Source organism: Amphibalanus amphitrite, unplaced genomic scaffold (assembly GCF_019059575.1).
Source record: "Amphibalanus amphitrite isolate SeventyFive unplaced genomic scaffold, NRLGWU_Aamphi_draft 000124F_arrow, whole genome shotgun sequence".
Taxonomy (NCBI): domain Eukaryota; kingdom Metazoa; phylum Arthropoda; class Thecostraca; order Balanomorpha; family Balanidae; genus Amphibalanus; species Amphibalanus amphitrite.
This window is the reverse complement of record NW_024881619.1, coordinates 7164-78652: the sequence shown is the minus strand read 5'-3', so window position 1 is coordinate 78652 and position 71489 is coordinate 7164. Positions and strand designations below refer to the sequence as shown.

Genomic DNA, 71489 nt, shown 5'->3' with positions numbered 1-71489 from the left:
TCTCGCTCTCTCTCGCCCTCTCTCTCTCTTTCTCGCTCTCTCGCTCTCGCTCTCTCCCGCTCTCTCTCCCTCCCTCTCTCTCTCCCTCTATCTCTCTCTTTCTCTCTCTCTCTTTGTCTCCCTCTCCCTCTCTCTTTCTCTCTTTCTCTCTCCCTCTCTCTCCTCTCTCTCTCCCTCTCCCTCTCCCTCTCTCTCTTTCCTCACAATATTCTCGACTGTCACAGCGCTGTAGGGCTTGTTTCCAGACAGGTCCAGGCGCTCTCCACTCCGCACTCCGCAGGTCCCAGCCCACACGGCCCAACCGCTCAAACACCCTCCGGCGGATGACTTCTGACGTCGGCGACCTGACCCCAGCCGACCGATCGCGTCCCCCTCCACGCCTCCGCCCCGCTTCCCCCACTACAGCTGCGTAGTAATTGTAGCGTGTGCAAAGGTCACGTGACATTATTTACTTCTGCGGCTTGTTCGGCTGACAAGAGATGGCACTAGTGGTCTGTGGATCAGAGGCGGGGCTAGGTTCTACGACTTCTTGGGGCACACTTTAGGGCAGAAAAGAGGTTTTTTGACTCTCCATCCCAAAATGCTTCGAATATACAAAAACAAGTTAGATATTCGAAAATCGGAGGACCAAACGGATCGTTTGACGTATCTTGCGCGACTGAGAATTGATCGATCTTCAAACTACTGGACAAAAACGAGGTGATTAGTAGCAAGTGCTGGTGACTGTACAAATCAGGAGCTACTTGATGACATCCGACATCCCATTATCGCATTATCTGCAACGCCATAGGCTTGAAATACAGGTGAATATTTCCTAACCTTATGCCAGTTATATCCCATCTGCCCGTCATTTGCAGCTTATAGAAAAATAAAACAAATATCAGCGAACATATCATCATTGTACAAGCAATGCGCATTGAGTATTTATGGCTCCTCAGTCATCATGTCGCTCTTTGGGCACTGTCAGACAGACAAGAAGTTACGCACAACTCCGCCGGCTTTCGGCGCCGCTCGACCGTCCCCGCTCCCCGCCACAGCGCGAGTGACCGCGCGCCGGCCCGAAACCGCCGCAGGCCAAGACCACAGAGGCGGGGCTTAGCTGTGACGTCATAACGTATCACAGACTGACTGGTGATAGCCTCTACACGCCGGGTGAAAATCTTGCTCGAAATTTAACATTACGAGTCAATGAGAAGTGCCTGAAATATTGAAATGGCGACAAAATATCTAAATTGTAAAAGTTTCGGCAGGTCTTGAAACGGCCATGTTCTGAGCTTGGTTAAAATTCTTCCATGCATTTAAAAATAATCGCGAAAAATTAGGGTCTCAAGAGGTCTGGCGTCTCAAGAGGTCAGCCCCGCGCGGGGCTGGGGGGGGGGGTAAATTTTACCCCCCCTCGCGAATTTTTGCGATATCTCAAAAACGGCGGCGCGCAGCGCCGCCAAACTTTCAGTACCTTTTCTTACATCAATTTGACGATAGGCGTTATCACAGGTGTATTCGCGGCCATTGGGGCGACGTAAGAAAAGAAGAAAACAACTGGCCCCAAGAACTTTAAATTATCAGTTAGCATGCACCTTTTCCTTGATATGTAGAGAATTAACCTTTAATTGTTAGATAAAATTGTATTTAAAATCTTCCATTTATGCTTTTTTCATCGTTTGCACAATATGTTCTTTTACTAAGCTAGAAACACTAATTATAAATAGTTCCCGCATCATCAAGAACAATAGGAAAGGCTTGAAGTGAATACAATAATCTAAACGGTTTTGTAATCCATGTGAAGACACTTCTAAAATTGCCTGTAGAAATATTTAAGGCAAAAGTTCAACTTTTTCACAAGACGGATGGCTATAAACCTATTCAACGTGTGACAACTCAGCCGGTATTTCGTCGCCTACAGGCCAGCTTTCCCTAGTGACCGATAGAGGCGCTGCTATCGATGTCCGGCCGTGCCGCCTAACGACACGTTCCCTGAAAATTTGAGCGAAATCCGTCGGAAAATTTTTGAGAAATTGACGTTTTAGTGACGTCATGTTCGCCATTTTCGCCTCAAAAACGGCAAAAGTTCAAACGCCGCTAACATCTTCATTTTTAAAGGAATCAAGACGTAACAAAAAAGGTTATACGTAATTTTACTTTGTCTATCAAATGGCAATCTCGGTTTTTTGAAAATTTTGGATTTTGGCCTAATTTTTTTCTCAAAAAACTGATTTTTTTGGGAAAATCATTATAAAATCCAAAATTTTGAGTCTATCGAAAAAACCGGAATATATGTCAGAGAAGTGGTCTATGTGCACCTACATACCAAATTTTAGAAGAATCGGTTCAAAAATGTGGGAGTTATTTAAAATTTTATGACGTCACGACACACAAAATTTTTGAAAAATGACTTTTTTGGAAGTTCTAGACCTCGTACGGAAACAAAAATAGCACCATTCGATTCGCCGTGAAAAACTGCATCAGATAGACACCTTTTTAGGCCTTAACAACCAACTTCAAAATTTGACCTCACTTGACCTGACCTTGACCTGACCTCGACCTGAAATTCATCCAGAGGTTGTCCATATCACTTATTGAGTGTGCCTATTGAATTCTATGAGTAAAATGACCCATAAAACATGTGTCGCACATGCCCTTTTCTATATTTTGTTTTTTGGTGACCTGACCTGACCTGACCTGACCTTGACCTTGACCTCTGAATGATATTGTATGCAACGAATATTGTCTTGGTAGCCTAAGAACACGTTTTGGGCGATCAGTCGACAGTCTCAGTCCATGACTCCATTCTTCGGCAACTACGGTGCAAGGCCGATACTGTAGAAACTTGCAATTTGTACCCTTGACCTGACCTTGACCTTGACCTCAAACTTTAAATTAAGTACATGATTTTAGTAGTTCGTGATGAGAGCTTTCGATTGGCGTTTGAATTTTCCAAATCGGACCATTAGTTCGGGAGATAACAGGGGGGGGGGGGGTAAAATTTACCCCCCCCCCAGCCCCGCGCGTTCGGCTGGAGACCCCAGCCCCGCGCGGGTTAACCCTATTAGTGGCAGGCTCCTGGCTACCCCATATTAGTGGCAGGGGGGGCTGTTTACGACCCCCCCCCCCCTTGATATCTCGAGATCTAACCGGCCGATTTTCAAAATTCAAACGGCATTCGATTTGGCTCAACGAGATCTACATTTCTAAAAAAAAATTAAAAAATGTCAATAGGGGGATAGAGGGGGGTAAAAACGGGCAAATTGCAGATACATTTTAGACTGTTTATCACGGCCAGGTTTCTGAACCAATCTTAACGCAACTTTTGCCGATCGATAGAGAATGAACCAGGAATTCACATGGATCCTAAAAATATGCATTTTCAAAAATCATAGGCGGATACAGATCATTGAGATTGGGGGTACACAAAAAGTATAGTAAATAAGGTTTTTGTTGGTACTGTTTCTAAAAAGGGTGGCAATGGTCTTGTTATGTTACAATTTTCTTATGAGAGAACGACTAAAATTGTATTGGTCATGCATAGGCGGTGTCAGGGCACCTATGTTGGGAGGTAAAAAATAACCCCCCTTTTTGGACGCCTGGATCCGCCTATTATAGCAAAAACGTGTCAAAAGAGGATGCACAATAACTTTGTATATGTTATCACATGATACCTTTCATTCACTGCTCGTAAAACTGGTGCAGCATCGTGATCTTCGCCCAAATGACTCGCTTCACGAATAGGACCCCCAATTCCCAGTGCTCTGGAGCCGCCCCTGGTAAAGTTATGAACTTGAAATTTTCAGGGAATGTGCCCAATTTAGTTTTAGGAAAAGTCGGAAAATTTCAGCATCGTAGCTTCAGCGGTTTCGGAGATATTCCCGAAAAACCTGAGGGGTGGATAAAAACAACCCCCCCCCCTGCCACTAATAGGGTTAACAGTAGTCAGTTCCAACTTCCAACAGCGACTAGCGTTCAGTTGTGACGGCCGTGGGTTGAAGCCGATCCTCGCGGGGCGTTCCATCCATTGCATCATTGGTCACTGGCATACCACGCGCTGATCACAGATCATGCACTGGTCGTGGTCACTGTGTGGGTTGACCGACATAGTGATGACCTATACCGTATACCTACGGAGATAGGTTTATTCAAATAGTGGTGCCATATGATGTTGCTAAAAGCTAACAGATTTGCTGCGCTCAGCTGCTCAAAACCGTGCAACTTGAACTATACATCATGTCACGGTGTATAATGGTGTCACAACATGGGTGTCGATTTGTATACCTTTGGGGGTGCTGCAGCACCCCCAATGCTCAAATGAGCACCCCCAATGGTTTTCCGGGCACCCCCAATGATTTTGTCCCTCAATAACTCCCACTAACTCTGCTTGAGGAAAATAATTGTTCTGCAGTCTTTCACTAATAAAAATAAAACAATTACGCAATTTACAAAGCATGAAATAAAGATGTAAAGCCAGAAAAGTTAGTTTTCAGAAGAAGAGCGAAAAAAGACGTTAAGTTGTAAAGACACTGGTGTGGGTCCGTCGTACACGGGTGTCGGACCCTTAGAGCTGCTGGCGCGTACCCTTAACAAGCCAGCAGGGGGCTCCAGAGACCGGCGACGGGCCCTCAGAGGCCGGCTAAGGGCCATCAGAGGCCGGTGGTACCTTCAGAAACCCTGTGGGGTCGTCTTTAGAGACCGGAACGGACTTAGACGCCGATGGAGCCCTCAGTCGCCGGTGTGGGGCCTTCAAATGTCACCGGTGGCAGGGTGGCCGTCAAATGCGCACTTGTGGGGCCTTCAGAAGCTACGATGTTGGGCCCTCAGAGCCACCGATAGGTAGGGCCTTAAGAGGCACTAGTGTGGGACCCTCAGATATGGCAATGTGGGGCCCTCGGACTGGAGGCGCCGGTGTGGGGGCTTCACAGTCGCCGGTGACGGCCCTCACAGGCGCCGTTGTGGGGGCTCTCAGAGACACTGGTTTAGGGCCATCACAGGCGCGCGTGCTGCCCTCAGAACTGCTGTTACGGAACGGACCCTTCATAGGCCGACAAGAAGATATCAAGAGGTCACCGGTGCCTTCAGGAGCCTTGTGTGGTTCTCAGAGACTGGCATGGTGCGCTCAGACGCCGCTGGGATCCTCCGAGTCACCTGTGTAGGGCCGTCAGGGTCGCTGGTAACTGACAAGGGCCCTCAGAACCGCCCATGTAGGGTTTTTAAAGGCATTGGTGTAGGGCCTCAGAGTTAGGGGTGTGGGGCCCTCAGAGACGCCGGTGTGGCGCTCAGGGGTGCCGGTGAGGGCCCTCACAGTCGCCGTTATAGGGGCCCTCAGAGAAATGGGTGTGGGGCCATTACAGGCGGGTGTGCAGCTCCTAGAGCTGGCCCCCTATAGGCCGGTTAAGACCCCCAGAGGCCGGCAAGTGGCCCTCAGAGGCTGGCTTGGGCCCTTATGGAGATCTTAATGTTGGTACTTGTGGGCCCATGAGGTGTTCTTACGAGCCCTGTGGGGCCCTTCTGAGTCCAAATATAGCCAACCTGGACCCTCAGCGGCCAATTGGCGCCGCAGTGCCCCTCAGGCCCGAATAACCCGATGGGCCCCTGAACCTAATGGGGGGGGGGGCATGTGCCTCACGGGCCCACCTGGCTACGCCACTGAGGAAAATCGTAAACCCATAAATATCGAAATGCGATCACCTGTCATTTTTTTCAACGATTATTGCGATCGTCTGATTAACGCCAGAGCCTCGTAGCTATACCGTTGCCTCCCGCGCAATGTCCGCCCCTGTGGACCGCAGGGGCTGCTGCACCGGTGCTAATCGCGATCACCGGTTTGTCACCTTATTACAGAGGTGCCGGGGCTGCTGCCGAGCTGCCGGCAAATGTACGCGTTTTTTTTCGGAAAGATGTTTATGTAATGAGGTAGCCAAGTACTAGGACGAGCAGAATGCTTTTGAAGAACGTTCAACCTTTGGGAAATATTAGTGGAAATCCCGGGATTATCAGTACCTTATGGGGATACCCAACCATGCCTTGTACGGTTGTGCCCATGGCAAAGCTGCAATCTTTCACCCGGTGCAGGGGTTGAGCACCCCCAACCATTTTGAGAAATCGACACCCCTGTGTCACAAACATGTTGTCGGAAGATTGGCGCTATCGGCAAGCAGCAGCCGCTGCCGACAGCACATTACTGTCGCCCCTTAGGACTACGGCGTGACTTTATGGGTCAGAGCTCACGACTGATGACCAGTCGAGCGGGAACATGGCCAGCAAATTGCACCGCGGTGATGCTTCAGAAAAAAAGATGGGCACCGACCCGCAGGCTTTCAAATGTCAATTGCGGTTTCATTGTTTCTTATGGCATCACCACCTAGTTAAGTATACAATTCCTGCATCGATCAAAGCGATTTTTTACCAACAATTGAAATTATATTTTGTGAATCGAATGACAAGTTGGCAGGTCCACCTGGCACCTATAGGCATAAAGCTGGAGTCATGGCAACCATTCTCACACGGCTGACATTGAAGTATGTACATGGAAAATACCACAGCGTAACAGCAAATTTAGGAGCTGTTTCCCCTCCTTTTACCCTGGCTGCGGCCACCAACAAGTTGGCTCCAATAAATGAGATGTGTTTGAAAATGGTTGGAGAAGTAGACAAGAATTAATCGCACAAAAATGAGCTTAAATCGTAACAAGTTACAAAAAGTGAAAACTGTGAAATTTAAATGTTTTGCCTGTAATGCTGCTTTTATTCATCGAAGTCTGGAAGTTTAAAGTTAATCTTCTGGCCTTAAAGTAAAATGGACACCATTAGAATCAGTAACAATTAAAACGGCAGCACAATCAAAACATCTATTTATAGCACCGCAATATCTCATTCCCCACCCACCCCCAACCCCCTGAGCTGCTCACGTGATCATCATGCACGTGCAGCAGTGCAGACTGCGCGTCAGGAACATTCCAACATTACGAGCGTGTTTTTAGTTTATAGCATGGGTTGATACTGCCGTTTGGGAGATGGTCGCCGTGTGCACTTGCAGGGGCCGTGTTGATAAGGGCCGGCGGGTTCAAGAAGCATGGCACGGGCCGAACGCATGATTCGCATCTGGACCGGCATCTGCAAAACCAGTTTAGTCAGACTGAACTCGAATACATATATGGACACTGCCTTTCAGGCTGTGTCTGTGAACTCCAACTCTTGCATGCCTGTAACTTATCGAGTAACCTTTATAAGACAGAGACGCGCCAAAACTACAAGAAGCAATAAAAATAAGACAAGGTCCGAAAAGCTGGCCAAAAAATCGGAATAAGACCTATAGGTAGGTACCATATAGGCGAGTATTGCTAATAAGTAGTGTGCTGTGGTGTTTTCTCCAGTGCAGTTACGCCTGTCTATGTGTCTAAGAATGTCGAAGCTAGCGTCTCTTTTCAGCAATCCTTTTCATTCACAGTCGCTCATGCCTCAATTCCCCGCAAACGCAATCGCGGTTCCTCAGCTCAACAGCTGACCGGGTCCTTGCCTGAGCTTTATCATTTTGGACACCATCTGCCAACGGTAAAACACTTAAAAACTCCAGGCTCCAGATCATATAGTCAAGCTCCTGTCGGAAATATCGATTAGGTAATATCGTATTGTATTTTCTGGCTAATAGCGCTGTTCATCACTGCCTATCAGCCTTCACTGCCTATCACTGAATAAAGTCCTAATCCACCACCATGCAAATATCAAACAGATTCTCAGCTTGAGCTATAAATAAACTGTGTTTTCCTATTTTCTTATCCACTTCTTTAATTAAGCATTTCGCTGAACACAGACTTGGAATCTAGTTTATAAAAACGAAATGTTCATTTGCTTAGCCAAATGAACGGCAAACTAATGCAATATAGACTGTAACTAATAAAGTAATCGGCAACTGCCCGTTGACAGGGTGCATGGCATATCGCGCACGCCCCTCCATCCTGCTGACCAAATCAAAATGTTAAATGTCCGTGAGCCTCTCAGCTGATCCGGTCGACCCGGTCTCCCCTCCCCACCCAAACACGCCCCCCCCCCCTGTCTCAGGCGTCGCTCGCGTGCCCCCGTCCGGCGCGACGCTTGGGTTACCAGCGCGGGGAGTGGCCCGATCACGACCCCCGCGCGTGCCGTGTCGCCACGTGCCATCACACGTGCCACGCGCAGACAGACAACAGGACGATCTTCTTGCTGTGTGTGATACCAAACAAAACTGACGCCACGCGGGACACTCTGCTTTCCGACCTGTCAGGAGAATAGAGCCTCGCCCGATCGCGGCCACGAAATTTAGGCGTGAAGCACGCTCGGAGGTAGTGAAGCGGATTTAAATTTCTTAGCTTATATATTTTTTTCCGGAGCTACCTTGAGGCTGTAAGCGTCTGGATCATGGGATACCTGCGTGGCTGAAGCCTCGGATGCTTATTTAATTCTGTGGATAACCGGGAACAGTCGCTAGAATAATTACTCAATATTATTTACTTTAGCGAAATCTAAGAATTAGTTTTGAAATTTAATTGTGTCAAAATACAATCATCGTCAAAGTGCAAAAAGTCAGCGACACAGATAGCACGGAAGAGCATGAAATCCAAGAACATTAATCTTTCGAATCAGTTTGGGACATGGGATCAGTTTGACGTTTTTTGAAAATTGCAATGTTATTGCCTGCCCAAATCCCAAACCCAAAGTGAAGCGAGATGAGGTGGTCAAATGAATATTATCTTTTACGAAATTTTGCCTTCAATGCTTCTGTTGCAGACATCAAACTGATTTCATTCATAGATGTTCACAAGTATATTGTAGAATAGTTTTTATAAAAGCTCACAGGCAGCAATTAGACGTTTATAACTTGTAACCAATGTTTTCTGCAATAATTTGGAAGTGATTGCGTAATGCGTACTTTTTCTGGAAAACCGTCGCATGTAACATAAAAGAGAACAGAAAACTATCGTAATCAAATATACACTATACAGGCGTTGGTTGAAACTCCATCATTCGGGTCAAATATTTCACTGTTTTCTAGCATTGGCATTATTTCCTCTCATATGCAAGTTCATGACTTTCTTTTTTAAGCATCAAGTTCGGCCATAAGCTATGACATCAGTCTCTATGCATGGCTCAGTGATGCACAAATCATCGCGTCCCCTTCTCATCCTGCCCATCCCTTCCCCCCCCCCCCCCCACTCTCAGATATATGTATTATACAATCCTCTGCCCCAACACGCCCCAGCCGGCGGGTCAGTGGCCCGGATATACGAGTATGTATGAGTATGCATGGGATACTGGCCAGGCCGGCAGGGTGCAGGGTATATTGAAGTGGGCAGGGTGTAGCACACATCTGCTGAGGCCCGTGGTGTGGCCACACGATGCGATGCTTTGGCAGATCAGCTGACAGCCAGCGCAGGCTTATCAACCCGTACGATAACACTTCTAAGGAGGAAAAAGGACTATTTATGGCCTTGGAAATAGGGCGGCACATTACTGCTCAATTGAATCATTGCTCGTTTGCATTTTACAGATATCGGGCAGTGTAAAGCCAGACCGCACTTGACGTGACCTGATTACCTGACCTTGAACGAGTGTCGTAAAACTTACTTCCCCATCACTCCGGAGGTTTCGTGAATGCTTTTATTTTCAATTGCAGTCGTCATATAATGCATGACACATATATCAATATACTAGGATCACCTGCTGGAAGATCGCATTGATTTCTTGCAACTGGACCAGGCAGTGGCCGAAATAAAAACAATGTTTTCCCTTGGTTTGACAGGCGTCGTACGTCATGGCTGACAAAAACTTGAAACATTAGTGGGCACTCACAATCAATGAGCGTTGGCGCTACCGCACTTCTATCTCATATCTTTCGAAATAACTTCCAACGTTAAAAGCTACGCAAATCGCTCGAATTATAGCAATGCTAACATGGGGGACACCTCTAGCAGACGATCTCCTCAAAATGAAGACACATCATTTTGCAGTTTTTCCGGTGTTTTGCGCGGTCATTTTAATTGTAAATGACCTGTCACAGCCCAGAACCGGTCACCGGGGCACACACATTAATCATAGCTAGCACCCCTATCGGAAAACAAGCTGTTGTTCCGTCATTCAGATAACGTCGTGTGGGCTGACCCGGCCACTGCTGTCGTTATACGCTTGCGGTGTTGGTCGGGGCAAAAAAACTGCAATGGGACACTGCAGTACAATGCAATGCAATGCAAAATGGTTCGACGTTGGCTCTGAGTCACGGCGGTGGCTACTGATGGAATAATATTCATCGGAAATGCCTTGGCTCTGTATTTGTTTCATTTAAACATAGTCAGCCGTTCGTCAGTTATAGAGAAAAAAAAAACATTTATACTTTTCAGCCCACTTGTAACCTCACCCTTGCTTAACTACTAAAAAATCGGTTTTCAAATTTGTATTTGGATTTGTTTCCTGTATTCCATGCAAATTGCAATGCTCCATCCGGGCATTACGTATCTCACACCGACACCCCTGACGGATCAAAGTGCGGCTTGATCACAAGCCTGCCCAATCAATCGATCCATTAGGCACAACAGCCCCGCCTATCTGATCAGCTGGCGCCGCCCGGGTGAACCCGCTGCCTACGGGTGATTATCCAGCCAGTCAGCTGTAGACAACTAGTGGCGCCGTGTGTATCAGCAACAGCCGCCGGCGAGCGGGCATGTTTTACTACCTCCGTATCGGGCCGGGCTGGGAGCGCAGCAGACGGGTGGCGGAACACCACGCGACTGGTGCGTGAACCGGGCGGCGGAGCCGCCGCGCTGTGGCGAGCGGCCAAACCAAATACGTTAGTATGGACGGCTGGGGCGGTGGGCCGGTCACCGGTGACACCAAAGGTGTCCGACTAGCGAGAGACAAAGTGAATGGTCCTCGGACCATAAAAGTCGCATCGAACGGCGACCTGAATGCGTCTCCGTTTTCAGTTGTGCTTAACTGCAGTGTGGGAGCCTTGTGAGTTGTGAGGTTAGCGGTTGTATTGATTCCAGTGCAGCTGTCAGTCATTTGCAGCAGCGAGCAGCAAGCCGTATAAAGAAAGAAAATAACCGGTAGATTGACACATTTTAGGTTTAACCCGTTTATCCGGCTTGAAACGCGTTTGGGACCTCGACCTTTGAGCAGTAGAGGATAGTCTATTACACTAAAGCTTTGCTCGCATAGAATGGTGGGGATTGACCGCTGGGCGCTGATCTAATGTGTTGAAAAAAGAAAGCAATGATGGATAAATGGGTTAGAGTCAAAGGATAAACGGCAATAGCATCCGAAATCCGATTAGAAACAATTTGGGTGGGTAGGCTGGACAATGGACACGGTTCTGTCCCTCCTCAGACGCTTCAGGTGGCATCCGTCACCAATATTTTTGGCGCCTCTGCACTCATGCTTCTGATCGATTAGTATGATGCATCAATTTACGAAACATTAGGTAATTATCTGTAGGCGTGGGAGCATATCTATCTACATTATACAAACCGCCTTTATCAATCGTACGTTAAGGATGTCGGTGTTCCGACCACGGGTTAAAACTTAACCCGCGCCCCGTAGGGCTACCGGCGGACCCTACCACCCGTAGGGGGGGGGGGCCGTTTCGGCCCCCCCTAAGATCTCGGAAAGTTACCGGCCGATTTTCAAAATTCAAACGGCGTTCGATAGCCCCACCCGGGAACTACCTTGTGACCAAATTTCATTGACCTAGGTCAAACCGATGACGTCACAGGTCAGGTCAAAGGTCAGATTTTCACCGTTCACAGGCATTTCAAGAAATGTGTTGTGAAATCGAGTTAATTGGTAATTTATTGAAAACCATCGATGGTACATTGTTCGTCAAACACATACTTTGCTATCTGAGGTCACTGATACCAGGTCAGGTCACAGCGAGGTCAGGTCACCGGGGTCACAATATGAAAGTGTCGTGTGATACATGTTTTATGGTCCATTTTACATGACAAATGCGATTATGTGGGTTAGGCAGCCTTTGGGGCCAGCCTAGGTCACGTTTTGGTGAAGGTCAGGTCAAGGTCAGGTCAAACAAGGTCAAATTTCAAAGTTGATATTTTTGCATAAAATGGGTATTGATTCGATGCAGCTCGTCACGGGGAGTCTAATGGTGGTCTTTGTTTTGCTCTACGAGTTCTAGAACTGCCAAAAATTGAGTTTGAAAATTTGACGTCATCAATTTTGAACAGTTTTTTCGCTATAACTTGGCCAAAAAACGAGGTATCGATCTGAAATTCGGTATGTAGATAGAAGACGGTAGGTACTATCACATATATTCCGGTTTTTTTGAAACTCAAAAAACTTTTTGGATTTTTTGGCTAATATATCCAAAAAAATGTTTTTTTGATTTTTGGGGTTCAAAACTCAAAAATTTCAAAAATCCGAGATAGCAGTTTTGTAGCCCTGTCAATTCTTCACCTTTTATGTCTTGATCATTTTTCTGTATCTTCAAAGCTGTAGGCCTGACAGGTCTTCTCGCGAAGGTCTTTTTTCGGTCGAAAATAACAGAACATGACGTCATTCTGACGTCATTTGTGGCCAACCTATCATAGCCTCTGGAAAAATTTTTGGTCACAATGTGTAAAATTGATGCCCGGAGGGGTCCTGAAAGTTTGGTGGCGATATCTGAAGCGGTTTAGGAGATATCGACCGAAAAGGACAGGGGGGCCGTTTCGGCCCCCCCCTACGGGGCGCGGGTTAAAAGAAAATAGGTATCGTGCACGAAAAGCCTCTCCTATTCCGAAATTAAGCCCTTTGGGTCTGTTCCCGTGGTCTCAAATTTGCACAACTAATTTGCAGACGGATGACTCCATGATGAACGAGAGAGCTGTTTCATTCCATTTTCTAGCAGCATGCTTTTAATGCCGTGAAAAAGAAAACATGTAATGTACAGGGTGTCTCATAAGTTCGTTCTCACATTATATTTGCATGTGAAACAGAGTACATTGCGTCTTGATATATTTGTGACCCCTCAATGTGCTCCCCATTTAATAGGCAAACACATGAACACATGCTGCGGCATGCCAACCGGCATGTTTGGCTGCATAGCAGGCTTAAAGTTAATCCAGACTGACTTGACATGCGTCGTGAGCTCCTCGAGGCTGGAACAGCGCTACGCTTCGACGAGCCTAATTTTCAGCATAACCAACAAATTTTTATGAAATTTTGATCCGATGAGGTGCCTGGCATGTGGTCTTGCCACAAACGCCTGTCACAGTCTCCTTGCACCGCTTTTAAGCTTTGCTTGACCTGTGCACTGATGTACTGTCTTGCCTGAAGATGGGCCTACGACCTCTCGGATGCCATTTTTTCCTTTATAAATGTGTTCATACTCGCGGTTCGAGTTAAGCTTGAGGGTTAAAACTCCTCCTAGATGTTCTTGGAAAAGCATTATGCTTCCCAAAGCTGTTTCTGGGACACCATTCGCAACCTGGTCAGCGTCTGGACGCCTATAACCCCACAATACCGTGACCTTGGCCTTTCGCATAGGAACATAACGGGACGAAACGGAGGCCTCCTCCTTCGCCCTTATGGGGTTGTTTTCGGGTTTGGGCGGGTGTTTCATCTCGAACGTGGACTAGTTAGTCCAGATGACCTGGTTGATGTCCTCAGCCCTTTAGTTTTTTAGCCTCAGGCATAACGAAACTCATTTTTGGCCATTTTAAGACGTGTTTTTGACTGTTTTGAGCCCTCCAGTAAGCAAAGCTTAAGTCACCTTGAGTTATGTACCCCGAAAGAACACTCTTAGACAGCTGGTAATCCATCCTGAAAAGTCTGTTTACCAACTTTCTAACCCTTTGACCTTTTTGATGGCCACTTTGGCGCCACACAGTTTTGGCCACATGGCTCACTCCTGAGAGCTGACAAAAAAGAGGATAAACTTGCAATGATTGACTCCCGACAAATCATCGGTGTCACTTGCTGACTGTGCGTCCAGTTAGCGATGGACATTGTCTACAGACTGGTAGGCCTCAATCACCCTCAATCGTCGCGAATGGTCACGTGCTGACTAAATACCGAGACGTACCCGTATTGGAGACCTCTATGTTGCGGCGTTAGCCGTCTGTGTAGGATTTTCGCACGAGATCACATGATCGCTCTCAGCATGCATATTGTATAACCCTCGCCCCGTTGGGAGGCCAATCTGGGCCCCCTGTGTTTTTCCTGAATAGCAAGAAAACGGCGACGCGCAGCGCCGCCAAATTTGTTTTACTTTCCCGGGCATCAATTTGAAACCTGCACACAAAATTTCAAATCTAAGGTCACCTTAGGTCAGAAGCTATTAAGGTCAAACTGAGGTCATGTTCGAGAAAAAATGAGCAAAAAGCATGAAATCTTGAAACGATCGCAAAAGCTACAGTTAACAAGCAATTTTGACGTTCTTCATGTGGTCGTGTAGAGGAAAGACGGCGCCACAAAATCGTTATCTCGGATTTTCAAAACTTGTGATTTTGACCGTAAAAATAAAAAAATGATTTTTTTTTATAGAAAAACGAGAAGAAATCCCAAAATGTTTTCGAATTTCCAAAAAAACAAAACAATTTATATGATAGTCCCTGCGCTCTTCTATTTAGTTACATACCAAATTTTAGATCGATACATCCTTGTTTGGCCAAGTTATAGCGAAAAAACTGTTCAAAATTGATGACGTCAGATATTTAACCCAATTTTTAGCAATTCTAGACCACGTAGCGCAAAACAAAGACCACCATTAGACTCTTCGTGACGAGTTGCATCAAATCGATGCCCGTTTTATGCAAAAATATCAAGTCTGAAATTTGGCCTAATTTGACCAACCAGACCTTGACCTGACCTTCACCAGAACATATCCTAAAGTGGACTAAAAGGCTGCCTGACCCAAATAATCACATTTGTCATGTAGAATGGACCATAAAACATGCATCACATTATATTTTCATGTTGTGACCCTCACTGACCTGACCTCTGTGATCTGACCTGGTATCAGTGACCCCAAATAACAAAATATGTGTTTGACGAACAATTCTCCATTGATGATTTTCAATGACATGCATTTTACTCGATTTTACCTTTCTTGAAATGCCTGTAAAGGGTGACAATTCGATATTTGACCTGACCTGTGACGTCATTGGTTTGACCGAGGTCAACAAAATTGGGTCACCAGGTAGTTTCCCGTTGGGGTTATCCAACAGCGTTTGCTGCTTGTCGATATCAATATATTGCGTGGTTCTCGAGATCTTAGGGGGTGGGGGCAAAATGCCCCCCCCCCCTCCAACGGGGCGCGCTGTTCGGCAGATCCCAACGGGGCGCGGGATAACCATCCCGTCCCATCCCGCTGCATCAACATCTACCTACTGACCACTCAGCTCTCTGATCCCGATCTTAGACCGCTGACATGACGCCTGGCTGTTCTGGGAACCAACCCAGCACGCTGCCGATTCGAAGAAGGCGCAGAGCCCATGGCGGCGATCTGCATGCAATGCACGCTGCACCACCTCTACGTTTTCCGAACCTCCCATTGGGTCCGGCGCAGCGGCCGCCCCCTGACGGGGCCTCTCGGTTGCCGGGCGACTCGGAACGGAAGATCACGTGACCTGTCGCCCACCTGCCCATGGCGAACAGACAAAAACGTGCGCCCCAGCGCCGACCCGAAACAGCGCCGAGTTTTAATATTTATTTTTGGTTAGTGCCAAGAGCGGGCAGTCGTTTCTAGTTTTGGCCTGTTCACATTCCGTTCGCTGTCTGTCGAACCAGACTTGAAGTGGATGTCTCTCTCTCTCTCTCTCTCTCTCTCTCTCTCTCTCTCTCTCTCTCTCTCTCTCTCTCTCTCTCTCTCTCTCTCTCTCTCTCTCTCTCTCTCTCTCTCTCTCTCTCTCTCTCTCTCTCTCTCTCTCTCTCTCTCTCTCTCTCTCTCTCTCTCTCGCTCTCTCTCTCTCTCTCGCTCTCTCTCTCTCTCTCTCTCTTTCTCTCTCTCTCTCTCTCTCTCTCTCTCTCTCTCTCTCTCTCTCTCTCTCTCTCTCTCTCTCTTTCTCTCTCTCTCTCTCTCTCTCTCTTTCTCTCTCTCTCTCTCTCTCTCTCTCTCTCTCTCTCTCTCTCTCTCTCTCTCTCTCTCTCTCTCTCTCTCGTACCCTCTCTTCATACATGGAACAAATTACGAAAGGTTCAGTTCGTCTTGCGAGCATATAGATCGTCCCACGCAAATGAAAAAAAGGGCATGGGAGGCATGCTCGGCACCACACACATGTCCTATGCATATGGGCTTTATGTAACCGAAGTCTGTTTGAGAACGTGACCATGCTCCACCTGCTGCTGGTCACGTGTCATCAAAAGCATATAGGACTGACAGTCACGTGACCATTTGCGCATTTCCTGCACTTCAGACGCGTCTACTTGAGCGTGTGCCTGAGTGGGTGTGATGGAATGTTGTCGCCTGTGTCGCAACCCTCACAAGGCATTGAGTCTTGCACAAAGTACAAACGAAGTTTATTTGTTTTATGTGCATGCTGGCACATCATTGTCTGTCATCACGACTTCTGTAGAAGGCACTGGAGGATATAATATAGGTATACAGAGCATCGCCCCAAATGCTCCTGCAGGCAAATCTCTTGGACGTATACTGGGCCTCCTCTAATTAAAGTTATACAGTCGCAATAAAAGCAGCTAGCTCAGCTAGAGCGTCGCCAAATTTCATGCGCAGACGCAGACGTTTTTGCTATCACAACATGGTCAAACCGTTATGCCCATCTTGTCTGGCGATGTTCAGATGTATAAACAGTGCGGCTAGTCGGATCGGCGGACGGTGCAGTGCACATGGTGCCTAGCTGGCAGCCGAGAGGACCGTGACCCTCGCCCGCTCGGCCCAAGGACCAGTGTCACCAGGTCAGGCCAGGCCGGCGCCCTGCCAATCTGCCGACTGTCGGGTCAGAGGGGAGGGTAGGGGAGGGGTAGGCGGCGCAGCTGCCAGAAAGCATAGTTATCATGCAATGAGGTAGTGCACTAGTGCACGCCGTAATAACTGTCTTAAAAAACCAAATTGTTGCTATTAATATTCACCTGTGTTTGAATCTACAAAAGTTTGTTAGAAGTCTGCTCGGCGTGCCAGCAACCGATTACTAATATGTTCTTATTTCTGAACCAAAATCACTTGACATGACAGCGACATATTTGATGTTTTGTCATTCCCCTATCCCTAATCAACGTGTTCATTGAACTGATATCTACAAGCTACATACACCTTTTTTACATTCCTATTATTGATTGACATGACGGAAGGGAAGCTGCATTGACTCTTACGAGTCGAGGGTGACTGCATGACGACTGCATCAGGTGCTGCCTATGAGTGATGTCTGCCCTGACGCAACGTCAGCCGTCTGCACAGCTGGTTACCCCGCCCCTGCCATCAGTCCCTGTCTCAGTTCGCGTCATCACGAGTGTGCTACAGCTATCGATCGCTGCCCACAGGGCCAGAGGTGATCAGAGCTGCCGAAAGACCAAGTGGGAGCGTCAGAGGTGACCAATGGCGGCGCTTGATGTCCGTCAACAGGTTGCGAATTTCAATAGAAAAAATAGTCAGATTTCTGATATACCTACATTTTTTTTTTAGAAAAGATTGATTCCTTTTCAACCTGCTTACCTTTGTTTTCTAGAATAAATCTTCAGGCATAATGTTTATTTTAAAAAAATGATCAACAAATGTACGCATTGCTTTTGACGTATATCAGATTTAGAGCCTACACGCTCACTATTTAACCGCTTCGAAATCAGCAACTGGTAATGGTGAGGTCTCTACCTATAATGGTTGATCGTTGATGACTTTAAATTCATAAAAGGAGCTTCTCATAAATGCGTTGTTGAATAGAGCTGAAAAATTGATTAAGTAGACTATGCAATAAGGGACATATATGCTCACACAGCTGTGTGGAAACTGGAACCCATCGTTGTCTATAGTCGACAGTCGTAGTTAATTTCATTATTTGCACCTGTAAAATTAACCCTCGCGGGCCCGGGGGGGGGGCGTTTTTCGCCCCCCTGGCGAATATTTGCGATAGCTCCCGAACGCTTAGGGATAGGAAAGCGAAACTTTCAGTACCTTTTTTCCCATCAATTTGACATCTTCTGAAGTAAAAAATTTGGACCTAGCCCCCTTGATGACGTCACAAGGTCCATTTTTCTAGACCCCTGCACGGCAAACTTCGGCGTCACAGACGCAAACTTCAAATAGGTACTAAAAATAGAGTTTTAGAGATAAAGACAAATTACGAGCACGGTTGTGTAGCGTTTGACCTAGAGAAAAATAGAAAAATAGTTTTGGTGACCTGAGGTCAGAGGTCAGGTCAACGACCCCGAAATGTGTTTTTAGTTTTTCGCAAATAGCTTCGACAAAAATGGTCCTAGAGCTACGGCAGTGGTACCATCGCATTCGCCTTGTCAAGCCGCGTCGAATGGTATATATTTTGTTCGGAAAAGGTCAAATTTTATGTTGACTTCATGTGACCTCGAATGACCTCTGGTTGACCTTGACACATGAAAGGTCGTTTATGATGGATTTGTATCCGCTGATCACGAATCTGACATCTATTTTCCTCTCAGCCTTCATTTAGAGCTTCCGGATGGCAAAATTGTCTTATTTATTATAACTAACTTGAATTAGTGAAATAGCCTCTAGCAGGGATACTCTTCTGTGACCTTGACCTTTGAGCAGCCTTGTATCGTAAGATGAACCACACATAGGAAACTGATAAGCCTCAAAACATTTCAAAACATCTTGGAAGTTAGCACGCAAGATGTGCGAAAAAGTGCCAAGTTTGAGGTCAATTTTGAGCGTGACCTTGACCTTGACCTTTGATTTTGAGCACAGTTTTGGAATTCCCAAATTCTCTTCTTTTGTTTGACACCCATTTTTGCCGGTTTGATGCAGCCTGCCGTCCTCTAGAAGGCTTACTTTGAGATCACTACACATGTGCCGGTTTTTGCCTTTGACCTTGACCTCTGACCTTGAAAATTGACCTGAGGTCAAAAATTTTAGGCGCTTTAGAATCGTCTGGTAAGGACCTTTCGTTTGGTATCGCTTTTGTTTCCGTAGCTCCCTTATTTACGGAGTTAGACAGGGGGGGTTAGACAAAACGGAGTTAGACAAAAACGCCCCCCCCCCCCCCCCCGGGCTGCGGTGGTTGGGATTACCCCCCGGGCCCGGCCGGGTGTGCCAGTTTTCCCGGTTCGGCGCTGCTCAGTGCCCAGTGTTTAATCTTCATTGTAATTATCAGGTTGTTAGATAATGGCACTCATCTGTCGCAGTAATACGTTAAAGCTGTGAATCGAGAGCATCGATTATCGATCAATAGAAAATCGGCGGTAATTGAAGAATCTGGGCTAATTGATGCGTATGATTGATGCGAGGCCTGCCTCTCGGCGTGTGTCGTACGACATGACGTCACACAAGTGGGTGGAGCCTGTTTGTCGTGGTGCCTGTCAGCTGGATATCAGCTGAGGGAGCGTCCATCCCCCCCCCCCCTCGAGCCGCGACTCCGCCCCCTCTCACGCTCCATGAGTGACGCAGAGGGACCGAATTCCTGGCACGGGCGTCTCGCTGACCCGAGCGAGCCAGCCCTTCAACACCGGGACAGTCTCCGCGGCGGTCAGCCGATTTTTTACCCGGCCGCCGCACGTGTCGACTACACGTGACCTGCAGAGGCGGTCCCAGGGGTCGGGCACGCACACCCACCGGGACGATCAGTAAAGCACCGTCTGGGGGTCAACAGCACCGAAAAACAGCGAAATAACAAACAGTCGCTCCTCGCTCCACACTCCCCCGAATCGGCTGCCCCCCTGCCGTCTCTCATGGTAACAGACCTCTCCGCTGGGGGGCCGGACTCGCTCGTGCGTTTGGCTGGACAGCCACGGCGGCGCGGCCGCTCGGACGGCTCAGGGCGGCCGCTGATTGGTCGAGGGCGGCTCGTTCACGTGATCGTCGGCTGGTGGCTGCGGGAGGGAGAGTGCCGGCGCGGGCGGCCGGTCGGCGCGGCCCGACCAGCGCACAGCGCGAGTCGAACTCCGTGAGCGTAGACGGGCGGACTGTAGCGATACGTGGGTGCGACTCGAAACGGCGAGACGTCCGTCGAACGCCGACGACGGCGACCTCTTCTCAGAGCGGTGACCCGGTCTGCCCTGCATGCTATCGGTGAGTTGAGCTATCGGTGCTAGCCGAAATTCGGTGAATGTTATCGAGTTGATCAAGATTGCATGCTTAAGAGTTAAGCTATTTTTTTATTTTTTGCTCTTTCCAACTTAATTTGTTGCATGAGGACGGCTTGCTTAAGTTTCAGCCTACTGTCTGTTTTGACTTTTGCGATCCCGCTATGATGGTTAGGGTAACACCACTGCGCTTTTTGCACAGCATGTCTTATTAAACGGTCCCGGCTGCCGAAACATAATAATAGGTTTCCTAAGCTTGTTTCGTGTCTTCGTCCAGCTGAACCTGTGACCCGACTTTCTTTCCCTCCAAGAACCTAGATTCTAGCCTTAAACGGCACTTAAAATGAGACAGACGCTCAGTCTCTGGTTGTAAAGGGCAATTATTCCTTTAAAACCCGCTCTCTCCGGGAAAGATTATTCCGATTGCCCAGATACGAATGAATCGTGTTAGCAGTGAACGTTTTACAGCCTTCTCTGGCTTGTGAAACCCGGCAAGTGACCAAGAAGCCCTACTTGTGCTGAAAGGGAGCTTAAAAGGTTCTCTAGGAAGCATTTAAGAAGTCCTATGACAACGCAGACGGGGTTATTTTCTGACACTGCTTTCAAAGTCAGACGTGACAGCTGCCGTCACATATTGCTTCACCATGCACGCAGGTTACATAAGAAAATCGTTGGTGCTCTTCGTTTAAAAGTTAAATTATGAAACAAAAATAGTTATGTAAAGCTTTTCTCCGTGTTTTATTTTTCGCTTTCAACCCTGACGGCAAAGGATGAGCCATAGGTATTTGCTTGCTGCGCCTGTTCTGTGGATGCTTTTGGTTGACATTTTCTAACGAAATTATTTGTTAACATAATAAGATCGAATTCGCATCATCTGAAATCAAACCATGAAATAAAATCATAGCTTTTTGGTAGTTAAACTATTTGCCATTTATAGCTTTTTAAGCATTATTCTAAACGGAGACGTTAACTTCAATTGATAACTGTCAAAATCCATTTAGTTTGAAAGCTCTTTACCCCCATCCATTCCCATCAATGCCTAACAACAAATATTTTGTTCACCTATCCCTACCCTGCTACCCCATTCCAACCCTTTTGACCGACCCGGTTCCACCCCGCGCCTCTATCAGATCGCCGATCACCAAACCATTAGGATCGGGACGCGCGTGTGTGTCTGTCTAGGACCGAGTGTCCTTGGCTGGTGGCCACGGCGCTAAACATGTCCCTCGGGAAACATCTCGGAGCTTCCTGTCACCAACCAAGCTTCAGACTGGCAGGCAGCCTGCTGTCACAAAAGACATTATGCACATGGCGTGATCAGGGGGAGGGGGTGACCCATGAGAGGTGACTCAGTGCAGGGCATTGCAGGCGTTCGCTGGAACTTGACGAGGTCAGGCTGATGCCTGAGAGGCCCAACGCGTGCATCGTTACATAAGTTTCTGATGGTGATGTCTGATGTGTCACCAATAGTGTTTGGCTTCATATACGTCAGATGGATATTTCTATTGAATAATATCGAAGCTGACCTGTGACCACTGGCCAGTTAACATTGCGATCACCATTCGTCCAACGCATTCCTTTCAAATATCAGCCTCAACATAAAAGCCCAGGAGAAAAGACAACTTATAATGCATCTCGGGTAAGCAGTTGCTTAGAAAGCGTCTGCATGATTAAAGAACTCCCATTGTAAGATCCGCTTTGCCAGTGCCTTGGGCAGGCGTCCCGTACACTCCGTGTCCCGAGCGACGTCACGGCGGCCCTTGCTGTTAAACCCTGAGAAAGTGGCGATAAACTGGGCAGTATTAGCACCCCGGGCAACTGTCTCACGGAATTGGTACATTACGTCTCAGGAGTATAGAGTAAACGTGGGAAATCCGGCTTTCCACATTTGTAGTTTTACTAGCCCGCCGGGCCGCGCTGGTTCGCTCCAATTTCTACTATCCAACCTGCGTGTGACAAAATTTACCTCGCATGACAAAACCCAGTTGGCTGTTGTTACATGATGTAAAGTGCATTTGAACTACGCAGTGGACATTCTGTGGATTGAACGTTGCTATCGATCGGTGACGTGGTTTCAACCACTAATCAATGGCGAACTGGGGCAAGGAAGCCAACAAAAGGCCGGTCACCGGTGCTTCAGTGAGCATATTCCCCTGCCCTGCCACTGGTCCAGCCGATTAGTTCGGTGCCTCAGGCTGCTAAATGCGAATATACTGCTTTGAAGATGTGCCTGCGCCTACCGCAGACCGATTTGCAGGCTATTTAAGAGTTGTTTGGGCACCAAAGTAGAAAATTGCGGTAGGACGTGCAACGTCCCAACTGATGTGCTCGTGTAAACAGTTAAATGGTCTTGTGCTCTCGCACGAGTATACATGGAAATAGTGTAGTTTTTGACGAACCTACTCTAAATTGATAAAAAAGTGATTGGCGATACACTGAGGGTTTTTGTATATGGCTGCCTACCTTTGCAAAACATTCAAGAATACATAGAGGTGAATTAGTTTTAGAGAATCATTTCTAAAGGTTAAACACTTTATATCTGTCCTGCCCAATGTGAATATAATTGCATCAAATTAAGCTCAGGAGAATTGCATGAATGTTTTGTTCGTAAGACATTAAATTTCAAACGAGGCTCATTCCCCATTCATTAAACATTCCTGCCACTGTCGTGACTCAAGATACGCAGCAGCAGGGTATTCTTGGCCTTAGTGACGAATCCCTCACCAACTACGCAAAAGGATTTTGGCAAGGGTGCTCGGTCTGACGTCAAAAGAGGCGGAGTCTATTTGCAGTGGCTTCGGCTGCATTTGGTCAACCCTGAACTTCCTTTGTTTTAAAAGTTTTGAATTAGGAACAGGGTGGGACACCACACGCCCATGCATCTATGCCTGAACCTGGAGTAAAAAAGACGAATGTTTAATGCTCAATACAATGTAGGGTAAATAGAGACTGTGAAGTTCTTATACAATAATATTGCACTAGCTGAACGTTGATATATGGATAATTCATCAAGCCATTGCAAGCGCCGTTGTTGCAAAAATAATTTAACTGACGATACACAATATCCAATATGCATCATTCCAAAGCGCTATTAAGAATCTTCCTCCAGCTTACATTCAAATGTAAAAATATCCGTTAATCACGATATTGTTGATGTTGGCTTTAGTAAACCCGTCTTGGTTTCAATACACACATCGCGCCAGCGTGAAGATATTTACTTACATTATAAAGCACCCACGGATTTACTTTAACTCATTTTGCCAATGCTTGCATCAGCCCACGTGCAGGGACCGCCGAATGTGCGCCGTAGCCACACCCCCATCCCGCCCCCATCGCTACGGGTTTGTTAATGTTGCAGACACGTGGTGCGCAGTTGACAGCGTCTGCCTCGCGCCAGGTCAGGTCGATAGCTTCCAGTCGGCATCCCAGGACTATACCCCGTCTGGCTGGCTGGCATTTGGGGATTGCGTATCTAATGCGACCACGTCATGAAACGAGGGAGTCGATTCCGGCTCTAAACAGCACAACCGAATGCGCATAATGCAGTGGATGGAAGAGAATCGATAATGCACTATTGGTAGCGGCATGTTGTTGAGCCAAGGGGACTTGAATAACCATGAAGTGAGGTGTTCACATAAGGCTGCAAGGCATTTCCGTTCATCCTATGTAACTTTGCAATGCAGAACACGAGTTTCCTTTCGTGCAAATAAGCAGGTGTCGCATAAGCAATATGCAATATGAATGTGTGGGTATTCGTAACTGCGACGGTATAGGGAAGCCCCTATAGGCGTTACATTGCAAGGAAGCTTTCCATTCTCCCTCTTGCAATTCAAACCAATACCCACTACCTAGCGTATCATATTTTCTTTATGCAGCGAAATTTGCAGGATCACTACGCAGCTCGATGGAAGCAACGGCCAACCATATCTTTGTCTAATGAAGCCACATGCGCCCTCTGCTGCTTGCGGCTGTCCTTTCATTGTCGTCCACGTGCGCGCCAGCCAGACCAAAAGTGGCTTCGTTTTGCGAACTGTGACCGGACACCAGACATCGCGGTTATTCCCAGAGCGGTATCGCCGCACAGGCCGCGTCAGCACATCCGCTGTCGAGGGGGCTGAGTCTGCATCGGTGCGGACAGAAATAACGCACCCTCCGCCTACCCACCGCCCACCGCCCACCGCCCTGCACTGCCCGCCCCGCCGTCCGCCCGCCGCCCGCCGTCCCTGGCTGGCACCGCCGGCCCGCGAATAACGCGGCGGCTTTGCTCAACTGGGTCAGTGCGTCCTGTCTGTCTGGGGTTCGCACCGGCCTCTGGGTCCACCTGGGTGACCCGCCGCGCCGCCACCCCAGCCACCGCGCAGGTGACCTGGCAAGGACGTTCGCACGTCCGACAGAGTGAAACTCAGAGACACTGTCACCTGGCTGTTGCAGAATGGGCGACCGAGTCGGAGTCGCAGAGGTCGCGTCAAAGTCGCGTCGCGCAGCCCTGTGCCTTGCGACCCTGTGCCTTCTGACCCCCTCTGCGACCCCGCACCGCTGCCTCCCTCTGCGATTCATCCTATAGCTGGCTAGATCGAGCCAGGAGCCGAAATTGTCCGACCGTCTGATGATCTTCGGCCAGCCCACGACGCGCTTCTGGTGCCAACCGACTAATTGCCGAAGGAATGTCTGACGAAAAATCGCCCCTCTGGCTGGATCGTGGACAGGAGGCCGCTGACCTGTGTCCACTAAAAACATCCGTCTTCGATTAATCGACAGCCACCTGTGACTGCTTTTTGGCAGAGCGGTAGAGGCAGATGTCTGGCCGACACGTGGGTTTCAAAATCGTGCAGACTCTGCAGATGAACACCAGACGGTTTTCGGCTCTTTGGTGTTTGTTATTGGCCGGTAGGTAAACTAACAATTGATGACAATACCAGTAAAGTACTGAAGAATGCTTTTCAAGCGTTCGACGTTTAATCAATCCAAAACGTTGTAACAGCCCCCCCCCCCCCTGCTAAAAATGGTTGGCCTCGCATTGCACAAAACGGTACAAAATGCAATGTTTTGCCTAGCTTCTTCTCAATTTAACGTTGCAACCGCTCTACGTGCATATTGACATGGAAATGATTGTATGATTTGTTGCACCTATTAACCATTTATGATGGTAGCTACTAGCTACTTAATCCGATCCATCTTCTGGTCACCTGTCCACTCCCAGCCATTTTCTACTCATTGTCCACTCATTTTCCCTGTCCCTCTGTGTGCGGATGGTAGACGCCCAGCTCTGCGGACCGCGGAAGGCGGACGCCACGTGCCGTCATTCCGCCGGAAGCACCATCCGTCGGCAGTCCTCCGCACAGTACAGACTGCAGGGTCTCTCTATTTCAACACGCCGGATCTGGGAGCTGCGCAGCTTGTCGCGTCAGCGCGTCACATCCGACGGACAATCTTCGATCAGACCAGCTGTCGTCCTGACGAGCCCCCACCGCGGCCTTGGGATGGCCATTTCCGCCTCGGTTCAATGGAACCCGCTCCACCCCCTCTACCAGCTACTCTGCAGTCAATTCTGTGCTCCTCTCTCTCTCTCTCTCTCTCTCTCTCTCTCTCTCTCTCTCTCTCTCTCTCTCTCTCTCTCTCTCTCTCTCTCTCTCTCTCTCTCTCTCTCTCTCTCTCTCTCTCTCTCTCTCTCTCTCTCTCTTTCTCTCTCTCTCTCTCTCTCTCTCTCTCTCTCTCTCTCTCTCTCTCTCTCTCTCTCTCTCTCTCTCTCTCTCTCTCCCTCTCCCTCTGCTACTTTACCCCTTCTCCGGCATTACACCATTGAATGCACTTTCTACTCTCGTCGCTCCCTCTCCCCGTCTTCGTTCATCCTTTGGAACTCGACGGTTGTGACCTTGAATTCTTTGCGCCGCCGCTCAAGTCTGGAGCGGCGGTAAAGGGGGGAGGGGTCGGTATGACGCAGATACGGCGATCGATGGAAGCGTCGCTAGTGGGCCGGGCCCGCGTTGGGATCGATGCACCAACGAACAGCTGAACAGCGGTTCAAGTCCGGCTCCGACAGGGCGCGAGCACGTGTCACGGCGACCCGAGATCAGGAGTCACGCAGGTTGCCAGGAATTTTAGACGGTGTTTTTTTTTTAGAGCCTCTGAAGCACACCAAGATTGTAATGGTAGCTTTAAGGTTGCATGTCTATTGCATGCGACAGTGCTAGTCCGACGACTTTCCTCGAAGTGTTTGGCGACCTACCACATTAATGTGGTGCCGTGTATTTTTCCTGTATTATTATCATCCCTATTTCCCTTGTCAAATTGTTTGAAAGAAAATACAGGTATGAGATGCACCCCAGTTTCCTACTCTAAATAAGGTCAGTCGTCTCTCCATGATAAATATCCGGTAATACCGCGAGCACCCCTACTATGGAATACGATTGCGAAATGGTATGCGTCCGCCGCGGGCCATGCGGTACAGTCTACATTCAGGCGACCACTACTGCTGCCATCTGTCGGCAGCAATTTCGCTACCTCCGTCCGCCCGCCCTGTCGCCAAATCCTGCCACAACCCGCAGCCTTCATGCCGCGGAGGCCCACACCTGACCGACCGTGGGTTTCACCCGACCTTGATGTGGCTGTTCCGTGTGTCGAGAGGAGGGGGAGGACCGACGTCTCACTCTACCCCTACCCCGCTCCCTCTCTCCCGCGGGGTGTGGCGCCCGTTATACCTGCTTTGCCCGCCACCCCTCAGATCAGCGGACGTGAGCCGACACCGGGGCTACCGGAGCCGGGGGCAGAGTACCCCGTGCACGGCACGGGCGGCTCGCGTGCACGGCACGGGCGGGTCACGTGATCGGCCCCCCACCAGCCAAAGGGTCGGTAAACATTGAAGTGTTATGTCGATGAGGTTGTCGACGGTGAGGGTCTGACTGTCAGCGTGACATGGTTGACGGAGTTATTGTGGCAGTTTCGCCGGGAATGTTTTCGCATTATCGATTGAATTGTAGGGTAGGTTGTAATTGCCCTCGTTTGGGTGACGCTGTTTGTGCAAATATGTTGCTTGAAGTAGGTTATGACGTTGTGCTCATCAAGTGGCACACAAGACGACTACGTCTACTTTTTCCATTGATGGCACGTCCTTTTTCTCCGCCTTCTCTGGCACTGGTGGTCGGCGATCCGGACATGTTTATCCTTCATTCCGCCATGTGTGTCAGGGCCTGCTGGCTGGCCCGCTGGCCGCTGGTTGGCACAGTAACGACGCAACGTAACGACTGAGTAACGGTCCGCGCCGGTGGCGGGTCAGTGCGACCGACCTTCCTCCGTTCCGGTCACTGCCCTCGGGCTCCGGGCCCGGTACTGCCGCTATCACCCAGATCAAACCCCCGGGCGCAGTGGAACATCGACTGATTTCGGTGTGAGTCTGTGATCTTTTCCCGTCCGACATCCGTCCTTGCTCCGGATGAAACTGGAATTTCCGAATAACAGCTAGCAAAATGCTGCGTTTGTTTATGTTAAAGGGACTATCCCACCTTTAACATGGGGTTTGAGTTGAGATAGCCAAGTTTGCGGGGAGGTTCAGAAACCACTATCTATCTAGGTTGCAACCCCCGCGTCCTCTTGATGTTGAAGAAATTCGTTCCCTTCATTTGAAAATGGGCCTTGCGCAAGGCCCTATCTTCAACATGGAGCGACCGTTAGTGTGACGTCACCTCGTTTAGTCATTCTGATTTAAATGGGTTTGTTTGTTGAAAAATTGCTTAAAACCTGGTCTGAACTTTGTTGTGGTGCCTACAGAGTAAAAAGAATCAGCTTTATGACAGTAATGTGGCCTGGGGAAGGAGGTAATTTTGGGCTGTGACGTCACATATTTGAAAGTTTGTGTTTGGAATATGGGAAGCCTAAGATGTTTAATGAAAAATAAATGCCAGAACCGTGCTCCTGGTCATCCAATCTATAAAGTCGGGCACAATTTAACTGGTTTTAACAACATTTTAGAAGGTGGGACAGTTCCTTTAAGCTGTCTGGATTCGTAGTTTTTGCGAACAGTGTAGTTGGTCACTGGGTTAATTTTTTCACGTCCGTCACTATGCGATAGCGCGAGATATCCAAAGCAGGCCTGTTTAATGTTCTAAATAACACAATCATGGCTGGCTTTGTAGTATCGTGTTCCCATGGTAACGCGATAGCTTCTGATGACATTCCTCCCACTGTTAGCGGTCAGTTGTCGGGAGAAATGGATGGTGCAAACTGAGGCGCCGCCTGCCGCGGTCAGTTTCTGCTCTGTTTATCGGTTCCACAGTGCCTGCAGTGTCAACTGGTGTCAAGCAGACTGATCTGAGATATATCTAGAGCCGGTTTGCGCTCCATCACAGGATGCGATGCCGGGGTGTGATTTTGTGTCCGAAGCAAACGAAGGTCGATTACATCATGCAGAGTTTCTTGCAAAATACGCACAAGACGAAATTAGTGGGAATAAAGATGGCTTCCTGCGTTTTGTAGCCAACCAGGAAGAAGATGCTACGGAGAGATGTGAATTGCTTGTCAGGTGGCGATCAAAATCGCAAATCACTCACTCTATTGAGCTGCCGTTTCGTGCACAACTCGCCTAAAAACCGGCATTGTTTGTCCCAGACAGGAGCTGCCAGCCGTCAATGCATGGCGTGCACAATCAAAAGAATAGCGCTCTCACCAAAACAACACCGTATTGCTTAGGAAGAAGGCGGCGGTCCGATTCCAACCGACGACCGTCGTCCTTGGTTGACCCCTGGGCGCCGATGGTGGGACGGTTGTGCAACCATCGCGGCCGTCTCCGCCACCGGACACGATCCCGAATATTTGTTTTTGGAGGGCTCCCAGGCGGCGCGCGGACGGCGGGGGTGGGCGGGCGGCCGCCGATGGGAGGCACGTCATGATATCGCCGGCGTCTGCAGCGTGCCGGCGGCGTTCGTGGCGCTTATGGCGCAGTTGTGACGGCTGCGCGCGGCGCTGGCGGGCGTCCGGGGACCGCCGGGCCGGCCGGCATTTCGGCCGGGGACCTGCGCCGGTGCGGACCTCATCGCTCCGCGCTCTACAGACGTGTGCCGGTCACTTCTCCAATGGTGTGAGGTAGGATAAATATGCTTCGAGCTTACGTGCTTCTATACGCCGAGCCCATGGAACTGGAACTTTCATCTCCCGCTTAGGCAAGACATACGGTGAATCTCTTCAGGACTTGACGCACAACGCTTGATACTGTTGGCTGACTGGTCGTCTGTCTCCATGAAAGGACCTATCCGAGTGTGGCCGCGTCGATAAGAGATGCTGGGGAAGCCTGATTATTCTACTGTTTCACGAGAGGTGAGGTGGGTGTTCATGCTGGACAAATGCGTTTCCTTATTGACAAGCAAATGCTACACAGTCGCAAGAAGCGCTGGCACTTCCCACTCTGTACGATCTTGGTCCTCTTAATTTCAGTAAGCCAGGAAGCTATGGGCATGTCTATTTTAAAGTGTTTGTTTTTATAACATGTTCTTAAGCCTGCTGGGTGTAGTCATTGCGTATTGAATCCTTTTCCCACAAAGGAAGCTGTTTACGAGTATGATCATGACGCATCCATTGCCCATGAAGGTCCGATGTCCCATCCGAGTACCTGTTATGACACCAAGTGTTGTATCATTGAGTCCAGTCCTGAACAGTAGCTCCTGGGTTAGGTGACCGGCATTAGGGCACATTGTGGTACCTTTTTCAAAGTCAAACTTCAATGAATATGACTCATCCAACATCAATGAAATTACTTGTTATGCTCAGCTGTTGAACTTTTTATTGTACCAAAGGTCTTAGATTCACTAATGCGACAACACAAGCTTATAATATATTTCCATCACGTAACCAAATGCGACACATATGTGAGACATGCATGCTTTGCAAGATGTCAACTATCATTTTATTTGCTTTTGCCTTTCAATATTTATGATGGAATGGCGTCACTCGTGCTGAACGAGGAAGTGATCATAGCAGATTCTAAGGAACGCTGCAACTTGATACGGGCACTGATACAGCCTGAGCGAATCGTCGCATTTAGTAACTGGGGGTTCAGTGACCCTCTTCATCCTATGATTTCATTGCGATCATTTACATCGTCTTTGAACCACGTAGGGCATTTTAGGATGTTATCCAGACATCCCAGTAAAACCAGGCAGCCAGACATCATTGCCACTTCCAGTCAAAAGCGGTCCGAATGTGGTCGATTATCTCCCAGCAATCCCTAAAGCTCTTCTCTTGTCGTACTTAGGATTCACAAGGACATCATATCCCTCTGAAGACGGACACGGGACAATCCTCGGTCGTTCTGACTGATTTTCTACTTGTTGCACTGAGTGGCAGATTTAGTTCTAATGCAGAGACTGCTGAGCCGTGGCAGGGCTATGCTCTGATCTCTTGTGGGCCGAATATTTGGCATTTTGCAGGCAGAGCAATAAAGCACGAATTGAAATAAAGCATGTGTTCTGTGGAGACGTGAACCGCAAATCATGTCCTCACTGAATCTACCGTCCAGTCTACGCGACATTTTCAGCTGAGCACTGCATGCAAGCCCGTTATGTGCAGCTTCTTGCATAATTGATTCTGGCAGCCCCGCCTGAGCTGCGTCCGCCAGAAATGGGTCGAGGTCGACTAAAGGAGACTGACGGGCTTCTCGGGCCCTTTTGGCCCGCGACTCCGCCGAAGTGGCCGCCTCCTTCCTATGCACAATGACGAAGCAAGGATACTATCACATCTCAAGGAGCCTCCGCTGCGAGCTCCTCAGGTCCAGTTCGACAAGAGATGCTGTGGATACCTATGCGTGCGATGATTTGTTCGGTGCACCCCGCAAGTGAATTTCTATACGTGTTTTTCCGGCTTCTGCTATTCGCTTACTCGTGAAACTAAACAGGTTTGTCTGCCTTTTTATGTCTACCGTGTCTTCATCCTGTTTAATCGCATATCTTTCCGCTCCACCCCCGGTAGCTACGAGAGATCTACGCTGTAGAGCCGCGCCGTTTCATTATGCAGTCTGCTATTGTTCGCTCTCGGGCCGGGCACCTCCCGATGATATGCATACAATGGCTGCTGGATCGTTGTAAGCTGCTTAGTGGCACACGCCTGTGTCCGACTGATAAGGGATTTGTATATTTTACGCCTCACATTTCTCCATAATCGGGTGAAGTCCCAACGGAAATGATGACATCCACTGAAGCATTATTGCATGGCGCGTCATGGCTCGATGCTCTTTACCACACTCTGAAGTTGGCAGTTCGCGCTCAACTCGGGCAACTGTGACTGACATATTTGATGGCTGGTCTTTCAGGGCTGAGCCGCCAAAGGTCAGCACGGGCTGTTTGGTAGTCAGCACGTAGTGGTCGTACGGAAATCTGACCTGCTGACCGCTCATAGTGAGTCGACGCCTGGCTCCTGGCTATTGTGGTTGCGGACGGATGTGTGCTTTTGTGGTTGCCAAAGATAAAAAGAATGACAGACTGCCTGTCAAAACGTCAGCGGCGCCGGGTGCTCGTCATGCGATACGGCAGCGACACACGGTGCACAACAACACGCATTGAAATGCAATGTAGTGCGCGAACGGGCCGAGATTCGGCCAAGGCTGCCGCAGTTTTTGTCGCCGAATATGGCCTCCGTCGAGATACGCGGAACTGCGATATATGACCCCGATCTCAGCTGCTCGTCAGTTTGTGTATGTGATTGTACGATGGTGATGCAAAAAGACACACTTTTATGCGCACTTTTATGCGAAACACCATTTAGTATAAGCCTCACTGATATGCCAGAAAACGAAATTGCGAAACCATTCTATGACTGACCCAGTCACTTCCCTCTTCCATTTTTCGTTTATTTCTGCCTTTGAACTGAGCAGCAATAAATGTTGCTCCTCTCATTTTGATTTAGATACTTCCTTGCCATATTTTCACGTCAGAGCCGATGGTGACACGGAGCCAGCCGAGAATAGCTGCGACCAAAACAGACCCCTGAGCCAAAGTTGTTATCGTGTCTGGCATCACCCAATACCTCACGTCCACCGAAACTGGAAGCATCCGCCGACATCCTGGAAAGCTGCCAACGTTTACCCCTATCGTGGTCACGTGTTGGCGCGTTGCACGTGCCGGCCGCCTCACGTGTGGCGGATGTAATGGAAAATTTCCACTTGCTACCCCATGTTTCTCATTGCTTCGCTGAAGCAACATCAAAACAGAAGATCAATAATTGTACGATTGATCTGGGTATTTCTTAAGAGAATACTTGTTAGTTCCTCGCTCGCTTAGAGTTCCCCTTCCCGGTCGCCGACCCTGCCATCGCCGCGCGTATGTCTGGGTCGTACTCCGTTCACCAGGGGTCACGAGACACGTGTCAAAGGTCAGACGGCGGGCCACGGGGTCGTCGACAGCGTGTCTGCTCTGTCTGGGTGCTGTCTGGGTTAGGCATGGTGGAGCTGCGTCCAACACTAACGTCTGTTGTGTGTGGGATGGACTAGAATATTTCAGCTGGCTGTTGTGAGGATGGCAGTTATCTACCTTAAAGGGACTATCCCACCTTTAACATGGGGTTTGACTGAGTTGAGATAGCCAAGTTTGCGACGAGGTTCAGAAACCACTATCTTTCTAGGTTGCAACCCCCGCGGCCTCTTGGTGTTGAAGAAATTCGTTCCCTTCATTTGAAAATGGGCCTTGTACAAGGCCCTATCTTCAACATGGAGCGACCGTTAGTGTGACGTCACCTCGTTTAGTCATTCTGATTTAAATGGGTTTGTTCGTTGAAAAATCGCTTAAAACTTGGTCTGAACTTTGTTGTGGTGCCTACAGAGTAAAAAGAATCAGCTTTATGACATTAATGTGGCCTGGGGAAGGAGGTAATTTTGGGCTGTGACGTCACATATTTGAAAGTTTGTGTTAGGAATATGGGAAGCCTAAGATGTTTAATGAAAAGTAAATGCCAGAACCGTGTTCCTGGTCATCCAATCTATAAAGTCGGGCACAATTTAACTGGTTTTAACAACATTTTAGAAGGTGGGATAGTCCCTTTAATCTGTGAAAAATAGAGGAGTCAGGGAAAGGCATCTTCATGACCTTCGTGACCAAAACAACCGTCCAGGGCCGACAGTGGCGTCCGTGGCTGCACGTCGTGTCATGTTAGCCTCATCCCATCTGCCTTTGATCTAGGGAAAACACCTCCCAACGACGGTGAGATTTCCTTTGATACACGGCCGATGAATATGGGCTCTTCGTCGGTATTTCGGGCTTGGCTTACAAGTTGGCTCCCCATTCATGTCGCCCATGTTTTGCTTGGCATAGCTCTTCGGGTGCCCGCCAAACGTTATCATTTTCCAGCTGATCTCCTTAGCACCGAATTATTTTCTGGCCCCTTCCCATTATATTTTTATCTGCTTTATTATGCTCGCGGGACGATGCTGATGAAACGGGTTATGCAACTTTGTTATGTTTATTGAAGTCCAGAACTGTTCAACATGTTATATAACTGTGTTGATCTGCATTCAATCGGTGAACTTGCACGAGGTTTGCTGACCAAACGTGACCTAACGCTCATTTCGTCAACGTTTGTTTTGTCGCCATATAAGCTACACTGACCAAAGTTACATTGATATTGCCAAGACTGAAACCAATCCATTACAGCTACCATCTGATGCCCCATATCATCAAATGGCTCTATTTCTAGCGCATTTTCCACCTGCTTCTACCGCTAGCCAAAAGCAGTTCTGACCTTACCGTTTGCCTTTTCTGCCCACAGATGTCGCTGGGCGCGCTGGTTCTTCCTGTAGACATGGAGTTCTACAGTCTGAGCTCCTCACCTGTGTTGTCCTCGTCGCCGCGGCTGGGCGCCGACTTCCTCTCGTCCTCGCCGCTGCTGGGACCCGACTTCCTCTCAGAGCTGCAGCGGGGCGCCGGCAGGTCACCGTGGTCCGAGCCGCGACCGCGCCTCCTCAACCGCATCAACTGCCAGCGGCGCTCGCCGGCGCCGCCCTCAGATGACGAGGAGGAGGATGAAGAGGACGATGAGGAGGAAAATGAGGAGGACTCGGCGGACCGGCCGCGATCGATCCTCATTATCCGCAGCGACTCGACTGAGGAGAGCAGGAGAGAGGATAAGAAGAGGGTCGTGTTTGCTGATGATCGAGGACAGCCACTTGTTCAGGTGAGCGGGGGCTAGAGAGGAGATGGGTTTGTGACTGATTGGGGTGGTGAACGTGTGGTCCTGTTGGGATGTGGTGTCACATGGAGCTATTTGTGATGTGACTGTTGTTGTGAGGAAGCTGGTGTGTCAGTGTCTCTGTTCATCTCTCCCGGATTTCTTTTATTTCCCTAAATCCGCGTGGATTGTCCCAAAATAATCATTCATTGTTTCGTCAGCTTCTCTATCAGCATTATCTACAACTCTTCATCATGATGACCGTCAGTGGAGCTATTAATTTATTACAGCGAGTTGCTGTGCTACATGCATTTACCGTTCAATATGCGTGCCCCATACGTCGCAGTTAAATGCTGTCCTTGCATGCTTCGGTCGCTTTAGCAACGGTGAGGTACCAATTGCATATCGATACAAACTGACCTTCAAAACGACGGCGCGACGCAGTACGTGCTGAAGGCACATTGACGCACTGAGTCACCAGTCAGGCCCACCTGGGTGTAATATGAAATTGTGCAATCCATCGAAAGTCTGCAATTTCATCGGGGCACAGATGTGCGCGATGACTGTACCGCGTGCAGAAGTAATCGAACCACCCAGCAGCTCAGCGACAGGCGCTTAGCGTATTTATTTTCTCGGACGCTGCTAGCTGCTCTGGGAACTGTAAATATGACAGATCTATTGACCCGAAACAATCTGAGAAGTGTAAATATGACAGAGAACTGTTGACCCCACACAATCTTTGAACACAGATAACTGTTCGATGCGATACCTTGTTTATCACCTTTGTGTAAACAAACAGACTGGTTCCTACTGGATATCGAAGATATCGTGCCATGTTTTCGGAGGCAATATTCATAATTTGAAAACATCCGACACAAGTTCTCACAAAAGGCACACAATGTCCGTGGAAAAGTTTTAGAGCGCTGGAATGAGGTTTGTTTAATACGCGTAGTTTCTGTGCCCTACTTGCCTTCCTTTTTAACATAAATATGCAAAGATCACCCCACTTTGTACTTTGCTAACTTGCGTAGTTTCTCTCCGAGCTCTGGCCTGCCGCGGGGCCTGGCTCCGCCATGTGCGTGCACCCAGCCTCGAGGACGCACGCACTAAGAGCCCCTCACCACGCAGAAAGAACTGTGCACTGTTGCACTGAGATGACCCGGCTCGCTGGGGGCGGCGGGCAAAGCGGCACTCCGGGACAAGCCGGCGCCGGCTGCTGCATTAGATCCGCGGGTCCGTGATTCAAGAACGCGATTCCCAGTCTGAGCACGTCGGCTGCACGCCACTTACCGGGCACCAAGACCGGCTCACAGCCACATGAGTGACCACCGACGTCCTTTAGCGGCTCGCTAAATTATGCATGAGTCCGTGCAAGGGAAGAGGTGCAATTACCTGTAAAACGGGTCAGGCTGGTCGGTTAGGTTGGGTTTCGTTTTTTCCTTAGCTTTGGAGATGTCGGGTTACGTCGATTCGTTTTTGCGATGACCAGAAAGCCGTATCGTGTGCTTATCCAATATTCTGGGGTGGGTGAGCTCTAAATTAGGGTCACTTATTCTGCGCACGGCTCTCGATAGAGCAGCACGTTGCAGTGGGTACTGGATTGCAGAGTTTGCAGATCTTCTGGGGGCCTCCTGGCCGCTGTGCGATGACCCGTACTGCGTAGCGCAGGAACTCTCCGGGGGTTCAGGGCCGGCTGTGAAACGAACCGCGGCAATTTCTCTCAGGACAGCCACGCTGCTCAGCTCTCCGCCGCCGCTGGCACATACTCCATCCCCTTTGGCTTGATAAATGTGACAGCCGATCGGGAGCTGGCGACAGACGGAGGCCTGGCCGCCGGAGATTACAACACCGCCACCTCCCAACGACTGCCGCTCGTCACCCACCGCCCGCCGCGTCTACCGCCCGCCGTCCACAGTCCACCGTCCGTGACAGTGTCCACCGTCCACCGTCCACCGTCCACCGTCCACCGTATAGTCCACCGTCCACCGTCTACCACCCACCGTCCACAGTCCACCGTCCACCGTGTCGGCTATTCCGTTCCCCAGACGCATACCTCACTGGGCGCAGCGGACGGGCGGTGTTGACTCAAAAACACCGGGTGACAGGCCCGATTGGTGGCGTGGTCGCCCCAGTATCTGGGTGGTAACAGGCCGGGAGAGGGGTGCCCAAACCTCAATTCGACGGCTGACCACGGGACAGGCCGCTGGGTGCCTGCCAAATGCATAGCACGGACAGGGGCAGCTGTCTGGCTATTTATTTGACGGAGCTGTTTTCTGTCTGCCGTTTCTGGTTGTGACTGGTTATGGTTCGAAATTTGTTCACTTGCCAAGGTTTGCGCTGTAAGATGGAATGCCGCCTCTTAATGGTGTTTGAGTTTCACTAAATTAAGACACTTCAGTAGCGTGGATGGTTTAAATTGATTGGGCATTGCGAGTTCAGTCACGGTAGCCATATGAGTTTCTCGCTAGCCTCAGGCGACCCAAGGCCTCATTGTGCAGTCAATGCAGTCATGTGAACCGTCGTGCAATATCTCACCCGTCTATTCATGGTGTGCAGCCACGCTAGCCATCCGTTCAGCGTGAATGCATCGACTTATCTATTGCTCCCGGGAGTGTAACTCATTCCCTTTGTTGGCGATGGTAATACTCCGTACTACGAGGTGGCTGGAATGAAGTGCCGGAGGTGGGGCCGCCATATTGGATAGACCGGAGCTCGAATGCGCTGCTGGCTCGCACAGTGACCCGGCGGCAGTCATCGATTGCTGCTCTCCCTACTCTCAGACGGTCGAAGGGTCAATGGCAGCGTGCCCGAGGGGAAAAACAGCTACGACGGGCTCAACGCTTTAAACAACCATGGAAACTAATGAAACTGTGGAATGATAAATATTTGTCCTTCACGAGAAATGATTCCAACTTCTTCAATTGAAAACACCGGCGTTTTTGTGGAATGCATTAGGCTGTGCAAATACGGCTGGATTTCGGTGGCTGTTTTCGCTTCTTGTCTCGGCCATCGTCCCCATGTTTGCTTTCGTTCACTTGCCTCCTGTCGCCGCCATTCCCGCCCGCTGGATCGTCCCTGCGATCAACGGGCCGCAGGGCGGTGACATGTTCAAACACTGGCCTGAGCTCACTGACCGGGCGTCACGAGTCTGTCCTGTGTGGCCCTCTGCACTGGAGACGATGTCGCAACCGCGGCGCCGGCGGTGGTGCGGCTGTTGATTCTGGATCAGCGGGGCCGTCGCCACCCGATGGTCATAATTTGTTCGCCGGTGGCCAGCCGGCAGGGGGGTGGAAGGGCACTGGGTGATGGGTGATATCAACTGGTCACGAGGTTGGTCTCTGGGCCGGTTTATGCGCAGTGCACCGCCTCAGCTCCCAAGGGTTGATGTTATTCTAGCCTTGAGAGGAAGTGTGTTATGGATTCTTTCAAACATTTATGGGCGGGTCGTTCATAGGGCTATTGCGCAATGGTCTCTAGCTGAGTGAGATGACATTGTGTCATCGACGTATGGTAAGGGTTAGCTAGCAGCTATCATAAACTGGGGTGGCTTACCTAACTGTAACGTTTCGCAAGCTAACAGAACCCAGATGGGGTCATATACAATCAAAAGTAATGGGAACATAGGGAAGAGAGTGTCTGAGACGGCTTGCAGAAGAATGCCCCCGTTGTTCTATATATATCCGAGTTTGGTGAAAGGTTTGACAGTTTTTAGTTCGATGAATTTTGTCATCCTGCAAACCTCAGTCTGTCTTCACTACTCCGCCCATAGCTGCCTTCCATCTGAGAAAGTACTGTTATCTTCCGTTATCTAAATTGTCTAAATACAGCTGCACTGGCCTTTCATCGCCAATCCTGCTCCCGTTTAATGAGTAATAAGGAATGCATCTGTGCCCCGGTACCGTTGATTGGCCTTGTCAGCGAACACTGGCCATTTGTTGATGTTTGTGCAGCGCTATCATCACCTCTGGAAACAGGGGTGTGTGACAGGTGACAGCATGGCCCCCTGACCTGATGTCGCCGGCCTCGCTCCAGAAACTCGCGGTGCTCTTCCGTAGGTCGGGGGTAGTGGTCACAGACGAGCCAGGCTCGCTGTCTGGCGGCTCACCCCGTCCCGGTGCCCACCCCAGTCCGGTGCCTCGTGGAGCGCCGGGCCCGGCGGCGGCCATGGCTCGTCGTAACGTTCATCTGTCAGGGAAGCTGCCAGGTAGAGGGAGAGAGAGGCGGAGAGCGGTCGTCTATCCGGTTTTAATCTAGCTCACACCGGCTTGTTTGTTGGATCGTGAGAGGTGGCAGCCGAGGCCGACGCCTAGAGGTGAAAATTGGCTGCTTCCCTGCCGTTCAGCAGACAAACAGCGAGTCATATAGATACATAATTTATTAATCAAACTTATTATTTGAAACGTAGTTTCAAATAATGAGTGAAACCTTTGAAACTTTGCATTAGATCTAACTATGATTTATGAATAGGTACGCATACGGAGAGGAGACAGATGAAAAGTCACCATGTTTCTTGTCCCTATTCTCACCTTTCGTCGACCTCTAAGTCTACTTTTATCCGATGCGCTTTGGTATCGATTCCTAATAAATGCCGTTTTAACCCGATACCAGCCTCTCCTCGTGCCTTTTCATCTCCACCAATGGAGCGCCACTCGTGTGTCGTTCGGATCTCTTTCATGGTGTCTGAGCACGGACGACAGGTCCCTGAGGCGTGGGAAGGGTCGATAATAGGGCTGATAATCCCGGGACTTTTTGGCAATCCCGGGATCCCGGGATTTTAGAAATGCAATCCCGGGATATCCCGGGATCCCGGGATTGAGCAGTTTTTATTTTAACCTGTCTACAAAGCAGAATTTTCTTGCAATATCGTATGTATATGGCGCATCCTTACCATCATAAACACAATACCAGGCATACACCTTCACCCCGAACAAATATAAGAGCATGAATGACATTGATCATTGTATTTCTTGTTTATATTTCGAGTCAGGAATAGCGACGGTTTTTCAGGGACGTATACTCGTCGATCGTAAGTGAGAACCGTTTGCCATTTGACAATTCTTCGGCCAGCTTCGCCTTCACGTCACACTTCAGGCGAGCACAGTGTTTGAGGACACGCCGGCGGATCGTGTTGTGATGGGTTGGAAGTAGAGCACTTCATGGGCCGGATAAATCCGTTATTCACGGATAAATCCGCGGACCGGATAGGATTGGATTCTAAATTTGTTAAAAAAGAACGGATATGGGCGGGCCGGATTTGGGAATTGAAGGTTGAACCCGGATCAAAACGGATCAAAATTTTAACATTCAACATCGAAGTTAAAAATTAACCTAATGTGTTAAGCGGCAGCAGAGGTTTGATTAAAGTAGGTAATAGGCATCATTTTATGACACTCACTTGTCACAAGACTTGTCTTCAAGTGGATAATGTATGCAATGTTTGCATGGTTTTTGGAACCATGATGGTCTATGAGATGCATGGCTGTCTGGTCCCTTAGATTCATATCATCATATCATATCATATATTTAGGAATACATCCATAAAATGGGTTTTCAGCGTTCCACGTCATGTAGCACAAGTAAAAGCATTTTCCTATCAATCCACATTTGCATCACCCTTTAAAAGGCATCTGCGATACACTTTTTAAAGACAGGAAGAGAAGACGCGTTTCTCGCACTCAGCGGTAGCCTATTCCACGCTCTCACCGCCCGATTGAAGAACGACCGACGGGCAAACTCTGTGCGGGCCCGCGGCACCTCCAGCTCGCCGTCACGTGTCGCTCTCGTTTCACGCACAGACACATCAGAGCGGTGGGTGATGCGTGAGCGGAGAAGCTCAGGGGCGCTCTCGACATGGTTCAGGTTGTACATGACGCACAGGTCACGCTCAGTTATCATGTCCTCGATCACCCGCCATCCAAGCTCTCGCAGTGTCCCGGAAATGTGTTCACGATAGCCAAGACCAGTGACAATGCGGGCGCCAAAATTCATGCACCTCTGAAGTCTGTGCTTTTGGGTCTTTGTGCAGCTTCCCCACACGCACATGCAGTACTGCAGATGAGGGAATACCAGTGCCTCGACCAACAGCTGCTTTGTCTCACGCGGCACACGACGCTGCATTCTGGCCAGCCCTATCAGAACGCAGTAACATCGGCGAGTGATCGCAGCCACATGCTGCTCCCACGTCAGGCACGAGTCGATGTTGACGCCTAGGACCCTCACCGACTGCACAGGCACGACTTCCGACTCGCCGAATTTGACGGTGAAGTTGACATTATCATTTTGGCGTGAGGATCTCAAGATAAGCAGTTCGGTCTTCGAAGGTTTATCTTTAGCCTATTTTGCGTGAACCAGCAGAGAGCTACAGACAGGGTTTGTTCTACGCGGCATTTAAGCTCTGACAGGTTTCTTGGCGAGTCTGAATCTATAAACTGGGCATCGTCAGCGTACATAACAAGCCTCCCATGCGGCACGTGTTGTGACAAGTCATTGGAGAACACCAGGAACAACACTGGGCCCATTATGCTGCCCTGCACCACCCCATGCGTCACCGGCAGCCGATTGCATTTGTTAGTCCAGTTTTGGGTGAAACCAGTTATTGGTGAAACGGATTATTACGGATATTTTTTGGAAGTTTGGCTGCAATACGGGCCATGGGTGGGCCGGATTCTGATATTCAAAGAAAGGCGGATAATGGGCGGATCTGGATATGACTTGCCGGATATGGGCCGGGCCGGATCCTAAAAAGCCTATCCGTGAAGTGCTCTAGTTGGAAGGTTTTTATATCCTTTAGCAGCCAAAAGTCCGCGTAGGTCCGGTGAGGTACAGAAAACTGTAAAAGGTATCCCATCTCTCGCGCACATTCTAGCTAGGATAGCATCCAGGTCGTCATCCGTTTTGGAAACATAGTAGCAATCTAAGGTCTTCATTCCTTTTAGATGCGGTGCCGTGGTTTTAGCGCTCTCACCTTGACCTTCGCCGGACACGTTTTGCGGCGTCTCTCCGGATCGGGATGGTCCAGCAACACTCATACCACCATGCTTGCTCCTGAGGTGGACGTGAAGTCCTTTGGTGGAACCTCCAGATATTTTCAGTACTTTTTTACAAAGACGACACTTTGCTGTGTGGCCATCTTGACTTCTTAGATAATGTTCCCACACCGCACTGCCTTTAAATTCAGCAAAATCCGACATTTTGGCAAAGTTAGCTATAGCTTATCACAAAGGCACGGAATTAATAATTATTATTTATTCACTAACGGTAACCATGCCCAGGGCGCCCGGCCAGCCTCATGGATCGTCCAGCCACGGGGCACTGACAGTAACTGAGCCACCAGACGTGCTCCCACAGTCACACAGAGAAGACGGCCGACCTCCTCCCACTCGATGGACTCGAATTCGATAGTCGGCATAGTATGTCATCGTGCAAAATAATCTGTTAAACCGAGTACGCGAGGGACGTCGCGGGGAGCGAGAGATGAGCCGAGAGAGAGCTCGTCTCTCGCCACATTGTGAAGGCTGAGACGGTGTGAAACAATGTCAATTAGGTTATATGTAACCAATACTTGTGCATAACGACTTTGCACGGCGTAAGTAAGATCTTTGGACATAAAACTGCACTGTAATGCGTTGTTACTCACTTACCTTTTTTTACATACCTACTATCAGCTACACTTTATGAACGATGTTTCTGTACGGAAAATATCGGGATCCCGAAATCCCGATGCTTCTAATCCCGGGATTCGGGATTAATACAATCCCGGGATCCCGGGATCCCGATCCCGGGATTATCAGCCCTAGTCGATAACACTGTCTTGCAGACTGAGTATACAGTTACATCTCGTCTCAGATCCGCACCGAGCGTCTGAAGTCGAGATTTCGAGGTGGCGGCCGCCGACTTGTGTTGGCGAGATCAAGATCAGTTTTCGTTAGAAGATAGATATGACAGCAATGAACTGATGTTTTCTTTCAAGCTTTGTCCATGTGATGCATTTTTCAGGTCTATATTTCAGTCAGTCGGCTGAAGCATCCGCATCCCTTTGACCTTCCCTGTGTTGTAGGTATCTGCTGGCTCTGCCGGGTGCTGCGGATTTCTGGCGTACGGAATAGCAAAGACGATGTCTTATATAACTATCAGTTCATATCTCAGTCACGCGCGCACTCCACTTTTGGGACGTTTGGACTGCCCATCGCATCTAAGCACGCCACATTTCAGCTTCCAGCTCGCGAACATTCGGTCACTGACCCGTTCCTCGTTGCATATCGACGCAGTTCATGTTTGATCCCACCCAAATGCGTCATGCGACACCGTATCCATGCTTAGATCATGTGACGCATTTTCCGGTCGAGCGACGTCTGTTGGCGTCAGTGTCTATCATTGTGTGTGTCAGTGCTGTGCCATTATTTCCTGGAAGTGTTATCTCTCGTTGACAACCGACTACGTAGCTCACCCTAGGGCACATAATGACTTTCCCGTCGACTTTCCTTATATACCTCAACAAGTACACAAACATATTGTTTTACGATCGCGATGTGTTTAGATCGCACACCATCGGCAACTGTGACACATTCACTGACGACATGTTCTCCCCCTTCCTCAGATCCGCCGGATGCGGGAGCCGTCGCACATGCCGCCGCGCTGGACGTCCCGCTTCCTCCGACACGTCACAGGAGTCGAGGCGGCCTCGTCAGCCCCGCAGGAGCCCCGGTTCCGACTCGACTTTCCGCAGCCGGCGGCCGATTACAGCCGCTTCTGCGAGCGTCTGGACGCCAACAGCGTGGCACTGGAGCACGCCGTCTACAAGGAGGCAGAGGACCGGCTCACCGGCACCATCAAAGTGAAGAACCTCCACTTCGAGAAGGTGGTATTCGTCCGCGTGTCTGAGAACAACTGGCGCACGAGTCGAGACGTGGCAGCCACGTACGTGGCGGCGGCCAGCGGCGGCGCGGCCGGAGCCACCCTCTACGACCGGTTCAAGTTCGAGCTGCCGCTCACGTCGACTACGTCACGTCTCGATTTTTGCGTGTGCTTCCGCTGTCCTCTGGGCGAGTTCTGGGACAACAACAACGGTGCCAACTACGGCGTCAGTCGCCAGAAGTCTGCGCAGGCGCAGCAGCACGGTCCGCGGGACATCTACCCGCCCAGGTGGACAACTGGTCCTGCTTCTCCAGCTGGGGGGACGAGTTCGGAGGCGGGCCCTACTGGTGACGCGCTGGCCGCAGCTGCAGCGCCCCTGGCGGGCGCAGTGCGAACCAAGGAGGCGGCCCGTCGCCGGCGCCTCTGGCATGGAGTCTCAGGTCGGCGTGAGGCTGGTGCGACCGGCACCAGCACGCTTCTGTCGGCAGTGAAACGGGCCTCACGTGCGAACTGGACCACCCGGAACAACCCTGTGCCGCTGAGACTGCCGGCGATCCACAGAAGCCGCAGGGCGGCGAGCAAAAGCTGATCCACCCTTCACTAGGAAAAAGGGAGGGGCGAAAGGAGGCCCCTGGGAAGGACCACCCCGTGCTACTCCACTGGTGGGATCGGAGCATGAAAGGGGAGGTGTGGCGGTGACCAGCCGCTCTTATATGAGAGAGACTCGGCCCCAAGTAGTGAGTAGCTGCCCCGGGGAGCGGTGCTGTGAGGTCGCAGTAGACGAGCGCTCGCCATAGAGCGTGCGCCCTATGTGGAGCGCCCTAACCGCCGTCCGCCGCCGCGGGCCGGCCTCGGGCGTCCTAAGGGCACGGCGGGCTGGAAAAACACCCGATCTGAGAGAGCTGTGACTCCTCCAGTAGTGGAACGTGAACGTCCCTCATGCGTTTTCGGGACATGAGAGACAGCCCACCTATATATACACACACGCGCGCGTGGGAGCGTTCAAAAGGCGCTTTATCTTCTGTGCGCGAGCCTGTGAAGCAAAGTGCAAATCAGAGGCTGGTGAGGCCTTTTATGCATCGCTGTGCGATGCGGCGATGCAAAGTCACCCTATATATGCATACTGTGTTCGGATTCCTATCCAATGGTGGCGGCGTCGGGGAGCTGTGACTTGACTCAACTAAGATGAGAGGCATGGATGGTGTGTAGCCGTCCTAAGACGGAGCTGTAACGTCTTGCCAGTGGCAGTGTGTCGATGGTATTGTCATGTTCTGCAGGGATCGATCGGCTCTCTGGATGCTGTGTGGGGAGGAGGCACAATGTTGGTGGTGTTTCCCAGAGGGAGCTGACTATGTTTTGTAGAGTTATGTGTCCACCGGCACATTAAACACATGTTTGATATCGCGGCGGTATACGTAATGTTATCGAGCCTGACACACAAGCAACTAGGCACTGTTGGACGCTGGTCTGTGTGGGTATGTGTGCGTGTGTGTGCGTGACGCTGTCGATGGCCGGAATAAGTTTGGTGCCACCGACACGTGCAGCGCTGTGACGGTGGCAGGTTGCGCCGCCTGGAGCGACCTGTCTCATATGTGCCATGGGTAGACTGGAGAGCCCGTCAGGGCCTGCCGAAAGACGATGTTATATGATCAGCGGAGCTGCTGCCACAGTCGCCGCCGAGGTGCAATATACACAGACTCCTCTTGTAAGGGTTGTGTCACATGAGAGGCGATTGCGTGGTCGTTTCTGGAGCAGCTACTGGGGGTGGACCTCGCCTGACGGGTTTTCGCGATTTTTCGGAACGTGTTAGCGATAAACAGCTAAATGCTAGCATACCTACCTGGCCTTAGATTGATGACGGATCTTGTGACACCAACTATATCTTGATAGGTTAGGTTCCTGACCTTTAACGTCATAAGTGAACCTCGGCACGGTCCTAAAGCGTCACTAGTTGGAAACACCCTCAGTGCCAGGAACTCTTATTTTTTATAAATTTAGTTCGAACCTTTTGATAGGAAGAATTCACGACAGAGCCACCGCTAAGCGAAGCTGGTTGCGGTGACCCTGCCGTCTACCCTCCGATCGCGCAATTCCGGTTCTATGGCAGAATTTAGAGTCCAAAGTTTAACGTGCGCACATAGCCGCGCACGGCCGGTCCCCTCACTGACTTCGCCTGGCTACGGCCTGCCACCAACCGCAGCCATACTTGTCAGGAGGCCCATAAATGTCGAGCGCCCGTCGCGTTTCGAACCCGGACTGTTATAACCGGGAACGCGTGCTCTCACCACGCGGAGTCCAACGCTCTACCAACTGAGCTAGTCTTACGCATGGAGATAAAACTTTTAGGACTTACGAGTAGTGGCCACTCAAAGAATCAGAGCTTGTATATCTCAGCTTTTTCATAAAGGTCATCTGAGGTCAGGCCGGTCACTTGATCTCATCATTTGGGACTAGGGTCAAAAGTCAGTGGAGGGGGATATGGGCGCTGTCATTTTGGAGCTGGGAATGATATAAGACTAGTTCGAGCACATTAAATCGTGATATCATACCCTCTTGCAGTTGCAAGGTCAATAAGGTTAAAGTTTGCGTTGTTTGCTTTGTGTCATGTGACATTATATACGATGCGATAAAGGTTGACTGCGAGGTCATTGTTTTTGTCAATAACTTCAGATCGAGTTGAGCTATCGAATAGAGAAAGTCTCCTAAAGACTCGAAAGGACCTGCGGAATCATATATGCAGCATGGCATCATTCGACCAATTTAGCGACCTCAGTAACTGAAGCGACTGATCTGACCTTTACTGAAAGTCAACATCCTGAGTGGGCCTTTATCAAACACAAATATTTAGGTCGACGCACCTAGGCATAACGAACAGATGATGCCATACGAAGGCGATTGCAGCGGCAATTCGATTGCAGATCGTTCGCAGAAAAGTTATTTACTAAAAACTGGTCCTTTAACAAGTCATTTGACTTGACCTTCAAGGTCAACCTTAAATGAGAAAGCACTCTCTGCTTCTCGTAACGGCTCACACGCCGTTACGAGGGCGGGCTTTTTTCTCTGAAAGCTCCAGCTTAGGGGCGCAACGGCGAGGGGGTTCACGCTGATTCCCCTCCTCCTTGCTCGGCTCGGTGTGTAGAAAACTGAGGGGTTTAGAGACGGTTAAAAGAGCTGTCTAATATCTGTGCGAAATAATAAACCGTCTAATATCTCCCATTCCTGCAATAGCGATATTTCATTTGCTGCGACCTAGTGACTTGACGAATCACTTTCATGAATTAATGATCGCGTGATTACTACAGTCTTTGCAATTCAATTTAGGGCTACGCTCATTAATTTGCACAGTTGTCACGGACCAACCATAAGCGAGCCACCCTGCATCCACTGCTCGCCTGGTGACGGTCGGGTGACGGTGTCTGCTTCATATCAACACAGCCTTGGGTCAACGCCGCGACGCAGCACTAGAGGGTGGCTGCGCCGAAACCTTCCCGTAATGAATGGTTCCCGTCCGCAAACTGCACGTGATCCGACTCACAAATAGGCACTGAGGTAAACAGATGGTCGGCTGAGGCTCTGCACCGAGCAGGCAGTGAATAGTGAGTTTGTCGCGTAGAATAGCCAGCAGAATGGGATGAATGGTGGGAACCAAGTGGGAACATGCTCTCTGCTGAGGTCTGAGGATGTAGGAAATGATGGTGGACATGCAGCCGCTGCGGACGTGCAGGGTGGTCGTGTGAAGCATGCTATCGCCGAACCCTGGGACAATGGGAAGTTACCACAAGTGACTGTGTACTGACTACTGATAGCTGTGCAATTGTCAACACATTTCTTCATGGGACTTTAAAATACATAGGACTTTAACCCTCGCCCGTATTGGTGTTTTTCCAGCCGCGAACGTATAAGGGAGGGGGGTCCGTTGGGCCACCCCTTGCCGTTTCGCCCCTGATCGAGCTAGAGCTTCGCAGAAAAACGAGCGTGTTGCCCGTGACGAGAGGAAGCCGATGATACCCAATTTTAAGGTCCTAGGTCAGGTCAATGACCCAAAAGTCGGGAAAATCGGGACCTGTTAAAAAGTCGTAAAGCGTGGCTGGTGTGTGGTTTTTCGGGGTGCTGATCACGAATATCATGTTAGTTTTGATCACAGATGATGTCTTCATGCATTTAGGCAAGGTCGGGTCAGGTCAGGTCAGGTCAACATTAAGGGTATTCGTAGAAGGTGGCACTGGCAACCGCCTCTGAAAGATTCATAACATGTTACGAAGGTGCCAAAACTACTTAGTAAATGTTCATATGGTTGCTAAATTCGAATTCAGCTCCAAAAAACTGACCTAGAAACATGTAAAACTCGAAAAAGTGAACCGAGGTCATCAAAGGTCAATGACCTGACCTGACCTTCCGGTGACCTTGACACCCACCCTAATGCATGGGAGCAGCATCGTATCCCATGTTTGAACGCTTAAAACCACGAAAAGACTGCAAACGCGCGGCTAATGCGAGCCGATATACGCCGAATCGCGATTCCGGCCAAACATGGTCTCGAAAAGTAGGTCACAGGTCAAAGGTCATTAGGGTCAGGGTCATGAAATTTTCAGGGTAGGTGTAAAATTGATTAACGCGAGGGTGCTGAAAGTTTCGTCGCGATCGGCCGCTTTTTACGCGAGTTATTCGCGAAAAACCGAGGGGGGTCCGTTCGACCCCCCCCCCCCCCCACTACGGGCGAGGGTTAAAATACATAGAGCCATTGCTATCGTAGGACAAAGCGAAATACCTACGACCAGAATCCACAACATAGCTGAAGATAAGTTGAGCACACTTATTTTTCATCGTGCATAAGCAAAGTGGAATGCATTTAAATTATTTCGTTCGTCCACTCTTTATTTCAAACTCAGCTGTAAGGTTAGAAGCATTTGCATCGATCGGTCTATGTTAGATTGATTATTTTCAAACTTCTAAAAAATAATAAGTGCAATAAAATAACTGTTTGCACTAATGGTATGTTTGATTTCTCGCTAGATAACGTTTCGTTTGTTTTGAAAATGCATAACAAGGCTTTGCGAATTAATTATCATAGGGAAATAATATTTTGAAGCATCACGCTGCTCATATGCGACCCATTGGTCATTTGTTGCACCCAACTGTTTGCGGTGTACGATGATCTCATAGTTCACAGTGGCGTTAAAAATATAAATGTTGCATACCTGCCGTTGCGACACACGTCTTCGGAAAAGCGAATATCAGAAAAAAATTCAATCGCAAACGGCAAAACAATAATATTCCAATTCAATTTCCACACCAATGCCTAAGAAACAGTTCAACAACACGGTTATGGCAAAAGATGCCGGAACAAACAACTCCAGCAGCACATTCACATCACACTGTGATACACATCACACTGTGATCACACATCACACTTAGCACACTGTGATAAAACCTCGTGGCATAAAAATACGAGTCAGCGCAGTCAAGTAATCAGGAACGCGTAAAGTGATATTTCGCAGTCGTTATAGAAGTGAAGAAACACGGTAAATTACCAGCAAAACAACGGACTACATCCTAGACAAGCGGCAACAGCGCCCGCGTCAATCAATTCTGCTTCATCTTGAACGCACAAAAAAAAATCACAAAACCCCTTCCTGCATGCGTTCTGATACCCCCAACTGGGTCAGGCTGACACCTTGGCCAACAGAAGCGCTAATACTCGTATCTGTCACTGTTGACCTGGCGGGTGTATGGATAATTACAAAAGTAAGTGTATACAGAACGTCTGTCAATGGCAGCTGCTGTGAAGCGGGACCAGCATGAGTCGCCTCCGCGCGGCTGCAAACACCCGTCGCTCTGGCATTGTCTGGACAAACGGCACCGTCGTCTGAACACAGCTCGACCATGACACAGGGAACTCGGGTCCGGCCTGGGGGTCGCAGTGGCGGGGACTAACGTCACGCCGGCAGTGGTTGCGAATGCAGACAGTCGAGGTGGAATATTTGCTCGAAGTCTGCGGACGATAAATCTGTTTTCTCTCGTTCGTCTCCGCTGTTTGCTCTGCTAATGGCTTTGGATTGCTGGATTTGTTCCTGAGCTACATCCAACCCTTTCGAAACATGCCGTAATTGTCATGTCTTTGCTTTACTTGTTTGTGAGAGGGAGGCTACTTGAACAGCGAAAATTAACGACGGCTGCATTCCAGTCACGTGGTTGCCTGCTACCATAACACGGAAAGGCATAAATCATTTTCCCGGTATAGCGCTGCACGCTGTTGCTATAAACACCTCACCCCGATCGGGTGCCTCGCGCCAGACGAACGCCCCTTTGAGCCGCGTGCAGACCAGCTCACGTTCCGACAACAAACCGTATCCCATGCCGGCCGGGCGTGCCTGTGTGTTGATTGGGGCGCCGCGGTCACTCTCCCTCCCCTTACCCCTTCTCCTCTGGACGCCACGTGGTCAGCACTGGGGCCGCTGCCGGGGGGCCAGCAGTTGTTTCTATACACCTAATCTCGTCAGCGTCAGCGCAGAGGTATGTGGTGCCATCACTCGAATCAAAGCCAGCAGACGGTGTATAATTTGACAGATAATGTTGCGGTGACGGTTATCATTGGCAAAAATATTTTCCTTTTATTGGTGTTTTATTACTGTGGCAGTCCTCTGGCGATGAAATAGAAAAAGAGCAGCGCTTTAAATTTATAATTCTAGACCGCTAAATGCTGTAAATAAGTGCATTATGACTGAAGATAAATCTAAGTGTATTGCCTAGTCTCCATGCAAGATCTTGCCTTCACACAGAAGCCATTTTAACCCTAAACTGAGCTAATGCAGCGTTCAGCGACCCACTCTGTCATTCGTGCGCCCTTGAGCGCGCTGTTGTGCGCCAATTCTCGCTGCAGGCCTGGCGAGGCACTTGGCGGCACCGCGGCGCCCACAAAAACTCTGGCATCCGACCAGAGCCGCCCGACCGTCCCCTGTCGCCTATCACGGCTAATGTGTCATTCCGTCAGCTACTGCAGTGCCCGCTGAACTGAGAGTGTGCATGCCGAGGGACTGATGCATCTTGCTGATGTAACATCAGTGACAAATATCAACAGGTTTTTCAAGCTGCTGTTGGCTATGAAACAGGGCTGAAGTCTATTTTTTTAACTTTTCGTTAAAATGGGCAAGATCGGAAACAGTTTGGCAGCGGTCAAAAACGTCTTGAGATCAAAAGACGTCTGGAGATCAAAACGTTTTTGTTGCGACAACGTGCAATTTGCGAAGCATTGCTGCTTGTGCATTTTTGCCGTGTGATCTTGGTTTGAAGCGCTGCCTCAACAAGTTTTCGTTTGTGGTTGACTTCTTAAGCTAAATATTACATTTGAAGAAGCTTTCTCACATTTTCTTTCAACAATTATTTGCATAAGCGATGGTCCTAGAATACTTATAAAGTGACAACAGCATGTGTAACGAGACAGCATTCAATCACATTGGCGGACTGCGAAGCTACGCAAGGCAAGCTGCAATGCGAACGGACCGTATGGCCGTCCGGCTCCGGTGCAACGGAGACATCTGGCGCAGATCGCGTCTGGCTGGCGCAACGGGTGCGCACTGCGCCGCGCTGTTGTGTCTGTCGTTTTTGGCGTGGGCCGCTGTTGGGCGGCGACGTACATATGACTGAAGGTAATTTTAGACATCTTTTTTTCAACTGGTTGGCAACAGAAAGTCAAACAATCCTGAGCGATTTAATTTCACAAAAAGCGAGACATCACACACTGAGGATGTGCCTGACGCCGTGAACTCTCCCATCAATTTAAAAACCGCTGGCTTGGTCACTTCAGGTCGTGTCGGCTAGTGCCACCAAGCTGCTCTGCAGCGCGATGCAATTATGAATTATCTAGCTTCATTCAACAATGCTGGATGCCAGGGTCGCTCGGTTGCAGGTTTGCAGCATCCGGACTACCGCAGTAGGGTTGTCAATGTCCGATAATCCGTTATGCTGGTCAACTTGCCATGCTGTGACCTGCGGTGGAATTGCGGATGGAACTGGACGCAGTGTTAACTGTGAATGGCGTCTAGCAATGGCCAGGGCATGGGGACCCAGAAAGACAGTTGGTATCACTTGGTTGAGACGATGTGCTTCACCGTGAATGCACTTGTACTTACAATGTACTTAGTCTACATGCAGATGGCAGTTTTTACAGCGAGAAGTGTCTACTCAACCCCCATCCCAAGCGTCCAGCCCCATTGGGCTAGATCCTCATGAAAAAACAGCATGATCAAAATCGATGAGCCAGCTAAAACAATATGTGTTAAAGGATACCGCCCCTGCCCGTTTTGGAAATTAATCCAATCGATCTAAGTTTGCAAATCTTAGCAATCTTACAGGTTTTCTCCACAAGTTTTACGCTTGGGAATTTATTTTATCTTGTTGACCCATGCTTACCTAGTGATAGCTATCGATGTCAAATGATTTTTTTGTGGCTGGAGGATGAGGCTGACTCGCCTTTCTGGTAATAGTTATTTTATCCACAAATCGTATCCTCTACCACATTTTCTGTTGTTTTATCTCGTCGTGCGGACAAAATCACCGTTGTTTGACACAGTCTGTCGTGTCTTTTCTCGCCTGTCGCGTTTTTAGCCGTGACTTGCTGGACACACTGAGAAAACAAGTAGCCGTTTGCATGATAATAAACAGGCGTTATTTTCAACAGTAGCGTGGCTTGTGTCTCATTTGGGCGTTTCTTAGAACTTTTTGAGCAATGGGTTAGCGGAAAAGGGCGCTTTCATGAATGATTCTACGATTCACGCACGCATTACGAGGCAATTTCATTTCCAAATTGGTAAACCAATGATAAAGAAACTAACTTGACTATTGACTTCTTCTTGGTAAAAAAGTCAATGGTAAAGCTTCACACCGTGATGGAGCATTTAACCTACGTCCTGCCGTCAAGTCTCTCCCTCGACGCGGAGCTTTTATCGGTGATTTCGACAGACTGGCAGGACGTTGCTAAGGCGATAGTTGTCATTGGCAGCAGTCCTCACAGCAACTGAGCTGCGCCAATCCTCTCATTTCAGGCGATCCATCGACCAAAATAGTCCATACCTCCCCTTTCCCCCCCACACACACAGACACACACACACACACACCACCAGTGTCAGGCTCTCCTGTGCGTCCCCCTACATACTGCGTCGCGTGTCAAATATTGCACCGTGTTGACAGTTGATATTGCTCGGACAGCACTAGAGGAGGATCGTCGTCGTAACAGTTCACCAGGCCAGCCGGTGAATAGTAATAGGGCCGTACCGGGTCGGCAGATGTCAACGGGATGCATCGCAAGAGATTCATTGCGTCTAACCCGTTCGTTTGGCTAGCTTGGCTCGAGGTTGATGCTGTCCCAGACATGAATCTCTGTCACGCGGAAGACGAAGTGGAAGTTTGCTCGATTTGGGAGGAATCGGGCCGTGACGTGGGCCGATGTTTGTTATGGACGACGTCCGAGTGGGAAGGTCGAGGTTACGACAGCTGTGGTGATATGAGGGAAGAGGTGGCAGCTCTGGATCCGTGGCTATATGTTTTCATCCGCTCGACGTTATAGCCAGTGAGCTCAGAATAGGTCACCAAGCTAGGTATCTAAAGATAAATAGCACATCTCTGATCGTCCTAACTAGCTGCCCATTCTCCTTTTTCGTTACTGAGTTAGTCGCGACAAACGCTTAACCTCCAGTGCAGGAGCGCACACAAGATCGTGGGACTGACCCAGCCATTGTCGGCCTACATCAGACCACCCAGTGCTGTTTGTACGCAGTTACGAAACCAGGGAGCGAGGCGGCGAGGCAGCAGCTACCGGTGCAGCGTGTGCTTCCGCGCACGTGAACGGCCCGTGGCCACCGCTCGTGTCACCGTCAACCCGTCGCAGATGCAGCGAGAAGGGCGCCTAACCGGCAGCCTTGGCACCGATTGCATCTCGCCGACCCGTGTCGCACGTCGCAGTGGCTCGACTCAGGACGGACCAGGGGCGTCGCCGACGGGGGGTCGGGGGGGTCGTGACCCCCCCACTCTTGAAAACTGGGGGTGTCGACCCCCCCACTTTTTGCGATGCTGAGTATGCTTTTTTAGCTTTATGTCAGTGAAGCAGGCGTCAGCAACACCAACAAATACATCAGATTCAGAATCGCTTCAAGAGCTCCCTAAAGCCAATTAGCCAATTACCTAAAGTTCAATTAGCTGTGGGCGGGGAACACCAGCACAACAATATTTTTAAGTAGCCACCATTCTAGTACCATTTTTTTAAACGATCAGACGAACGCTCGGGGCAGTTTTGGCGCGTCCAATCCTTTGAGGGATAAAAATCCCTCAAAGGATTGGACGCGCCAAAACTGCCCCGAGCGTTCGTCTGATCGTTTAAAAAAAAATGGTCGTAGTCGATTCGTCGGATCAGTACCTAACTACAACTACAAACTAGCCTCAGCCCCATGGCTATCGTCACAACTAGCTGTACAGTGCACATGTAGGGGAAAGGGAGTCAGATGAAACCGTCTCGGGCTTTCGCAAAGAAGTCGCGCAAAAGGAGCCGATTGCAACGAAACTTCCGGATCGCTCGTGTTAATCACCTACTTAAAAATAAATCGATATCCCTGATTCAAATAAAGATGACCTTGGTTCACTTTTTCATAACATGCTTTTAATTTAGGTATAGGATAGTTTTTGGAGCTGATTTTGAACTTAGCGCCCATCTGAACATTTAAGAAGTAGTTGTGTTGCTTATACATATGTATAACATGTTAGGAAGCAATCGGTGGTGGTCATCCACTATTAGGTACTGGTCGATCTGACCTGACCTGATCTACCCCAAATGCATGGAGTCATCATCTTCGTTCAAAACTAAGATAACATTCGTAATCAGAACCTCGAAAAACCATCACAACTTACATTCGCAAAGTTCTAGCAGGTCCCGAGTTTCCCTACGTATTGGCGATGACCTGAGTCCTGAGATGACCCGAAACCTTGTAAATGGGTATCATCGGCTTTCTCTCGTCACGGGCAGCATGCTCTTTTTTCCGCAAACCTCTAGATCGATCAGGGGTCGAAAGCATACATCAGCGTTACTTTAGCATACGTTATAAGTTAGCGACTGCCGACTGGGAGCCCACCAATAGAAGGGCTACAGTGAAGCAGAAAACATATTTGATAGCTCTTTCAACGCTCTTTCGCTAGCTTCGGGTCAGATTTCATCTCAGGTCTATGTTTTGCCCATAGAAGGCAAACAGCTAACTGGACAGATTCTGCCGAAACATTTGCTTTGCAATAACTTTAGATTCCGTGAGTTTGTATGGTATTTACATATGTTGTCTTGTCACCACTGTGTTTATCTCTTTGAGACGCGTCACATGAGTTAAAATTTGACCATTCAGAATTAACGTTAAAACGACCTCAGGTCAACGTTATGTCCAGATCGAAAAAGGACCTCCTGCTGCATATGAATGGATCCGTGTTGTTGAGCTGAACTATGAACCCTTCCAGGTGCTGTCATCGCTCTACCGCGTCTTCGTCAAAAGTTGTAGAAAAAAATGCTGGTGGCCATCGATGGACATTTCCACTAATGACCTTTCGAGTCATCACTCGCCATAAGTTGCACCCTGTCCCTGGCAATGATGAGCTGATTTGTCATGGCTCCAAAGATATTTTGCGTTTCTGACGAACTTTTTCAAAGCAGGAGGCATTCGTGCTTTTTATAATTTCTCATTATTTTCTAATGATGAGGTCACGTATTTGACCTGCCTCATGATCATAGATGTAAATCCTCAGAATCATGAATTGCTGACACGTATAACCCCATACATTAGGTATACAGTGTACCAAATTTCGAAGTTATGGGAGAAAAGCTACAAGAATGGCGAGAGGGGAAAGTTTGATAGAGGTATACCGTATAACTGAACTTGACATAGCGACCTGACCTTAAGTGACCAGTGATAATTTTTACGCAAGTGATGTAGGTAGGTATACCTACCTAATAGGTTTACCAAATTTCGCGGCGCTGCACGCCGCTTTGTTACACGCGCACACATGCACATACGCACGCACAAAACTGGCAAGTGTGGCAAAAAAAAAAACACCCCTACCCATCGGGTGAAGACTAGAAACCCGACCCCCCCACTCAAAAATCCGTGGCGACGCCCCTGGGACGGACGGTGATCACACCGAAAAACACCAGAACCTCACAATAGAAACGAAACTCTGCTGGTTTCCAAGTGGGTACTTTCGTATCAAGTGGGTCTTTACCTTTCGGCTACTTTTGAGTAGGTTCCTTTGTATCGAGACGATGTTAAAGCGGCCAGTGTCGGTCAATTAGACTGTTTTTTTTTTAGAGTTGTTATGTAATCAATCACCAATGGGCTGAGTGAACTGACAAGACACCCGTTTGGCATTGGTGCTATGCAGTCGGTGAACACTGAACACTGAACACATGCCTGGCGCCAATTATGCTCGCTTGTCCCTGCCGCTGCTTTTACTTGCTCGTTGAATTTCGTGAAGTAGGATGTTTTCAACCGGTAAATACGCTGGAATAACTGATTTGAATTGTCATGCAAACTGGGGCTACCGTTACCCTTGAAGCGGAACATAGTTAACAGCTTATCACCCCCTAATAAATGACAACTCGAATGTTTTTCGAGTCGTTAAGAACATCGCAAGCATGTGTTTTGGTAATAGTTAGCAGCGATTCAATGTTTTTTTTTTCGGAACTTCGTAGCTCGTTGAGCTCGAACTTGTCCAACGCTTCGGTAAACTTTATGGGACGGGACATATGACATGCGATGCAACAGCAAGTTCAGAACTTGCGATTACAGTCCTATTTCGCCATCCAAGCCCACGCATTCGTTCCGGGTATTTCGAGTTCTTGGCGGGCTGGTCCCATTTCCTTCTGCTTCTAAGCAGCCGCCCTCGCTGCGCAGAAGCCCTATCTTCGCGCTGTTGCCAGACGTGGTGATGCCACTTCCTGCCATTCTCAGCGGGAACCATGTGTGTTGTTTGCGCAACGTTCGTCCCCTTATAGTTGTGACTTTATGTTACGTTACGACTATAGCACATTTATAGATATTTAATTTCTAAACTTATCTGGAATACGTCGACGTATGTGACTTTATGACAAACCTGGGCAACTGCATATCATTTTATGAGGTATTGGGGGAATCAACGCTAAACATGCAACCACAGAAGTTTATGAAACACCAATACATATTATTCCAGTTGTTCCATTTCCTTGGCCTGGAGAAGTACTTATAACAATAATTTTATCAGTAAATTGAATTTGATAGACGTTCGTAGCACAGTGCAGGTTTCATGGTGTGGTCGCCGCGCTCTATCGTTTCCTTTTTTCCTTCCGTTCCCTTATCTTTTGTTCCAATATGATTTGTCCGTAGTTCACCGTGCGCCTTTCTGGCTCGACGCCAACTTGGCCGGCTACCCGAGCCTGTAAATGTGACCACTGCCGATAGATGCCGCTAATGATTAACCGCGAGTGACCTGAGAAGTAGTGCCGTCCGACACAATATAGCATAAGCGTTTATATGTATCTGTAATTGCAAATGCTCAAAAATTGATTGTTTCGGGTGCTTATTTATTCAACAATATTTCCAACACTGTTATAAGTATCCCGATGTTGTGCGATTTACTTTCGAGCTGCCACGTCATGTGTTCGTGCGCGGGGCGTGTCGCAGTGACCGGCGACTGGGTCGCGGCGCCATTGCTGGTCGAGAGGCGATAAGCGTGTGACGTTGTGTGCTGTGCTCCGTCGCAACTGATGGTGAGTTGAGAGACCTGAAATTGATATTGTTCTTTTATTTACGTCGGCATGAAATATGTGATATTCAGTTCAGTGTTATTGGCGCAGATACCTGAGAAAACTTATTGACCTGTTCTAGGTATGATTCGATGGTGACCGTCGTGTCAGGAGCGAGCCGCGTGGAATGTCCCGCAGGAGGCGTTACCTGTCGGTATGTAACGAATGATATTGGTCCCTGGCACATTGAAATGTTATTGCTGAACCCATTTACTATCGGATTTGCAAGCTGAAGTTAGATGTTAATTATCGGGAGAATTGCCGCGCTGTTCGGATTATGTGAGGGGATTGGCGCACGGTGACGTAATTTGTCTCGTTAGTTTTATTGTGTTATTTGCTTTTGTTGTCGCCCGCGTTATGTGCATGTTTTGCTGTTTTCGTTGCATTAATTTTCGTACTGTTTGTTTCTACAGAAACGACCAAATACAGGCCAGTTACGGCTGAGCGCCGTTTGTATGGGAGCGGGTACCGCGGCTACAGTTTCGACAGATCTCCAACCGGCGGCGGAGCGACTGCTGCACCTGATGAGCAGCTGCTGCAATGGTTCGTCCGGCCGTGCCGACGACTGCTGCGTCTGGTGAAGCCAGGAGCATGATCGCTTACAACGGTAGGAAAAGCGCTGCAGTGCCGACCCGTGTGCTGCGTGGTTTAACTGGGCGAGTTAACGTCAAGTTGGACTAGTGACGTGACGTGATAATGACTCGGGAGTTTCTGGTGGCGTAGAGTAAAGGGTGACGTCATAAATGATAGCGGCAGTGCTGTGACGTCATTTATTGAAGTATAGCGGCACAAGTTGGGGACGTGACAGCCGATTGGTGACTAGTGGGTTTGGTGTGACATCACATATCTGCAGTGTTAGTGTACATGCTGACGTGGTTTGGTAATCGATGTTATAAGACTGCACTGTAGCTCACTAGCATATAAGTGATGAACGCGGCTGCGTAGGTACTTGTCGATAAGGCCCACTGTGGGGAGTATTTGAGCTGGAACGAGTTGGTTTAACGTTGAGCCAGATTTGTTCCCGATCCAGTCCATTCCTGCCTACCCGGTTAGCGGCGTCCACTCCTCATCTCGTGCCGGGCATTTGGCAGTGGTATCTTCTCTTCGGCGTTTCGGACTGCTTCGAGTGGTTTGATTCCCGCTGTTGCAGTCAGGGTTGTATACCAATCAAGTCGATTGAATTGATTGATTTGTTTCAACGCGTATTTTGAGTTGATTGGATTGAGTCGATTGACTTTTCGAGATGACTGGTTGACTGACTCGTTTCACTTTAGCGACTGGTTGACTGATTTGATTCCCGAAAATCAGAGTGACTCGTATGATTGAGTCGATTGAATGGAAAGTTCAAATAAGTTTTAGTTGACGAAAATAATGACACCAATTGATGACACCAAAGATCACAAAACTACACTGAAAACTGCTTGTCATCACAACTGCAATATGGGGTAGATGGCCAAATAAAGAACAGGGCCTAAACAACATGAACAGCCAACATTGACTTTGAACTGCAATAACTGCTCCAATCCTGGTGATAGAACCTGGCGATGCACCTACCTTCCTTTCTGCACTCAGCAGGAAACGTTTTTTTTTTTTAATCCAGATGATAAAGTGCAAGGCCCTATATATACTAATAAAGTGTGATTAATTTATAATTCACATCTCCACATCTCCTCAGAAACAACCCACTGAACTCTATAAATATCTGAAACCCCTACAAAAATAACTGAAAGAAAAGCGCCGTTTTCGTCTCGCTGATTACGTTTACGTACAATTAATAGCTAATTTGCTGCATTGTTTAATTTGCAGCAGAACGTTTGTTGATTCTTTTCTCCTGAGAGCCTAAGCATAACATATTAAATATATTTCATTTTCCTTAAAATATTTTACCGAATATCATTAAGTGTTTTATTTCAAATGAAATAATAATTAAACCGAAATTGGTGCTGTACAACCGATTTATTTTATGATGATCTACCATACTACATGATAATCAATGACGTCATCTTACCAAAAAGTCAAAAGAAGTAGAATAAGGATTTATAAAAGCTTAGCATACTTATTGGCAAAACCAAACGTTTTTGTTGTTTCGCAGTCGCGCCGTGCCGTTTTCCCATTCCCTGTCCTCTCCATTTCCTTTTAAATATATTTTTAATCCTCATCCCTATCCCCCAGTCCTAACAGTTTCAAATTGTATTGCAATAAAATGTTTTGAATTCTTCACATAGGTACCTAACATTGACATACCACGTCCAGAATCGTGGACCGCTAAATACTTCAAATCTCTTCCTTCCCAATCTGACAACATCCCATGTCTCAAATACACATTGTGTGGAATGATTTTTCAGGCTGCCTGTCAGTCTCTGTCTAACCGAAACCGTCACATGCATGATGCAGGTAAGATATTTATTTCTATTTCCCTATGGTTAATATGTTATTGATGCATATTATCCATTAAAATAGACATGGTGTAAATGGTGTTATATAATACTGAACGAGGCCGGTGTAAATAAATTTTCAAGACCGAGGTCCTTACTGGATTTTTGAACGAGGCCGAAGGCCGAGTTCAAAAATCAGTAAGGACTGAGGTCTTGAAAATTTATCACCGGCCGAGTTTGGTATGTATTTTACTGTATGCCAACGATAAATTTATGTTCTGGACCGAAGCTCTTAGCCGACTTAGGAACGAGACCATCCAAAAATGTTGGCTTAAGTGCATTCTGGTAATGCATTTTTGACCGTGGTCAATTTGCTTACACCAGTTATTACCACACCTCTCTGGCTAATGTATTTGAATAGGCCAGGCATACAGTAAAAAGTGTAAAAAGACATGGTAAATGGCCAAATCATGAACACTGCCAAAATCCGAGCAGCCAACTTTTAACTGCAATATCTGATATTAAGTGTAAATGGAGTTGGAATATGGCCAAAATTAAATTGACAACTTTTAGGTGAAAGGTGGTGATTTGGGTTAAGGGGCGAGTCAACTACTGGGTCATTTTGCACCCATTAAATGAAACTTCTGCTCCAATTCTACCCATTGAAGCTCAATATCATGATCCACCTGTCCATCACTAGGTATCCTTCCTTATTACATAGAAACTTTGAATGGCATGGCAATTTATAATTTTAAGTGACAATATTTTTATGTTTCTTCTGTAGGTAGGTAGGTAGGTAGGTAGGTAGATAGGTACACCAGACTGCTATGGACACTTTTCCAAGTTGGTGGGGCAAAAAACCTAATGTATGTCTAGGTTTGAGTTGTTTGATTGAGTTGATTGATTCCTTTCATTGTCGCGTTTGAGTCGATTGAATCAATTCCCGAAAACTGCTCTGACTTGATTGATTTGATTGGTTTCCCAAATTTGTCGTGATTGAATTGATTGCTATTGATTGAGTCGTATACAACCCTGGTTGCAGTCCTCCTGTCTGCTTCGGCGAGGTCGCTGTTGGAGCCGCGTCGACGAAGCTGCAGTTGGAGCCGCGCCGACAAGTTGGAAGTTGGAGCCGCGCCGACGAAGTCGAAGTTGGAGCCGCACCAGCGAAGTCGCAGTTGGAGCCGCGCCGACGAAGTCGCAGTTGGAGCCGCGCCGACGAAGTTGGAAGTTGGAGCCGCACCAGCGAAGTCGCAGTTGGAGCCGTGCCGACGAAGTCGCAGTTGGAGCCGCGCCGACGAAGTTGGAAGTTGGAGCCGCGCCGACGAAGTCGCAGTTGGAGCCGCGCCGACGAAGTTGGAAGTTGGAGCCGCACCAGCGAAGTCGCAGTTGGAGCCGTGCCGACGAAGTCGCAGTTGGAGCCGCGCCGACGAAGTCGCAGTTGGAGCCGCGCCGACGAAGTTGGAAGTTGGAGCCGCGCCGACGAAGTTGGAAGTTGGAGCCGCGCCGACGAAGTCGCAGTTGGAGCCGCACCGACAAGTTGGAAGTTGGAGCCGCGCCGACGAAGTCGCAGTCGGAGCCGCGCCGACAAGTTGGAAGTTGGAGCCGCACCGACGAATTCGAAGTTGGAGCCGCACCGACGAATTCGCAGTTGGAGCCGCACCGACGAAGTCGAAGTTGGAGCCGCGCCAGCGAAGTTGCAGTTGGAGCTGTGAAGATCAAGTTGGAAGTTGGAGCCGCGCCAGCGAAGTTTCAGTTGGATCTGCGCCAGCGAAGTTGCAGTTGGAGCCACGCCAGCGAAGTTGGAAGTTGGAGCCGCACCGACAAGTTGGAAGTTGGAGCCGCGCCGACGAAGTTGCAGTTGGAACGACACGCACGAAGTTGTTGTTACCCGAAGCTGTAATTGTACCCGTGTTTGCTACAGTTAGCCTTTCGTCATGAATCCGCTGGAAGAATTCAAGGTCTCGCAGCTGAAGTCTGAACTGAGACAGCGGGGAGCAGACACAAGAGGTTCGAAATCGGTACTCATGATCCGTTTGAAGGAGTTGCTGGATGATCAAGGTGTGGATGTGGCATGCTTTGTCGCTTCACGAAGAGATGATGCAAAGAAGAACGGACACCTGGAGGATGCCAATGCTGGAGACTCTTCTCGTCGTGAGGACGACTCTTCTCCAGCCCCTGGACCACTCGTGAGAGCCGGTTCGCAGGCATCCATGGACAGTTCCGCCTCACGAGCTTCTGTTTCTTCTTTGCGTGCTGCAGAATCTGCTAAGAAGGCTGGACTGATCGCGCGGGCTTCCTTTCTGAAGAAAAAGCAGAAGCTCGAGATGGAAGCCATGGAAATGAAAATGCGCCAGGACGAGCTACAGCTTCAAGCTGAACTTGCCGAGTCTGAAGCAAGAGAACAGGTTTTGCTGGAGAGTGAAATGGCCCTGAATCCTGGAGTGGCCCAACTGGTAGAACAGCCGCCCACCGGAGACCAGCGCGTGGAGCCGGAGAGAGCAGCAGCATCTGAAATCCAAGAAGTGTCTGCGTTGAGGAGGACTCTGCCTCTCTCGAGGCCCGGTCCTATTCCAGTCGTCCCGGCAGAACCGATGACCGATGGGAGTACGAGGTTCCAGCCAGCTCCTGTCCAAGTTCCCCACGAAGCTAATGGCAGCAAGAGCAGGAGTCAGCAGGATGCCACGCAGATACTCCTGTCGCAGTTGCAAAGGACTGGTCTTCCCACGCCTGATATACCAGTTTTTACGGGTGACATAACCAAGTACAGGTCTTTCTTGCGTGCCTTCGAAAGCAGGATTGGCAGCAAGACGGACAACGATGCCGAGAAGCTGCTCTACCTGGAACAATACTGCAGCGGAAAGCCGAGGGAAATCATCAGAGGATGTCTGTATATGTCCGACGAAGCTGGTTACCTGGAGGCGCGACGACTGTTGGAGAGACGCTACGGTGATCCGGAGTCCATTTCGTCGGCGTTCGTGGACATGCTGGTGGACTGGCCCCAGGTGAAGCCGGGAGATGTAGACGCGTTGGATCGCTTCTCACTTACTCTGACGTCGTGCCTGAATGTAATGCAAGAGATACCACCTGGTGAAAGAGAAACTGATCATCCCCGAACGATGAGAAGAGTGGTTGAGAAGCTTCCTGTCCATCTTCAGGATGCATGGCGCAGACGTGCGCATCAGATCAAAGAAACTGAGGGAAGAAAAGTGGTTTTCAACGACATCGTATCATTCGTTGATCATGAGGTTCAGGTTTTGACAGACCGAACCTTCGGAAAACAGAAGGATGAGAGAACAAAGAAGGCCACGTTTACCGTGTCTGCTACCACTGTGACTGAAGGAAGCCGTACCGTGACGTGCTTGTACTGCCAAGGAAGACACTTCACCGACGTCTGTCTGGAGCTGAGCAAGCTGCAGTTCGAGGAGAGGCGGAAATTTGTGCTGGAGAATAAGCTGTGCTTTGGCTGCTTACGTAAAGGACATCAGTTCAGAACTTGCTTCAGGAAGCTGACCTGTGAATCTTGCAAGCGACTTCATCCGACCGCAATGCACAAAGACGAAACCCCTGGGACTGCAACACGTACTGACAGCGGGAGCCAGCAATCCACTCTAGTGAAGAGTGGGAGGCTGGAGATCTCGACAGGCACAGCAGGCAGCTCGTCAGCCATGATGGCCATCTTACCTGTGCAGGTTTGGAATGAAGACTGTTCAAAATCTGCTGTGACGTACGCATTCCTCGACATGGGTTCGTCTGCTTCATTCTGCACACCAGAACTTCTGAAGAGCCTCAGCATGGATGGAAAAGTGGAGGATCTCACCATGACGACTGCCACAGCAGTGAATCAGAAGATCACCTCCAAAATGGTCAAAGGATTGAAGATCTCTGACACCAGGGGCAGTAATGTGATCCCCATGCCGCGCCTGTACACCTTGGACAAGGTACCGGTGGATCACAGCGACATTGCAAGAATCGAAGACCTGCGACGATGGCCGCATCTGCAGGAGGTTGTTGCAGAACGTGTGGATGTCGACATCGGATTGCTGATTGGAGCCAACTGTCCTCAGGCCTTGGTTCCCTTGGAAGTTCGTTCGGCTGAGGAAGGATGTCCGTTTGCTGTTCGGACGGCACTTGGTTGGGTCGTGTATGGACCAAGGGAGGACAGTTTGCTATCAGACGAGGGATGTGAGGTCCAAAGGAGGGGCCAGTGGGTTGGAAGGACCGTTGTGTCTAAAGTGAGACCACCGAGCCAAAGTTGGAGCCGTGGAGCCCAGAGTCGGGACGCTTTCAGTCCGTTTGGAGGCAGTGTTGCCTGTGGGACGTCGGGAGCTCAGTGGGTTTGCGCGGGTGCAGACCGTGGGCCCACTTGGGTCGCCCGGGTCCGGAAGAGTGGGCGCTGGGGGTCGCCCAGTGAGTGTGTGTGTGGTGCCGGCAGGCGATGACCGGTGGATGAGCTTCTGCCGGCGCCAGCGGCAGCAGCAGCGGCAGGAGCAGCAGCAGCAGCAGCAGCAGCGCGGGTTTTGGCGTTGAGTACGAAGGAAGACCTGCAAGACGCGAAACTGGGAATATCTGGTTTCGATATTGTGATTGTGTCACAAGTGCGATTTTCGGAAGAATGTCTTTGTTGGTAATATTGGTGCCTTATCTGAAGCGTCTAGAAGATAAGCAAGAAACCCTGTTGGTTGTTGTATACCACACATCAAGCAGACGGCTGCCTTGAGCGCGGCTTTGGCTAAGATCTTTGAACCAGGAGGGTTCAGGGGAGGGGGTGTGGTCGCCGCGCTCTATCGTTTCCTTTTTTCCTTCCGTTCCCTTATCTTTTGTTCCAATATGATTTGTCCGTAGTTCACCGTGCGCCTTTCTGGCTCGACGCCAACTTGGCCGGCTACCCGAGCCTGTAAATGTGACCACTGCCGATAGATGCCGCTAATGATTAACCGCGAGTGACCTGAGAAGTAGTGCCGTCCGACACAATATAGCATAAGCGTTTATATGTATCTGTAATTGCAAATGCTCAAAAATTGATTGTTTCGGGTGCTTATTTATTCAACAATATTTCCAACACTGTTATAAGTATCCCGATGTTGTGCGATTTACTTTCGAGCTGCCACGTCATGTGTTCGTGCGCGGGGCGTGTCGCAGTGACCGGCGACTGGGTCGCGGCGCCATTGCTGGTCGAGAGGCGATAAGCGTGTGACGTTGTGTGCTGTGCTCCGTCGCAACTGATGGTGAGTTGAGAGACCTGAAATTGATATTGTTCTTTTATTTACGTCGGCATGAAATATGTGATATTCAGTTCAGTGTTATTGGCGCAGATACCTGAGAAAACTTATTGACCTGTTCTAGGTATGATTCGATGGTGACCGTCGTGTCAGGAGCGAGCCGCGTGGAATGTCCCGCAGGAGGCGTTACCTGTCGGTATGTAACGAATGATATTGGTCCCTGGCACATTGAAATGTTATTGCTGAACCCATTTACTATCGGATTTGCAAGCTGAAGTTAGATGTTAATTATCGGGAGAATTGCCGCGCTGTTCGGATTATGTGAGGGGATTGGCGCACGGTGACGTAATTTGTCTCGTTAGTTTTATTGTGTTATTTGCTTTTGTTGTCGCCCGCGTTATGTGCATGTTTTGCTGTTTTCGTTGCATTAATTTTCGTACTGTTTGTTTCTACAGAAACGACCAAATACAGGCCAGTTACGGCTGAGCGCCGTTTGTATGGGAGCGGGTACCGCGGCTACACATGGACCTATTGCATTAAATGTGATCAAAATTCAAAGGCATCACTCTGTTTTAGGTCAGTAGTAGACCGTATTTATAAATTTGTACATAATCCACTTCATGATTTTGCTTCTTGGATTGCCACTTACGAATCGCTTTCTGATATGCAGACTTGGGAAATTTGGCACAAATAGCACACTACTGGTCAAGATATCAACGTTACGAATACGTATATTTTACTTATCACTGCATGCGATTTTGAAACATTTTATGAACTTTTATTTCACACATGAAATAATCACTCATTTCGAAATGTCGACCAACTCGGCTGCTTTTCATCACTAATTGAGTCGCACGGTAGCGTGCAGCATCGACTGCATCAACGCCACTATGTATAACTAGCGCGGTCACTTGCGCCGGTCGTATGTAAAGACTTAAAACAATTCCTGGATAAACGGGACTCAAACATTATGCAGGTGATGGATTTAGCCAGCTCTGGCCGTAGGCCGATTACTGGCATTGACGTCCTAAAGAATCGGTAAACAGTTGACTCGCTCAGTCGCAGACTCACACAAAGCAGCATTAACCCGCGGAGCCGATCAGCCTTAGTGAAATGTTGAGATTCGTTCCTCAACTTGCCCTTTGTGGATCGTCTAGAGTGACATTCTTACATTCACTTGATGTGTTATCTCTCACGTATGCAACTCACGTCCATCTCACGTTTATCCCATTATCACGTACATAAAACCGCATGAGGCTCACGTCCAGCTCACGTAAAACTAACTCCATGATTGGCATCCAGCTCAAGCTCACCTGACGTCTAACTGACGTCCAGTCCACGCGTAACTGCAGCGAAAAGTGCCAACTGACATCCATCCAGACCATCCCCTACAGCATTAAACTGTGATGTTGCCTGCTGAAGACAAGCATTGAAGTTCTACCTAACGTCAATGTTCCACAAACGTCTAACGACCGCGGAGAAAATGCTCAAGAAACTTGAACTGCACGTCACCTGACGTTACACTGACGTTCGATACACGTCATACTGACGTCCAGACGATGGGTGCCAGTCTTCATGACGTGATATTTTGGGAATTCATGTCTCCCACATCAAGTTGTACATGTTGAGCCCCGACAGAATCGTGACATCCTGCAAAAAGAGAGGTTTGTAAGAAAATTGGTGATTGAAATAACCATAGTTAGATGAGTACGAACCAATACAGCTGAAAGGCATGGAATTCGTAGGTAGAAAGGGTACACAATCAGATTGATGTAATTTCTATTATAATTATTGGGCATGTACACCGAAACTCGTTAAAAGAAGCCTAACTTATCATAGTAAAAAACTTACATGCTGGCAAACAGTTCCCGTCCGTGCATATTACATATGTACATGCAACATGCAACTTCAGACGTGGGGTTTTATTGCGCGGCAGTTCGGCGACAAAACCAGCTTCGAGCTACACGTTTCGAAAACGTTTCAAGCTACACTTTTTAGAAATGCATTCAAATGCAGATTCTCACCGAATCTGCGAACGCATCTCACTTCAATGAAGTAGAGGACACATAACTGTACACCAAACTACAAAGTCTCAAAGCTAATAGGTGCTATTGTCCCACCTTTGAGCAATAAGTAGTAAATTCTTCCAGGGTTATAATACCATCATGGTTTGTGTCGATCCTCTGAAAAGCAAGAACGACAATGAATAGCGGTCAAGTTTAGCTATGGGCCACCAAGGGATAATCTCTCGCGTTTAGTTAGGCCATCGTCAGATTCGACTTTGGCATAATGTGTCAAAAAATGTGCCAGATGAATCTGCCAATGGACCATACTATACATGCAAAAGGAAAACCAACCGTCTCTTAGAACAGACACGCCCGATGTAACAGACTCAGAGGCCATACATCCGCTGGAACGGTCAACCCGGAAGGGTAGGTATACTTCTATGTGATAAGCTGCCCAGGTTCATCAGTGGTCTGGTAGGATGACCACTTGTTGGAGTATGTAACGTCCTAACATATGCATAACTTTGTAAGTAATCAATGATGGTAAATTAAAGTAATATGGATGGGAAAGCTGGAAAGTCTCCGAAAAGCTAGAGTGGCTCATGGTAGTGAACGACCTTTAAAACGTGCATCGAGTAGTCAGAGCAGCCAAGAGCTGTAGGTGGCAGGCCGGCAGATAAACGGATAGCTCTATCCGTTTATCTGCCGGCCTGCCACCTACAGCCTTCGGCTCGATCCTGTTAGCCCTCTCAGTATAGATGTCAGCACCATCGCTGCGCCCTCCGGCCGACGTCTCACCGAGAACAGATCCTGTCCTCTCTCGTCGGGAGAGACGTGGTCGGCCTGCGTCGTGTCGATCAGTCGGTAGATGGCGCTCACCACCAGTCGCATCTCGTCCTCAGTGATGAAGCCGTCATTGTTGACGTCATATAAGCTGCAAACAGAAGGCAGACGGTTCATCAGACCTTGATCTGATAGGTGCACAGCAGGAGTGGTTGTGTGCAGTGTGCATCCCAAGCTAAGCTACAAAATTTAAACGAAATAATTTGGTGAAATTAGATTAGATTTCGTACCATCTGCCATGGCATTATTTGAGTAAACGTTTAAACGTTTTGTTAAAAGCATACTAACGTCTGATCGTCAGAAACTATCGCCCAGTCCCACGAGCTCTTTGCTTATGAAACATGCACACCATGCGAATGGAAGCTCTCTTATCAATCACTCTGACACCAATAACATTCCACGGGGACCGGCAGATGTATTTTGCACGAACACCGCGCGAGCGTGTGTGCATAATTTGTGAGCCTTACTGAGAAGAAGTCAGCACTAGCGCACGCAGCTCGACGCACAAGGGACTTCAGTCATTAACGGTTGGCTCGGTCAGGTAAGCGGGGTAGCTCATGCCTATGGGCTAATGACGATAATCAATAATCATATTATTATCGATCGTTAAGATATGTGTGGATTTAAAGCTGTAAAAGGGCACTTTTATTTATAAAAACTCTTTTGGTTAAGGTTCGAATTGCAATAGGTAGGTAGGTACATTCAACAGACCTAATTCATTAATTCTTTGTTGTGTGCTTATTAGCACCTGTAACTGAAGGATTATTCATCTCCATAGCGATTCTCTTTTCTCGGACTTTCAATTAGTGGCCCTGTCAGTCACAGCCTGCGCCTCGGCCTGCGAACGTGGAATTCAGAGAAACCAAAACGAACCGCCTATGAATTACGGCATCACGAGCTTATTGAATTATGCTGTAGCTGAAAGAAAAAGTTTTATTTCATGAATTTGTTTTGGATTAATGTAAATACGTGCGAATCATTATCAAAACTAAATCTTCGAAATCCAAACGTAGTTCTTGGTTCAGAGTTCAGACAGTTTAATTGAATGTGATTAAATGTGACTTCATGAAATATGCTTTATCTTGTTTATCGTCCCCTCGCTAAAATGAAGGCTTTCACAAAGCATACTAAAAAAGTCTTACTTTTAATGATGGTGTATTGATCGCAAACCAGCTTTAAATGGTGGTGCATCTGCGTCGAATTAAGCATCTGCTTTTGCACCACCACATGGACTATATGCTTATTTTCATCTCATGTTAAATAAATGTTTGCTTGCTGTTGTTGAATCAGCACAGCATCCAAAGCTCACTAGCTCCAGTGACTACATTCCCATTTCCCAGCGACCCTCCTCGATGACAATGCAGGAGCATTACCGCGGATATACCCGGCCACCGACCAGCGGAGGTGGAGTGGCTCAGGTCCGCCATCACTCCCGAGACGTCCGCGGAGGAAGAGTGATGTCCCGCCCCTCTCAGCTCCCCACACCACACCCCTCTTCTTCCCTACACTCCCGAGCTCTGCCTCGACCGATGCTGGATCACTCCCGACTGCATGCCTGTTTTAGTCGAGACATATAGACGGTTAGCTAATAGCTGATATTCTGAGTGCAGTTTCCTAGAAAACATGTTTTACCAGATATCACCATTATCATTTTTCTGATATCATTTACGGAAGGCTATGGAAAGCAGTCACCAAACTTATGAAAAGACGTAATCGGAGATGATTGCTTCTCTGTTTCGTGAGTTAGCTAAAGAAACATGAAAACATTTGATCCTTAAACAAATAATCACCTCAGTGAAGCCCGACAAAATAAAATATCCCCAGGAACTAAAACATAGAATTGAAAATAAGGAATCGTCACTCAACATCTTATTGGAGTCACTCTGATAGGTGTCTTATTTTCTAAGTTCTTGGCATTTGAAAGTGTATCCATTTCTGTTTTCACTTTAGTTTCATTACTGTTTTCACTTATTTTAGTTGACAAACTTGCCACATTTTCTGTGCCCACCCGCATTCTCCTCAGCATGGCGAAAAATATGCCGATATCAAGTGTAAATTTTACTTCTTCTTTTCTGTTACTTGTGTTGTGTCCATTCTGTTTGCACCAGAAACGACAGCTACGACAGGCTTCAACGACGTGCTGCATATAACAGCATCAGTGAAGATATGATTCACATGTACACATACCGGGACCACAAAAAATCATCCATTCTTCCACTACAAGCTCAGTGGACGTCGTCTCCAAAATTTTCAGAGCACGCGAAATCTGAGGATAGGTATCACAAAAGCTTTTGTCCTGTTTCATATTTGGCCCGTTTTACATTCAAAGCTCACAAATTGAAATGCCTATGCCTGTCGATGAAAGGAAACCACGAGTTCGATTCATTGCTTTTCCCAAAGGAAATGTAGCTGAGATTTAATTTCCGGTAGTGCGACAGAGCGGTAAAGAGCCTGGCCAAGTTCTGACCTCGCTGTAAGAATAAAAGGCAATGATGCGAAGAGCTTCATCTCATGTCATTTAGTTTCTCACAACTAGCTATCTGAAATGTGAATCATTTTATTGAATAACGTCAAACGTGGCCCAGAAAACATCACATACAGTTCACATCTCCGTTTAGAGATCCGGCGCTAAAATACAGAGTCCTTCATTGCCCTGTCGAGCCATCGTCTCCACTGTTTCTTCATTGCCTCACTCCTCGGCACAGCGGGGGTTTCCTCTGCGCTATTCGTCAGTGTTATTACCGCCGCAGAACCATTAGCCCGCCTTCTGCAGCGTTAGGATGGTACGAGTATTGCGGTACAGCCTAGCCACGCAGTGGTGCAATGCGGCACAGCCTAACCACGCAGTGTGCACTGCGGCACACTCTAACACCCAGGCGACTCGCCATACGTACGAGGCACGGCGGATAGCCAGACCTGGCATACCGAAGAGCTCTTAAGCTCGTTTTTGCATTGTCATCAGATGCTGACGAATGGTCCAGATAACATCTGCGCCGGCCGACAGCGGGATTATATGAGTTTGGTACGCAGCTGTGGCATGCATCCGGTAATAACAGCCCCTCCCCGGCCTCCTTATCCTCAGGGGAATCTACAAGATCGGAAGCCTCCCCGGCCCGTCGACTCATCTGCCCGCAAAGCCGACTCCCACGCACACTGCCGCGGGCAGCTGACGACTAGTATGTAGGGCCGGGGTGCCGAGCTCTGCGTCACGATTGCTGCCTCCCATCCACGACACGGTGCTGATGCTTCCAAGTTTATATTGTGGTGCGGAGTTCAAAACTCAAATCCCAGACATTAGCTCCGCTATCAACTAGTTATGAGCTCCACAGACTAGCTTGCCATTAGCTCGCCATTAGCTCGACAATTAGCTCGCCATAAGCTCGCGTCCTGCAACAGATTAAAATTAACTTAACAACGCACAAATACAAGCCAACGATGAAAATAACCACTAAGCAAAGCAAAGTTAACAACAAATGAGGGTTTACAACAATTCATAGTAACAAAATAGCAAATCTTACCGTTCACGCAGACGCACACAACAAGAACCACACAGAACCAGTGCACGAATGGCGGGGTCGCCGCCGCGCGGCCCGGACGGCCGACCCGCCGGCCAATCGTGGCGCGCAGCGATTGGTGGCTCTCGACCCGCGGGAGTCACATGACCTGAGTCACATGACCTGATTTCCCCGCAACCGGCGTAGAGCCGCCGGATTGCTGCGCGGCACACCGCCTATACTCTTCCCCCTTAACGAGCATACAGTCCTCTCAACGTCAGCTTAACACCGGCCGGAACAGCGGCAGCACAATCAGAAATCAATCACACACGCGCCGGACAATTGACACCGTCGAGGAGCACATTATAACACTGCACAAATTCCAGCTACATCCCTCTGAATCTGCGGCAATAATCGAACAAGTCTCCATTCAACCCACTAGAGACATAACAAATGAAGGAGTCGGGGCCCTCGACCCAACATTGTCCGCTCCACCTTATTTTCACCACAGAGACTCGGGCTAGAACTTTCACATGACAATGCTCAGTGCTCACGGCTCAACGGCAGCTACCAAACAAA

General features: G+C 48.8%; 2 protein-coding genes and 2 long non-coding RNA genes across 7 annotated transcripts; 3 read left to right on the top strand and 1 right to left on the bottom strand.

Annotated features, from left to right (window-relative positions):
• Window positions 1-19953: 19953 nt before the first annotated feature.
• On the top strand, window positions 19954-44878 carry LOC122381653 (protein phosphatase 1 regulatory subunit 3B-B-like). Of its 2 annotated transcripts, none has more exons than XM_043366070.1 (3): window positions 19954-20163; window positions 33918-34322; window positions 42913-44878. In XM_043366070.1, exons 1-3 carry the CDS (start codon window positions 20155-20157, stop codon window positions 43756-43758), a joined length of 1260 nt encoding a protein of 419 aa, XP_043222005.1. In that variant the 5' UTR covers window positions 19954-20154; the 3' UTR covers window positions 43759-44878. The 2 variants fall into 2 exon arrangements, with proteins under 2 accessions (XP_043222005.1, XP_043222004.1); XM_043366069.1 differs by lacking the exon at window positions 19954-20163 and adding an exon at window positions 29081-29483.
• Window positions 44879-56485: 11607 nt separating this feature from the next.
• Window positions 56486-57417, top strand: LOC122381654. The gene is made up of 2 exons (XR_006256566.1): window positions 56486-56937; window positions 57056-57417. It is a non-coding gene; the product is annotated as an uncharacterized LOC122381654 (long non-coding RNA).
• A 2967-nt stretch (window positions 57418-60384) lies between these two features.
• LOC122381675 lies at window positions 60385-65053 on the top strand. Of its 3 annotated transcripts, XM_043366140.1 has the most exons (3): window positions 60385-64573; window positions 64692-64763; window positions 65023-65053. In XM_043366140.1, the coding sequence occupies exon 1, from the start codon at window positions 61283-61285 to the stop codon at window positions 63785-63787; it is 2505 nt and encodes an 834-aa protein (XP_043222075.1). In that variant the 5' UTR covers window positions 60385-61282; the 3' UTR covers window positions 63788-64573; window positions 64692-64763; window positions 65023-65053. The 3 variants fall into 3 exon arrangements, with proteins under 3 accessions (XP_043222075.1, XP_043222073.1, XP_043222074.1); XM_043366138.1 differs by having other exon boundaries at window positions 64692-65053; XM_043366139.1 differs by having other exon boundaries at window positions 60385-64763.
• A 232-nt stretch (window positions 65054-65285) lies between these two features.
• Window positions 65286-67507, bottom strand: LOC122381652. The gene is made up of 3 exons (XR_006256565.1): window positions 67372-67507; window positions 66688-66750; window positions 65286-66217 (listed from the first exon to the last, which is right to left on the bottom strand). It is a non-coding gene; the product is annotated as an uncharacterized LOC122381652 (long non-coding RNA).
• Window positions 67508-71489: the final 3982 nt, after the last annotated feature.

Coding starts and splice junctions, on each gene's coding strand:
- LOC122381653 (XM_043366069.1), top strand. CDS start 29,445: ATGCTGGGGAAGCCTGATTATTCTACTGTTTCACGAGAG. Junction 29,484..33,917: donor ATTCTACTGTTTCACGAGAG/GTGAGGTGGGTG, acceptor TTCTGCCCACAG/ATGTCGCTGGGCGCGCTGGT. Junction 34,323..42,912: donor GAGGACAGCCACTTGTTCAG/GTGAGCGGGGGC, acceptor CCCCTTCCTCAG/ATCCGCCGGATGCGGGAGCC.
- LOC122381675 (XM_043366140.1), top strand. CDS start 61,283: ATGAATCCGCTGGAAGAATTCAAGGTCTCGCAGCTGAAGTCTGAACTG.